The 67,034-nt window shown below is 43.9% G+C and overlaps 1 protein-coding gene and 1 long non-coding RNA gene across 3 annotated transcripts; one reads left to right on the top strand and one right to left on the bottom strand.

The window, feature by feature from the left end:
* Positions 1-14,285: 14,285 nt before the first annotated feature.
* Positions 14,286-46,360, bottom strand: STMND1 (stathmin domain containing 1). Of its 2 annotated transcripts, XM_008274133.5 has the most exons (5): positions 46,131-46,342; positions 35,321-35,501; positions 29,651-29,802; positions 16,769-16,900; positions 14,286-15,059 (listed from the first exon to the last, which is right to left on the bottom strand). In XM_008274133.5, exons 1-5 carry the CDS (start codon positions 46,209-46,211, stop codon positions 14,769-14,771), a joined length of 837 nt encoding a protein of 278 aa, XP_008272355.4. In that variant the 5' UTR covers positions 46,212-46,342; the 3' UTR covers positions 14,286-14,768. The 2 variants fall into 2 exon arrangements, with proteins under 2 accessions (XP_008272355.4, XP_089190483.1); XM_089334357.1 differs by lacking the exons at positions 14,286-15,059; positions 16,769-16,900 and having other exon boundaries at positions 27,716-29,796; positions 46,131-46,360.
* On the top strand, positions 22,278-26,748 carry LOC149126768 (uncharacterized). Its single transcript, XR_016234730.1, has 2 exons — positions 22,278-23,440; positions 26,515-26,748. It is a non-coding gene; the product is annotated as an uncharacterized LOC149126768 (long non-coding RNA).
* Positions 46,361-67,034: the final 20,674 nt, after the last annotated feature.

Here is a 67,034-nt window from a genome sequence, read left to right as displayed (position 1 = left end):
CATGAACATGGAAGATTTTTTGTATCTTCTATTTTTTTCTTTAATGCTTTATAATTCTCGTTGTAGAGAGCTTTGACATCTTTGGTTAAATTTATTCCAAGGTATTTTATTTTTTGTAGCTATTGTGAAGAGGATTGATCTTAGAAGCTGAATCTCAGCCTTGGTGTTGTCTGTGCATACAAAGGCTGTTGATTTTTGTGTATTGACTTTATATCTTGCTACTGTACCAAATTCTTCAATGATTTCCCATAGTCTTTTAGTGGAGTTTTTGCATTCCCTATATCTAGAATGATGTCATCTGCAGATAGGGATAGTTTGACTTCCTCCTTCCCAATTTGTATCTGTATCCCTGAGCTTTCTTTTTCTTGCCTAATGGCTCTGGCTAAAACTTCAAGGACTATATTGAATTGCAACAGTGAGAGTGAGTATCCTTTTCTGGTACTGGATCTCAGTGAGAATACTTCCCACTTCTCTCCATTCAATAGGATGCTGGCCATGGGTTTGTTATAATTGTCTTGATTCTGTTGAGGAATGTTCTTCTATACTCAATGTGCTTAGAATTTTCATCATGAAAGGGTGTTGTATTTTATCAACTGTTTTTTCTGCATATATTGATATAATCATATAATTTTTGTTCTTCAATTTGTTAATGTGATGTATCACATTGATTGATTTGCTAATGTTGAACTGTCCCTGCATACCAGGGATAAATCCCACCTGGTATGGGTGGTTGATTTTTCTGATGTGTTGTTGGATTTTATTGGCTAGAATTTTGTTGAGGATTTTTGCATCAATGATCATCAGGGAAACTGGTCTGTAATTCTCTTTCTCTGTTGCATCTTTTTCAGTTTTAAGAATTAAAGCGATGTTGGCTTCATGGAAAAAAATTGTGGGGATTCCCTCCCTTTCAATTGTTTTGAATAACTTGAGAAAAATTGGAGTTAGTTCTTCTTTAAATGTCTGGTAAAATTCAGCAGTGAAGCCATCCAGTCCTGGGCTTTTCTTTGTTCGCAGGGTCTTTATTACTGATTCAATTTCTATCCTGGTTATCATCTGTTTAGATGTTCTATGTCTTCATGGCTCAATTTAGGTAGGTTGTATGTGTCCAGGAATATATCCGTTTCTTCTAGGTTTCCCAATTTGTTGGCATATAGCTCTTTGTAGTAATTTCTGATGATTCTTTTTATTTCTGTGGTGTCTGTTACATTTCCTTTTTCATCTCTAATTTTACTTATTTGGGTCTCCTCTCTCCTTTTTTTTTTGGTTAGTTGGGCCAAGGTGTGTCGATTTTGTTTAAATTTTCAGTAAATCAGCTCTTCATTCTGCTGATCTTTTATATTGTTTTGGGGGTTCAATTTTGTTGATTTCTTCTCTAATTTTAATTATGTCATTTCTTATAGTTTTTGGTTTAGTTTGCAGTTGTTTTTCTAGTTCTTTGAGATACATTGATAGCTCATTTATTTGGTGCCTTTCCAATTTCTTGATGTAGGCACCAACTGCTATAAACTTTCCTCTTAACACTGCTTTTGCTTTTGTACCCCATAAGTTTTGATATATTGTGTTGTCATCTTCATTTGTTTCCAGAAATTTTTTAATTTCTCTTTTGATCTCTTCTATGCCCACTGTTCTATCAGGAGCATATTGTTCCATCTCCATATGTTTGCATATGCTCTAGAGATTCCTGAGTTGATTTCCAGCTTCACTCCATTGTGGTCTGAGAAGATGCTTGGTATAATTCTAATTCTCTTGAATTTGCTGAGATTTGCTTTATGGCCTAGTATGTGGTCAGTCCTAGAGAAAGTTCCATGCACTGGTGAGAAGAATGTGTATTCTGCAACTATAGGATGAAAAGTTCTATAGATACCTGTTAGATCCATTTGGCCTATAGTGTCGATTAAATCTGCTGTTTCCTTGTTGATTTTCTGTCTGGTTGATCTTTCCATTGTTGAAAGTGGGGTATGGAAGTCCCCCATTACTATTCTATTGGAGTCTATGTCTCTCTTTAGATACCTTACCATTTCTTTTAAATAGCCAGATGCCCTGTAATTAGGAGCATACCTGTTTATAATAGTGACATCTTCCTGTTGAATTGATGCCTTAATCATTACATAATGCCCTTCTTTGTATCCTTTAACAGTTTTTGTGTTAAAGTCTATTTTGTCTGATATTAGGATGGCTACACTAGCTCTGTTTTGGTTTCTGTTGGCATGGAAGAAACCAAAGAGTATCTCCACAAATGCCGAACAACAAATGCTCCAATCCAAGAAACAAGAATAAGGAAGACAACATGATGCCCCCAAAAGAACACAACTTTTCAATAATAGATTGTGAAGATGATGAGATTGAAGAAATGCCAGAAATGCAGTCATCCTTTTGCTTTCAGTCTGTGTACATCTTTGTTGGTGAGATGTGTTTTTTGTAGGCAGGAAATAAATGGGTTTTGTTTTTTAATCCATTCAGCCAGTTTGTGTGTTTTAACTGTAGAGTTGAGACCATTTATATTCAAGGTGACTATTGATAAGTAAAGACTTTGCCCTGACATTTTCCCAAAAACATTCCTATATTTTACTTTGGGAGATTTTCTTCCTTTACCTTCTTTCGTAGTAATGACCATGTTTCTGTGTTATTGTGTGCAGCACATTCTTAAACATCTTTTGTAGGGCCAGATGGGTGGTGACAAATTCTTTCAATTTCTCTTTGTTATGGAAGGTCTTTATTTAACTTTCATTCATAAATTAGAGCTTTGGGGGGTACAGTATTCTGGGTTGATTTTTTTTCCTCTTAAGACTTGGGCTATATCTTGCCATTCTCTCCTAGCCTGAAGAGTTTCTGATGAGAAGTCCACTGTAAGTCTAATTGGAGATCCTCTGAAAGTAATCTGGTGTTTCTCTCTGTCTCTTTTCTTTATGTTTTACTGTGGTGAGTTTGATTACAATGTGTCATGGTGAAGATCTTTTTAGGTCATGTCTATTAGGAGTTCTATTTGCTTCCTGTACTTGAACGTCCCTTTCTCCAAATTAGGGAAGTTTTGTGTTATTATTTCACTGAAAAGGCCTTCTAATCTTTTCTCTCTTTCCACACCTTCAGGAACTCCTAGAAGCCATACGTTGGGTCATTTGCTAGTATCCTTAGATTTCTAACAGTGTTTTTTAGTTTTCTAATTTCTTCTTGTTATTTTTTTGTCTGACTTATAATTTCCTGCAATTAGTCTTCTAAGTTGGATATTCTTTCTTCTGCTTCACTGATTTGGTTGTTAAGGCCTTCCACTGCATTTTTTATTTGTTCTATTGAATTCTTCGTTTCATTTTGATTTCTTTTTAAGATCTCAATTTCATGGGAGAAACTTTCATTCATATCATGTATGGATTTCAGTAGTTCATGCATTTGCTTCTGATTACTTCTATGTAATCTTATGATCATTTTTTTTGACTGCATTTCTGGCATTTCTTCAATCTCATCATCTTCACAATCTATTATTGAAAAGTTGTGTTCTTTTGGGGGCATCATGTTGTCTTCCTTATTCTTGTTTCTTGAATTGGAGCATTTGTTGTTCGGCATTTGTGGAGATACTCTTTGGTTTCTTCTTCTTCTTCTTCTTCTTCTTCTTCTTCTTCTTCTTCTTCTTCTTCTTCTTCTTCTTCTTTTGGGGGGGGTGTGGTGGCTTTTATCTTTGTACTACGCCTCTGTAGATAAGTGGAGTGTCTGCTTTCAGTGAATATCTGGAGGCACTTGGTGGGTGTGTGGCCAGGGAGCTCTGTTCAGTTCTCCAGGATGAAGGGCATGTCTCAGGTGACACACCCAGGTTTGGCATGGTAAATCCTCCTCCCCACCTTTTTTTTTTTAATCAAAATGGAATTTTATTCTGCTCAGCTGAGCTTCTCCCCTCAAAGGAGACCAGTGCTTGAGTGCTAGTCCCAGCGGGTATAATATTTGTTCACTCTGCCACAAGGACCACACAAAGGAGCTGTGCAGTCCTCAGTGTAAGCTCAGATTCCCCAGCAATGTCCCTCACCAGGTAACCAGGAAGCCCTGAGCATGTGGAATTTCCCACAGTGACTGCTCAAAGTCCCAGCCACACCATGAGTTCTCCCTCACAGCCTCAGTTGTTTTTTTTTTTTTTTTCACAATCCCAACACACAAGCCTCTCACAGTCATGGGAACCCAGCCCCCGTTAGTTCTCCCCATCAGAGTCAGGAGTCTCTACTCGGCTGGTGGCTGGGTGCAGACATGAGCTGGCTCAGCTGTTATGTACGTCCAAAATGGTGCCCATTCTATGGGCTTATTATAGGACGCCATTGTAAGGTGATTGAGGAGAGAGAACCGTGTCCCTCTTTTTTTTTTTCTTCCTCTAGTTTGGCAGGTACACTATCCCCCAAGGGCTCCAAGTTGGGCTCCAAGTTGGGTTCCCTTTAGTCTCTTCCTACAGCTTTATCGCCAGTGGCTAGGACTGCTGTGATCCGATATCACCTCACTCTCCAATGCTGGTGCAGAAGCTCTCGGCTGCTGGGGTCCTGAGTTGTGGGCATCCATGCCCTCTATGTAGGTCCACTGTGTCCCTCTAAGTTGCGTAGTGTTTCCTCTGCTGTTTTCTCCCTACCCCTTCCCTGAGCTTGCATTCTCTCCACTTTTTTTAAACTGTCTTCCTAGACTAGAGCAGTAAGCTCCCACCCTACTCTGCCATCATGGAAGCTCTTGTCATCATATTAGTTTTAAAACTTACCTATTTATTTTCATTTTATTTGAAAGACAGAGAAGTAGAGGAAGATGGATGCAGACAGACAGATACAGAGATCTTCCACCTTCTGGTTCTGTCCTCACATGCCTGCAACCTCCAGGACTGGGTCAAACTAATGCAAGGAGCTTGGACTCAATCCCAGGTCTCCCTTAGTGGTGGGAGAGACTCATGCACTTGGGCCATTATCTGCTGCCTCCCAGGGTGCACACCAGCAGGAAACTGGAAGCAGAAGCAGAGTCAGGACTTGAACCCAGGTACTTTGATATGGCATGTGGGTGTCCCAAGTGGCATTTTAACAACTGTGCCTGTCCAGGTAGCTTTTTTAAAACATTATTTGTGCCATGCTCACTCTCCTATTGCAGCTTGAAAGAGTAGATTTAATATTTACCAAAGATTTAACTGAGAGAAGCAATTAAGATGAAAGATAATTGTACAACAATGTGAGTATATTTGATGCTACTGAATGGCACACTTAACAATGTTAAGATGGCAAATGTTTGTGTCATCTTAAAAACCACAATGAAAATTACAACAGTTTAAAAAGTAGGTGAGCCCCGTTGTGATGGAAATGTTTTCTGCACTTTGTCCAAGTCATAGCCTCCTGATCGCAATGTTCCTTGAAGGATCTGTCAGATGTGGCCCCAAACCAACAGCATTTCTAAAAAGGCTATTAAAAAGCCAGTAGAATAGCCAGGACAAATAGCATTCATAGGTCTCAGGATAAGCAAGACCTATTCTTGGTAAATATTCAACTTGAGCCCAGCTATGGCACACAATTAGGGAGTGAACCAGTGGATGGAAGAGATCCATTCTCTCTCTCTCTCTTTCTCTCTCTCTCTCCCTCTCTCTCTGCTTTTCAAACGAATATTTAAAAAAATCACCTAGAAGCCCTGTTAATACCCAGACTGCTGGGCCCCAGAATCTGATATAGTCTGGAGGGTAGGGTCTGAAAACTTCCATTTATGACAAAATCCCAGGTGATGGCCTGGGCTCAGGCTCTGAGAACCACCGGCACAGGCCAGTGCAGCAAGCTGGTGAATGCTGGTTAAGTGATAATCCTCTGTCCAGTCTTCCTGCTATTCCACAAGGGAGCATCACTGTTCATTTTAAATGAGGCAGGAAAAAGCATGGTTTCTTTGTCATATGTGTTTTTCTGTGATATATTACGTTTGGTATACAGATTGCATTGTGTCGTGAGAGGGGAAATTTGTGTATTGATTACTAGAAATTTATTACTGCTGACGCTGATATTTGGAATATTTATATTTGATGCTTAAAATATTGATCTATTGATTTCTTAAAAATTTATTTTCATTTTATTTAAAAGAGAGAGAGGGAGAGAGAGAGACACACAGAGAACTTCCATTCACTGATTCACTCCCCAAATGCCTGTAGTAGCCAAGACTAGGCCATGCCAAAGCCAAGAGCTTGGATTTCAGTTTGGGTCACATGGGTGGCAGGGACCTAAGTGCTTGAGCTATTGTCTGCTGCCTCCCAGGGTGTGCCTTAGCAGGAAGCTGGAATTGGAAGTAGAGCAGGGACTTGAACTCAGACACTTGATTTTTATGTCTGTAATTTCCTTTTTGAAAACAAGAGAAAAGGATTCAGAGCCTTAACTGCAAACACTTCTATGACAATAACACTTTGCAAATGTAGCTGGTCTTTTTACGTGAGCAATGAACAGTCAGCTTGGGTAAAAGGATACAACCACCCCTCTTTGTGATCTGGGCTTGAGATCTCAGGGTCCTAAAGAGAGCTGTCTTGTGAGGAAGTCGACTTTCCTGAATCCGAGAAGGGTCCGGAGGTGGGTGTGCAAAACTGGAGGCACCTGATCTTCTGTGTGTCTTTGCACTCATGGGCTTCCACCGCAGTGCAGCCATTCAGAATAAACAGGGGCTGACGCTGTGGCACAGTGGGTTAAGGCGCCACCTGCGATGCCGGCATCCCATAAGAGCATTGATTCATGTCCTGGCTGCTTCACTTCAGGTCCAGCTTCCTACTAACGCACCTGGGAAAGCAGCAGAAGATGGTCTAAGTCTTTGGGCCCCTGCACCCATGTTGGGGACCTGGCTCCTGGCTTTGACCTGACCCAGACCTGGCTGTTGTGGCCATATGGGGAGTGAACCAGTGGATGGAAGATCTCTCTCTTTCTCTCTCTCCCTGCCCCTGTGTGTGTGTCTTCCTCCCTGTATCTGTGACTCTGCCTTTCAAATAAACAAAAATAAATCTTAAAAAAAAAAAAAGAATAAATACAGGGGCCGGCGCTGTGGTGCAGTGGGTTAAAGCCCTGGCCTGAAGTGCTGGTATCCCATATGGGCTCTGGTTCTAGTCCTGGCTGCTCCTCTTCCGATCCAGCTCTCTACTATGGCCTGGAGTAGCAGTAGAAGACGTCCCAAGTCCTTGGGCCCCTGCACCCATGTGGGAGACCTGGAAGAAGCTCCTGGCTCCTGGCTTTGGATCGGTGCAGCTACGGCTGTTGTGGCCATCTGGGGAGTGAACCAACGGATGGAAGACTTTCTCTCTCTCTCTCTCTCTGCCTCTCCTCTCTCTCTGTAACTCCGACTTTCAAATACATAAAATAAAATAAAAAAATAAATACAAAACTGGGTAGTGCTTTGAGCAAAGTGACAACAGCAGTTTCTGTCCCACAAAGTATGTAGACTGTTGTGGTTTAGCCTTAGTGGCAGGTGAGAAAGGGGATGGTTCACATGACTCACTTAGCAACCCTGTCAAAGTAGATGGCAAAACATAGAGCACAATTGTCTTTCACTATGGGAACCCTTGGAAACAAAACAGGGAAACCAAACACAGTGACATCACTAAGAATGATACTGTGGAAGTAGATTTTTTTAAAAAAGGAAACACAAGTATTACTGAGTGAAAAATACACGGTATAAAACTGCATATGTAGGCTGGCGCCGTGGCTCACTAGGCTAATCCTCCACCTTGTGGCGCTGGCACACCGGTTCTAGTCCCAGTCGGGGCACCGGATTCTGTCCCGGTTACCCCTCTTCCAGGCCAGCTCTCTGCTGTGGCCAGGGAGTGCAGTGGAGGATGGCCCAAGTGCTTGGGCCCTGCACCTGCGTGGGAGACCAGGAGAAGCACCTGGCTCCTGCCTTCGGATCAGTGCAGTGTGCCAGCCGCAGCGCACTGGCCATGGTGGCCACTGGAGGGTGAACCAAACCAATGGCAAAAAGGAAGACCTTTCTCTCTCACACTGTCCACTCTGCCTGTCAAAAAAAAAAAAAAACACACACACACACACAAAAACAAAAAAAAAAAACAGCATATGTAGTATGAGTTGATGATTGCAAGGAAAAAATGTTGAAGTGAGTTCATTAAACATCACTATCAGTGATTTTAAGGGGAGGGGGAAGTGTTGGATTCCTGGTGTATTTTGCTTTTTATGTTTTTCAGTGTTTCCTATTACTTGTTGCTTTTCTCTTAAAAAAAAACAAAGAAGCAGTTATTATTTTTAAAAAGCAAGTACAAGTGACACAGAATATAAATGGCATCTCCTACAGTTTAATTTTTAAGATGTATTTATTTATTTGAAAGTCTGAGTTACACAGAGAAAGGAAGAGGCAGTGAGAGAGAGAAAGGAGAGAGAGATAGAGAGAGAGAGAGAGCGCTTTCATCCACTGATTCACTCTCCAAATAGCTGCAATGCGCAATGGCAGGGTCCGGGCCAGGACAAAGCCAGACACCAGGAGTCAGGAGCCAGGAGCTTCTTCCAGGTCTCCCATATGGGTGCCGGGGCCCAAGCACTTGAGCCATCTTCTGTGCTTTCCCAGTACATTCGCAGGGAACTGAAATGGAAGTGGAGCAGCCAGGATTCAAACCAGCATCCATACAGGATGCCAGCATCAAAAGCGTCAGCTTAACCTGCTATGTCACAATGCTGCCTTCCCCACCTCCCCACCCCAGTGTATTTTAAAATGATGCCATAGGGCCTATGTTGTGGTATGGCGAGTTAAGTTGCAGCTTGCAACACTGGCACCCCTTATCAGAGTGCCAGTTTGAGTCCCAGCTGCTTCCCTTCCAATCCAGCACCCTGCTAATGCACCTGGGAAAGCAGCAGAAGATGGCCCAAGACGCCTTGGGTCCCTGCCACCCATGGGAGACCTGGCTCCTGGCTTTGGCCTATGCCAGCCCTGGCTACTGTAGCCATTTGCTGGGTGACCCAAGAGATGAACGATTCCCTTCTCTCTCTCTCTCTCTCTCTCTCTCTCTCTCTCTCTCTCATGTTCTGCCTTTCAAGTAAGTAAATAAATAAATCTTTTTTTTTTTTTTTTTAAAGCCCTGGGACTGGCGCTGTGGCTTAGCAGGTAAAGTCGCCGCCTGCAGTGTCAGCATCTCATATGGGCGCTGGTTCGAGACCTGGCTTCTCCTCTTCTGATCCAGCTCTCTGCTATGGCCTGGGAAAGCAGTAGAAGATGACCCAAGTCCTTGGGCCCCTGAACCCATGTGGGAGACCCAGAGGAGTCTTCTGACTCCTTGCTTTGGATTGGCGCAGCTCCTGCTGCTGCAGCCAATTGGGGAGTGAACCAGAGGATGGAAGACCTCTCTCTCTTTCTCTCTCTCTCTCTCTCTGCCTCTCCTCTCTCTGTGTAACTCTGACTTTCAAGTAACTAAATAAATCTTTTAAAAAAGCCCTTTATTCACTTAGTTCATAAGTTCCACTATGTTTCATAGGAAGGTCCTGGGAGTGAGTTTACAGGATATACATGTAGCTTGTAGCTGCTGCCACAACTTAACATTACGCTTCTTCAGAATGTAGTATTTACTGTATAATTATTCCTGCAAATACTAGCTATTTACCAGTCGTGGGACAAAAAGAGATGGAAATAGACACAGTTATAAATGACTGCTAGTCACTATAGCAACACTACAAAAATGTTCTATTTTTGTCCCTGTGATAATAAATTTACTAACATATATGTCTTACAACATGCATTATTTTAAATATACATGAAACATTTTGAGATACACCTCCAAATTTTATTCTAAGTGTATTTCCTTAAATATAACATCCATAACACATGCCAACCACCCCACGATAAGGTCACTCAAAATTAAATTACCTTCTATTCCATACAGCCAGGTCGTCTTTCACAAGGAAAACTACACAGGTATTTTTCAGTTGCCCCCAACTAAGGTGATTATAGAAATATTTACAGAATCGTGTGCTGTTAAGATTTGAGTTTGGCTGAAATACACTCGTGACTGTTCCAAACTTTATGTTTTAAGAATGAGAAAATCAATTATGCTCTTTCAACACCCAAATCTCCATCTTTCTGTTTGTTTACTCTTAGGTGCAAATAATTCTATAAAAGGAGAGAAAGCAAGATGATCTTGGGATCAGTCTCCTGTGCAGCTGAGGTTTGTAAACAATGTTTCAGGGTCGGGGGTCTGTATCCCACTGGAGGCAGAGCAGGACTTGAAAGTGGGCGTCACCTGGCTTGGTGACGGGCACTCCGTGTCTGCGGGAAGCAGCTCAGCGCCTTTGAGCCTACTTGCTCCTCTCTGCACCATCGCTTATCTTTGTAAATAATAATCTATATAAGGCTTGGGCACATTTTCCCAGCCCCAGGTACTGCATGTTCTCATCATCTCCCTTCTCATCTGGTATGGTGGAGAGTTCCACTAGTGTAACAACACACAGACAATCATTTAGGCTGTGTAACTCTGCATATTCAACTCTGTATATGTAAAGAGGTTTGCAAACCAGGATATCAATGATAATGTTCACATCTACACCAAGTAGCTGGCCCTCTGTGTCTCAGGGAGACTGCTTCCAGAAAGCCCCTTGGATACCAGCACCCGTGATGCTCCAAACCCTTAGATAAAACATTGCAGTTTTTGCATATGACCTATAGAACCCTCTCATATACTTTAAGTACTCCCTTTACCACAATGTAAATGCAGTGGAATAATTGTTACACAGTGTTATTTAGGGAATGTTGGCAAGAAGAACTGTCTGTACATGTTCAGTATAGGTGTAGTTTTTTTTTAAAAGATTTCTTTATTGATTTGGAAGACAGAGTTCAGAGAGGCAGAGGCAGATGCAGAGAGAGAGAGAGACTCCATCCGCTGGTTCACTCCCCAGTTGGCCGCAATGGTGATTCAAAGCCAGGAGCCAGGAGCTTCTCCCAGGTCTTCCAAGCAGCTGCAGGGGCCCAAGGACTTGGGTCATCTTCTATTGTTTCCCCAGACCATAGCGAAGAGCTGGATCAAAAGTGGAGCAGCCAGGTCTTGAACCAGCACCCATGTGGGATGCTGGCACTGCAGGCAGCAACTTTACCCACTACGCCACAGTGCCCTCCCTATAGGTGTAATTTTTTCCAAAGTGCTTTTGATCCATAGTTGGTTAAATGTTTGCATGTGGAATACATGGATGCAGAGGGCTGTTGAGTATATTTTAATTCAACCAACCTGTCATCCAAGCCAGTGACTTCAAGAGGAATTTGTATGTTGGTATTTATCAAATTTGTGAATTCAGCTTACGATGGGTATTAGAAATTTGTATTGAATGTATTTTGCAACCGTTTATTTAAAAAAGATTTATTTTATTTATTTGAAAGACAGAGTTACAAAGAGAGATAGAGACAGAGAGAGAGAGAGGTCTTCCATCTGCTGGTTCACTCCCCAAATGGTTGCAATGGCCAGAGCTGTGCTGATCCAAAGCAAGGAGCCAGGAGCTTCCTCCTGATCTCCCACATGGGTGCAGGGGCCCAAGGACTTGGGCCATCTTCCACTTCTTTCCCAGGCCATAGCAAAGAGCTAAATTGGAAGTGGAGTAGCCAGGACTCGAACTGGAGCCCATATGGTATGCCTGTGCTGTAGGCCAGGGCTTTAACCTGCTGTGCCACAGCGCCTGCCATTTTGCAGTCATTTAAATTTTACCATTTGTGTGTGTGTAACACTGAAATCACTTTTTGGGCCTCTTTGCATAACTTTTCAGCTAGTTTGATATTTGGTAAGATTGGCACTTGGCACTAGAAGGGGCACCTCTGTAGAAAAGTTGTGGGCAGATGGAAAACATGACATTGCTGCAATGGGACTTTACATAAAAACAGGCCATAAACATTGCCAAATTCCAGTTTATATGGCTCTTTTACAAGCAACACTTCCTTGATACAACTCTGTGATAGACAGTTATCCCAAATTAACATCTGAGGCATCTTCAAGAAGCTCACGGAAAGTGCATATGAAAAAATCACGCTGGGCTGATGTCCTTAAGCCTCTGCCTGAGACACTGACATCTCGTATGGGCACCGGTTCGAGAGCCAATTGCTCCACTTCTGATCCAGCTCCCTGCTAAGGAACCTGGGAAAGCAGCAGAAGACGGCCCAAGTGCTTGGGCCCCTGCACCTACATGGGAGACTCGGATGAAGCTCCTGGCTTTGGTCAGGCACAACCAGCCATTGTGGCCACTTGGGGAGTGAACCAGCAGATAGAATATCCCTCTCTTTATCTCTGTCTGTCTTTCCTCTTCTCTCTGTAACTCTGTCTTTCGAATAAAACAAATAAGTAAAAAGACAGAAAAAAAGAAAAAGAGAAAAAAATGCATGGATTTCAAAAATTCTTTTAAAAATGTATTTATTTATTTGAAGGACAGTTACAGAGAAAGAGAGAGAGGGAGAGAGAGAGAGATCTTAAACTCGACTTGAACAGGTGCCCCACTATAGAACGCTGGCATTGCAGGCAGCAGCCTGGAATTTCACCTATTTTTTTGCAGTAAAATAAACATCTTTGAATTCCCTTTTCCATAGGCTTTCGGAAATGTGTATGAGGAAATGGAGTTGCAGAGAGCATAGAATACATAACTTTCCAACTTTCCAAGGCCCCATGGTAGGTAGATGCCGGGGGTTCCTCTGACCTGGTGGTTGCGATGCCTGCATCCCGTGTCACAGTGCCTCGGTTTGAGTCCCGGCTCTGTTCCTGATTCTCACTTCCTGCTGATGCGTGCCCTAGGGGGCAGTAGATGACGGCTCACATAGTTGGGTCCCTGCCGCCTATGTAGGAGACCCCGACTGGGTTCCCAGCTCCCTGTTTCCATGGGGCCCAGCCCCAGCTGGAATGAATAAATGAATGGGAGCTCTGTCTCTCAAAAATTTTTTTAAAAAGAAAGAAGTGCTGAATCTAAAGGTTTGGGTTCTGCAAATCCCCTGCCCTTCTTCCCCAATCTTCCCTCAGGAGTCTGAAGGCTGTGAACCCCCAAAAGGAATACACAAAGAGGAGGTGCTGAGTGGTTCTCAAGTCTGCCCCAGTCACTGGCTGCCAGGAAAATAAGCCGCCTCCTATGGCTGCTCTACTGTTTTTCCAGGATGGATGGGCACACGGATTTGTCTGCTAAAGCAACACCCAGCACCTAGGCGTCATCTTCTCTCCAAGGCACAGAAAATGTAACCCTGATCAGACTGGGAACATCTAATGACTAAGACAGGAAAGTATCCCAGTGCTGAAGGCAAACACAAGAAACTCCGGGCGCCAGAGGTGACTATGAGGGGTGGAAGGTGGGGGCCTCTCCTGGACCAGGGGTTGGATGGAGGGGCATTTGAGTGAGACAGAAAATCAAGAAGGCACGGTGAAGTCAACTAGCAAGAAGGGGTGAAGGGAAGGAGGGAACAGCATGTGCAAAGGCCCAGAGGCTAGGGAGAGTGCTGAGAACAGGGAGAAGTTCAGTTTGGATGAACTGTGAAAGCCCAGATCCTCACCAGCCAAAAGGAGTGTGGACTTTATCTTGGCAATAAGAGTGGGCCAACAGGGCTTTCAAATGGACCACCATCCCACAAAGATAAACTGCGGGAGTCACCCAGTTTAACGATGGTGGGGTGGTCAAAAAACTTGGTAGTGACAGGGAAAAAGTATAGACACTGGGGGTCGGCAGGTAAAGCTGCCACTTGCAGTGCTGGCATCCCATATGGACACCGGTTAGAGTCCTGGCTGCTCCACTCCCAGTCTAGCTCTCTGTTATGGCCTGGGAAAGCACTAGAGAACGGCCCAAGTCCTTGGGTCCCTATACCTGTGTGGGAGACCTGCTACACCTGTGTGGGAAACCTGGAAGAAGCTCCTGACTCCTGGCTTCGGATGGGCGCAGCTCTGGCAGCTGCAGCCAATTGGGGAGTGAACCAGCAGATGGAAGACCTCTCTCTCTCTCTCTCTCTCTCTCTGCCTCTGCCTCTCTGTAACTCTGCCTTTCAGATAAGTAAGTAAATCTTTTTTAAAAAAAGTATAAACACCGGAGCAAGTGTTCTTTAGGGACACTTTAGTGAACTGCTCGGGCCTGAGCAGGCCTGGCTGTCTCTAGGAGGGAAGAACAAGCAATCATTCCAATGGGATCAGGCAAAAGGCTGAGGTCAGGGAACTCCGGGGAAGATACGGGTGGGCAAAGGGCCAGCTCTCAGAGCCCCGTCCCCCACTTCCTGTCCCCAGCCCCAACTGAAGCTTCCCTTCGTTCACATCAAGCAAGCTCCACTGGTGACATCATTCTGAGAATCGGCTATTGCTCCTTTAAACTCTAGGCATGAAACCAATTCAGCCAACTGGAAGAGACTGCTTTATTCTTTGGTAACACAAAGAAAAATTAAAAACAAACACAAAACCCCACCAAATTAAATGTACAGCAGTAGAAGCACGCAGGTGGTAAAATCATTAACACAAACTCTTGCAATTTGTCTTAAAGGATGTCCATGAGGATGGGCACAGTGAGGGGCAGGAGCGGAAAGGCTGGGGTTCCTTTGGCACACACCTATTTTGTAAGCTCATCAGTGAAAGGCGTCTTCACTGGGTTTCAAGGCACACAGGAGGGAGGAACAGCCCAGCTGCTCCCGCCGGCCTCCCTCCTTTTTTCTTAGCAGGTACAGCTGTTTGTTTTACTCAACTCATGTTCAGCACATTTAGCTCCCTAAGGCCAAGGCAGAAATCCCAATGGAGTGACATCTGATGAGCAAAGGACAGGAGAGACACCAAGCACATCACACAGGGAGAGAACAGATGCTATCTTAGGAAATCCACAAGATCCGGCTTCTTAGAAAGCGTCCTCCTCTCGGTTGTAGGACATGTCTGACTCCACAGCGCCAACACTTCCATAATCGGAGTTTCTGTTGGTGGAGGTGGCCTCACGTTGATCCTGCTCCTTGCTCCCGGGCTCTCCTCTCCGCAGGACGGGGTCAGATGGTTCCAACATGGCAGAACTCACTGTGTGACGTCCCTTGGCAGGTGGCACCTTGGCCCCACCCACTTCTGCTACCTCTGAGCCCTGGGCTGGGAACAAAAGTCGCTCGTGCTGTAGCCTTTTTCTTGTTTCTTCTTCTTTAGTCTGAAAAGCAGTATAAAAGAATGAAAAAGTGCCCAAGTAACTTTTTTTTTTTTTTTTTGACAGGCAGAGTGAACAGTGAGAGAGAGAGACAGAGAGAAAGGTCTTCCTTTGCCGTTAGTTCACCCTCCAATGGCCACCGCGGCTGGCGCGCTGCAGCCGGCACACTGTGCTGATCCAAAGCCAGGTGTTTCTCCTGGTCTCCCATGCGGGTGCAGGGCCCAAGCACTTGGGCCATCCTCCACTGCCTTCCAGGGCCACAGCAGAGAGCTGGTCTGGAAGAGGGGCAACCGGGACAGAATCCTGCCCCCCGACCAGGACTAGAACCCGGGGTGCCGGCTCCACAGGCGGAGGATTAGCCTATTGAGCTGTGGCGCCGGCCCCAAGTAACTTTCTTACTTATATTTTGTATTCAAAGGGAGAGAGAGAAAGAGAGAGGGAGGGAGAGAGAGAGGCACCTCCCATCCCCAAATTCCATCAATGGCTAGGACAGGGCCAGGCCACAACTGGGAGATGGGAACTTAACCTTCACCTCCCATGTGGGTGGCAGGGACACAGGTACTTGATCCATCACCTGCTGCCTCCCAGTCATTCATTAGCCAGAAGCTGGACTTGGGAGCGAATCTGAGACATACACCCAGGCATTCTACTATGGGATGTGGGCATCCCTAACAGTGTCTTCAGCCTGAATAATAACTTTCTCCAAGTTATCCTTCACCTCACTCATTATGAATGATTCTGGCTTTTCTCCTCCATTACCCAGGCAGGTGACAAACGTGTTGAGCAAGTCCCATTGAAGAAGACAGACCCAGGACTTACACCGAGTTCACCTCTCTGAGAGGCCAAAGGAGAGATGGGAATAAAGTCAGCCTTGGAAAGCTGACTGCTGCCAGGGGCACACAGAGGGCTTGCTGTCTGGTGGTCTGGGGGTCTCTTCTCAGCCTTATACCCCACCTCTGTCCCTCTTACACCCCTACTGCAACACAAGTTTTCTTTGTTTCATGGGAAGACAATGTCATACTTCACTTAATCCTAAGAATTACAGGAGTGGGGCATAGAGGCATAGTGGGTAAAGCTGCCACCTGCAGTGTCAGCATTCCATATGGGCACCGGTTTGAGTCCTGGCTGCTTCACTTCCAATCCAGCTCTCTGCTATGGCCTGAGAAAGCAGTGGAAGATGCCCCAGTCCTTGGGCCCCTGCACCTGTGTGGGAGACCTGGAAGAAACTCCTGGCTCTTGGCTTCAGATCAGCACAGCTCTGGCCATTTCGGCCAACTGGGGAGTGAACCAGCGGATGGAAGACCTCTCTCTCTCTCTCTCTCTTTCTGCCTCTCTGTAACTCTGCCTTTCAAATAAATAAATAAATCTTAACAAAAAAGAATCACAGGAGTGTTTCAAAAACTTAATGGAAAATGTATTCCAGAAAAACCAGCAATAGATTACAATTTTTCTGCCTCAAAATAAACATCTTTTTATTGCATCTTCCACATTTCGGGAATACCCTACACAGGAAACTAATTTTTCACCAACCTCAAGATATCTCTTTATTCCTTCACAATACACAGATAATTAAAATCAAACACTAAACACCCAGCTTAAGGTGCAGGCAGGTCATTCATAGTGAATATTGACCATTTGTGTTGAAGCTGCTCGTAGGACTGGTCTGACACGAGCTGGTGTCCACCAGCACTGCCACCCACAAGCCCCGCTACCTTGCGGTGCGCCTCTGCCACCTGCATTTTCTGGTCTCCGTCCTTCCTTGTGAAGTCTTTCTCTGTCTTTTTGATCTGGAGCTTTTTCAGTCTGGCTGGCGGCTTTCTCTGTGGCTTCTCGGTTGTGTGCACCTGAAAGAAGACCCTTTTTGAAGTAGAGAAACAAGATCGCTCATGGGCAGAGGAGAAAGGCAGGAAAGGTAGTAGAATCAACACAGTTTAAAACATAAATCCTAAGAATTTAAACGTTCCCATGGCAGATAGAAAACAACAAGATGAAAGTAGGTAAGAACAGAATTCCTAAAGGGAAAACCCAGTAAATGTCTCAAAATGTACACGGCGGGTGCTAAGAGTGTAAGGTGTTCTGTAACTGAATAGACAAGGGCTCATGAGAAGAAAAAAAAACAAACAAAAGGAAACAAAAAAGTAAGAGAAGAAGAGGAGGAGGAGGAAGAGGAGGAGGGAGAAGGGGGGAAGAAGGAAGAGGTTGGAGGGGAGGAAGAAGAAGAGAAAGAAGAAGGAAAAAAACCTTGGGAATATATATCAGATGGGAAACTGTGGCCAACAAGCAATAAATTTGTAGTTCAAAGTAGAAAGTTTAGGGTAATACTCCATAAGCTGGACTTACTTTCATTTGGGGTAGAGATTACTCTTGGTCTCGTGGGACAGAAAGACAACTAACAGTGACTGAGCAACAGCTCTGAACCGGGCCTTGCTGTTGGCCCTTTACAAATGTTTTCATGACAGCAGGGGAAAAAGTCTCATTTCATATGATTCACTACTTTTTCTTCATTTCGAGGCCGTAATGACTTTCTAATATTAATTTTTAGTTACAAAAAAGTCAAGTTGTTGTCAGGCATTTAAGAACAAAAATACCCAAAATTTACATGTCATTCTTTAAAAATGCACATTCTACAATATGCATTGGCTATGAAAAATTAAGGGGCCGGCACCATGGCTCACTTGGCTAATCCTCCGCTTCCAGCACCGGCATCCCATATGGGCACCGGGTTCTAGTCCCAGCTGCTCCTCTTCCAGTCCAGCTCTCTGCTGTGGCCCGGGAGTGCAGTGGAGGATGTCCTAAGTGCTTCGGCGCCTGCACCTGCATGGGAGACCAGGAGGAAGCACCTGGCTCCTGGCTTCAGATCAGCGCAGCACGCCGGCCGTGGTGGCCATTAGGGGAGTGAACCAATGGAAGGAAGACCTTTCTCTCTGTCTCTCTCTCTCTCACTGTCTAACTCTGCCTGTCCAAAAACAAAAAAAAATTAAAATGATAAATACATGATTTCCGGATTCTTGGTTTAATCACCTGGCTTTTGGTCTCACTCCTTGCCATGAAGCTTTGTAAACAGTTCTATGTGTGTCTTCATAGATTTTTTTCTTTCTTTTTTTCTTTTCTTTCTTTTTTTCTTTCTTTCTCTCTTTCTTTCTTTCTAGGCAGAGTGGACAATGAGAGAGAGAGACAGAGAGAAAGGTCTTCCTTTTGCTGTTGGTTCACCCTCCAATGGCTGCTGCGGTGGGAGTGCTGCGGCCGGCGCACCGTGCTGATCCGAAGCCAGGAGCCAGGTGCTTCTCCTGGTCTCCCATGGGGTGCAGGGCCCAAGCACTTAGGCCATCCTCCACTGCCCTCCCGGGCCACAGCAGAGAGCTGGCCTGGAAGAGGGGCAACCAGGACAGAATCCGGCGCCCCGACCGGGACTAGAACCTCGGGTGCCGGCTCCACAGGCGGAGGATTAGCCTATTGAGCTGCGGCGCTGGCCTAGATTTTTTTCTATGCATGCATATAGACAGGCATTCCTTGGAGATATGGCAGGTTCAGTTTGAGATCACAACAAAGCATATATGGTACACAATAAAGAGCCACGGGATTTTCTTTGGTTTTCCAGTACATAAAAAAGTTATGTTTACACTACACTGGAGTTTACTAGGTACACATTAGCATTACATGTTTTTAAAAGATTTATGTATTTATTTGAAAGACAGAGAGAGGTGTCGGGGGAGAGAGAGAGAGGTCTTCCATCCGATGGTTCTCTCCCCAGATGACCACAATGCTGGAGCTGCATGGATCTGAAGCCACGAGCCAGGGCAGGACCCTCCTCTGGGTCTTCCACATGGGTGCAGGGGCACAAGCACTTGGGCCGTCTTCTACTGCTTTCCCAGGCCACAGCAGGGAACTGGATTAGAAGTGGAGCAGCTGCGACTTGAACTGGTGCCCATATGAGACGCCGGCACTTCAGGCGGCAATTTTACCTGCTAAGCCACAGCACCGGCCCCAGTATTACATCTTTTTAAAATGTGCACATCTTTTTATAAGATGTGCACGTCTTAATTTAAAAATACTTTATGGCTAAAAAAAATGCTAACACTTATCTGAGCCTTCAGCAAGTTGCGAAGTCTTTGCTGGTGGACGGTCTGCTGGTAGTGGCTACTGAAGTTTGGGGTGGCGCTGGCAGTTTCTGAAAACAAGATGACAGTAAAGCTTGCCCCACTGATCGACTGTTCCATTGAGGAGAGATTTCTCTGCAGCATGTGACACTATGTGATACTATTGACCCATGCTTGAACTTCTTCTAAATGGGAGTTAATGCTCTTCAGCTTCATCAACCACATTTCTGTAATAATCCAAATTCTTTGCTGTCATGCCAGCAATGTTCCCAGCATCTTCCATCTCAAGAAACCACTTTGTTTTTGTTCATCCTTAAAGTTCTGTCAGGACATTGAGCTGCTTCGGTCACATCTACAGACTCCACTTCAATGCGCTTGCTGTGTCCACCATCTCTGCTGAAGTCTTGAACCCCTCATGGTCAACCATTGAGGCTTGGAATCCACCCTTTCCAAACTCCTATTCATGTTCATATTCTTACCTCCTCCCATTAACACAACTGTTCTTCATGGCAGCCAGAACGTTGAATCCTTTCCAGAAGGTTTTCATTTACTTTGCTGAGCGTTATCAGAAGAACCACTGTTTATAGGGAGCTGTCACCTTACAATATATTTCTTCAATAATAAAGCTCGGAGGTAGAAATGGCTCCTTGATCCACGGGCTGCAGGAGGGACGTTGTGTTAGCAGGCATATAAGCATTAATATTGTGTACATCTCCATGAGAGCTTTTGGGTGACCAGATGCAGTATCAATGAGCAGTAACAGTTTGAAAAGAATCTTTTTTAACAATGGACTTAATGTATTCTGTAAATCATGTTATAAACCATGACAGATGGGCTGTCATCCAGGCTTTGCTGTTCCACTGACAGAGCACAAGTGGAGTAGTCTTCTTTCTTTGTTTTTTAAATTGTTTTATTTATTTAAAAGCACAGAGAGACAGGGAGATAGATAGATTGATCGATTGATCGACTGATCTATCTTCCATCTGTTGTTTCATTCCCCAAATGGCCACCAGCTGGAGCTGGGCCAGGCTGAAACTTCATCCAGTTCTCCTAAATATGTAGGCGGGGGCCTAGGCATTTGGGCCATCTTCCATTGCTTCCCCAGGAGCATTAGCAGGGAGCTGGATCTGAAGCAGAGCAGCTGGGACTTAAACCAGTGCTCACATGAGGTGCCAGTGTCACAGGCAGTGACTTAACCCACCGCACCACAATGGTGGCCCCAAGCAGAGCAGATTTAATGAATTCTTAAGGGTTCTAGGATTTTTGGAATAATAAATGAGCACTGGATTCAACTGAAAAGTCGGCAGTTGCAATAACCTCTAACAAGCGTCAGCCTGACTTTTGAAGCTTTGAAGCTGGCTGTTGACTTTCCCTAGCTATGAAATTCCTAGATGACATCTTTTTCCAATATAAGGCTATTTCAACTGCATTGGAAATCTGTTGTTTAGCGTAGCCCCCTTCCTCAGTGGTCTTCGCTGTTTCTTCTGGGGGGACAACTTGCTGCAGCTTCTCTATCAGCACTTGCTGCTTTGTCTTGCTCTCTGATGTCTTGTAGGTGGCTTCTTTCATTATCCTCCGTGAGCCAGCCTCTGCTAGCTTCAGACTTTTCTTCTGCAACCTCCTCCTCGCCTGTCACAGCTTTCACAGAACTAGAGGGTTGAGGCCTTACTCTGAATTAGGTTTTGCTTTAAGGGAATGTTGGGGTTGGTTTGATCTTGCATCCAGACCACTGAGACTTCATGTCAGCCGTAAGGCGGTTCCACTTCCTTATTCATGTGTTCACTGGAATGGCATTTTTAATCTCATTCAAGAACTTTTCCATTGCATTCACAGCTTAGCTGACTGTTTGGTATGAGAGGCCCAACCCTAGGCCTATCTTGGCTTTCAACATGCCTTCCCCTCTAAGTTTAATTATTTCAACTTTTGATCTAAAGCGAAAAATGTGCAACTCCAGGGGTTGGCACAGTGGTGTAGTGGGTAAAGCCGCTGCCTGAAGTGCCAGCATCCCATATGGGTACTGGTTCGAGTCCTGGCTCCTCCTCTTCTGATTCAGCTCTCTGCTATGGCCTGGGAAAGCAGTAGAAGATGGCCCAAGGACCCCTGCACCCATGTAAGAGACCTGAAGGAAGCTCCTGGCTCCTGGCTTCGGATTGGCGCAGCTCCAACCTTTGTGGCCAATTGGGGAGTGAACCAGCAGATGGAAGATCTCTCTCTCTCTGCCTCTCCTTCTCTCTCTGTGTAACTCTGACTTTCAGATAAATAAATAAATCTTAAAAAAAAAAAAAACATGCGACTCCTGCTTTCATTTGAACTCTTACAGGCCATTGTAGGGTTATAATTGGCCTACTGTCATTTAAATATCACTGTGTTTCAGGGACTGGGGTGGGGGGCTGCACAGACAGAGACAGATAAGGGAACAGCTGATGGGTAGAACAGTCAGAACACACTTCATAGCAATTACCTCTCAAATTTACCAGCTTATATGGGTGTGTCTTGTGTTGTCCCCAAGCAATTACAGTAATAACATCAAAGATCTCTGGTCACAGATCACAATAACAGACATAACAATGAGCAAGTTTGAAATATTGTAAAAATTACTCAAGTGTGACACAGAGACAGGAAGTGAGCACACACTGTGAGAAAACAGGTGCCAGCAGACTTGGGTATCACAAGGTTGTCACAAACTTCAATTTGTAAAAACCACAGAATCTATGAAATGCAATAAAGCAAAGCACAATAAAACACAACGTATGCCTGTGTATGTGCAGGACATCTACAATGTGGACCAAAACCTCCATGAGATTATAATATACAATTTTCTTTCCTTAATTTAATACAGATATCTTTCTAGGTCAACATATAGAGGCTTATTATGACTGTGGGAAGGCCTGAATAAACTCCAAGTCTTCATTATAAAGTGAACTGAGTATTATTCTAGATAATTTCTCTAAAGATGTTTTTAAGGGCAGTGGAGCTCTTAGCATTTATTATAATTTCCCAAAGACTCTCTCCTCAGACTACAGTGCTGTAGGTACTGAGAAAATAAATCCAGCAAAGAGAGTTCAGCACAGTAGAAAAATTTATCTTTCTGACGGGAACTCAGAAAGAACTGGATTTGAGTCCTGGCTTGGCTGTGGAATGACTTTCCACAGATTCTTAAACTCTGCAGGCCCTAATTTCCCCCTTTAGATTACAACTGGGATGCAGGATTCTCACAAGGAGAGTGAAGGAGAGTCGGAAGTACACGGGAGCCCAAGTGGAACCAGAAGTGGAACGCCAGGGAGCTCTACTACCAACTTCTCACTGGACTCCATGTTCTCAACTGTGAAGTGGGGACAGACTTTTCCTTCCGGTTCTAAAATCCGGGTTCTTCAGGAAGTCTTCTAAAGGGAAAACATTTCTTGAAGATTTGGCTCAGTCACAGCCATCAATTTTACATCACGTGATGTTTTTCACTACATGAAAACTATGGGGTGTTCATCAGAGCAAGTCCTCCCTCTTTGTCCATGTGTATTATTCTTTAAGACAGCTGTCTCCTGGGCTTCTTGTTGGCAAAATCTGTCTGCTGAAAGAGGGACACACTTGCTCTAGGGCTCAACTAGCGATATGGTGAAGTGGGTAGGAAATCAGTTTCCCAGTGATACTCATAGAGCAGTAAGAGGGAAATCAATCCAAGACCCAATAAAGAAATGCTGGGGCAGGCTTACTTAGCATTCTGAACGTTGACTGAAATTATGAGAGCAGCCAGCAGTTTCAGAGTTTAGATTTTCTGGTCTGGGTGGTCTCCTCCCGTGGTTTGATCCCAAATGATGCCTGCAAAATCATGCTCTTCCTCCCTCTTTAAGGAAATTAATCCTCTGGAGCCTGACATTTTAAGTCAAAGAACAGAGAGACCTGTAGAAGGATATCTGGATTCCTGACCACCTAGTTTTATGCAATTGAAACTTATCAAATGTTGGAACTTGAAAGTGATGCCAATGACCAAGTTATGCTTACAGAGATGCTATAGAAGTCACTGGTTCAGTTATTTCTTTGCAAATACCTTAAGAGGGCTGCCCAGATCAAAGATGCTGCGGCTTGTTTCCAGCTAACCTAATTTGTACACTTTACTTCTTAGATCTGTTGTGTGTATGCCTCAGAGCTTTCCTAATTAACTATTGACCTAGGGATGAACTTATCTTGCTTTTGTTGCTTTAAGGGAATTTTGTACATAGAAAATGCCTGCCAAAGAGCTGGTCACTCCTGTTCTGTCGCTGTTAGACCTCCTGGAGACGTTCACTCTGGAAGGTAAGTGGTGTGCCCGAGATGAGATCTAACTGGGTCAACTTCCTCCCCCTTAAAACATTCCCCAGGAGGTTCAACAAATAATGTCAGAGACTCTGGTGCAATATGAACAGACTTCCTCACTACGCTAAAGGTCACCAACTACAGAAGTACGCTGAACGTCACCAAGCAGAGAAGGCTAGGAACTCTGAGCAGACACAGGAAGAATTAGCGACGAATTCAAATTCGCTGAGCCTGGGGTAGGCGGAGACCCAGAACATGCTAGAAGGCAGGAAGAAACAAGTTTGGGATAAAATACACCCAAAGTCAACAGCATCTTTATGGATAAATGAGAGCCAATCACATCTCTCAAAAGAGGTCTACACCAATCCATGCACACTTGGACTTGAGAGCATAAAACCAGTACACATTTGTAGTAATTGCCACTAAGTCTCACTTGATCTGATATTTATCTTTTGAATAGTATGATCCTCATATATCATTTAGCTCCTAAGTAAACTTGAAATCTCTCAGGATGAACACTCTTGAAAGTATTTGAGTACACTATTGGTCCACAGAAGAAACTTTATTTAAAAGTAGTATTGTGGCCGGCGCCGCGGCTCACTAGGCTAATCCTCCACCTTGCGGCGCCGGCATACTGGGTTCTAGTCCTGGTCAGGGCGCCGGATTCTGTCCTGGTTGCCCCTCTTCCAGGCCAGCTCTCTGCTGTGGCCAGGGAGTACAGTGGAGGATGGCCCAGGTGCTTGGGCCCTGCACCCCATGGGAGACCAGGAGAAGCACCTGGCTCCTGCCATCGGATTAGCGCAGCGCGCCGGCCGCAGCGCGCCGGCCGCGGCGGCCATTGGAGGGTGAACCAACAGCAAAGGAAGACCTTTCTCTCTGTTTCTCTCTCTCACTGTCCACTCTGCCTGTCAAAAAAAAAAAAAGAAAAAAGAAAAAAGAAAAAAGTAAATAATCCATTTTAAAAAAATAAAAGTAGTATTGTACATTTGAGTGGGAAGTATAGTTTTTCCTAATCTCTTACCATATATGAACTATTAGGGGAACACAGTATATAGTAAGTTTTCCCACTTTTTTCTCTATTGTTCCTGCACTGGAAGGAGCAGTCCTTCTCCACCTCATACTTGGTGAGAAGTCAAAAGAGAAAGTGAGGCCATGGTGAATTATCTTACTAGCAGTGTGGTCAGTTTACTCCTATCTCTTCTACCCTGCCTCACACTGCTTTTTCTGCTCTCTGGATTAATTCAGTTGCCTATTTTCAAGTGCATATACAAATCACACATATCTATTTTGAGAGCATTGTGGTCCTCCGCACTTCATAGTTTGCTTGACTTCATTTTTTTTTTTTTTGCCTTTCAGAGAAGTTATGGATAAAAGATGATCTTGCTTCTTGTGTTATTATCATGAAAGTACTATCATTTTTTGTTGAACTAGGAAATAAAGTTTATAAATACAAGGAGGTTGAAACTTCCATTAATAAGTCACACTTATTTAATCTCAAAACTGCTTCTGTGAATAGTTGTAAAAGTCTGCTTAGAAGAACTTCCACTTTGATTATGGCCTTGTCTAAATAAGGTAGGAGTTTGTGAACTCAAGAGGCTTCCATAGCCTAGGCAGCTCATGACAAGAGCCTCGGGTGATTACTGACGTCATAAATAAGAGTGTCAATTGTTAATCAACAACAGGAGTTACTGTGCACTTACTCCCCATGTAAGATCTCTGTCTTTAATGTATTGTACTATGAGAATTAACAGTAAAATTAATCTTCAAACAGTACTTTATATTTTGTATGTCTGTGTGGGTGCAAACTGTTGAAATCTTTACTTAGTATAGAGTTGATCTTCTGTATATAAAGATAATTAAAAATGAATCTTAGGCCAGTGCCGTGGCTCACTAGGCTAATCCTCCGCCTGTGGCGCCAGCATACCAGGTTCTAGTCCCGGTCGGGCGCCGGATTCTGTCCGGCTCCTTTTCCAGTGCAGATCTCTGCTATGGTCCTAGAGTGCAGTGGAGGATGGCCCAGGTCCTTGGGCCCTGCACCCGCATGGGAGACCAGGAGAAGCACCTGGCTCCTGGCTTCAGATTGGTGTAGCGTGCTGGCAGTAGCGGCCACTTGAGGGGTGAACCAACAGAAAAAGAAAGACCTTTCTCTCTGTCTCTCTCTCTGTGTCTAACGCTGCCTGTCAAAAAAAAAAAAAAATCCTAATGAAGAATGGGATGGGAGGGGAGAGGGTGTAGGAGATGGGATGGTTTGCAGGTGGGAGGGAGGTTATGGGGGGAAAAAACCACTATAATCCAAAAGTTGTACTTTCAAAATTTATATTTATTGAATTAAAGTTTTCTAAAAAAAATCTGCTTTGATTCGTCTTAGCTCTGTATATGATTAGAGGGGTTTATTTCTAAGCTGTGTAGTGTATCCCCCATTGTATTTAACCTTTTTATTTCTAGTTTATGTTTAGAAAAATTGTGTGTTTATTGGAATGAAAGGAAAAGTCATATTTATTTGAAACTAACATTTTCCTTCCTAAAATGTCATATTTTCTTTTTTGTTTCTTATTCAAAGATGACAACTTTTTTAGATTAGCCAGTCCAGATGCACTAATCTTTGAAAAAAATGACTTAATTTCAACTGTGTAATAACTATTAGTATTTAAACTGTCTCTTATCTGTGTGCTTTTGGTTAGTTTTTGTTTGGTATACATGACTTTATCTATTTAATTACATATTTGTTAATAAATAAGTTTCAATCTCATGAACTACAATAGAGGTACATTCAGTGACCTGATTGGGATTAAAATTCTATTCTTGAAGAAAAATACAAAAATAAAAGATGGAAACGGTTTATATGAATTACATCGATTCTATTTTAAGAGGCGAAAGATTTATATGATCTGAAGAGAAACCAGAGTATTACATTGATTCAGTTTTAAATTGAAGTTTTTAATTCAGTGATTTTCAGTAGCCTTAAAAAATATGTGGGGCCGGCGCCATGGCGCAGTAGGTTAATCCTCCGCCTGTGGCATCGGCATCCCATATGGGCGCCGGTTCTAGTCCTGGTTGTTCCTCTTCCAATCCAGCTCTCTGCTATAGCCTGGGAAAGCAGTGGAGGATGGCCCAAGTGCTTGGGGCCCTGCACCTGCATGGGAGACCAGGAGAAAGCACCTGGCTCCTGGCTTCGGATCAGTGCTGCTTTGGCTGTTGCAGCCATCTGGGGAGTGAACCAACGGAAGGACGACCTTTCTCTCTGTCTCTCCCTCTTACTGTCTGTAACTCTAACTCTCAAATAAAATAAATAAAATATTTTTAAAAAGTGTGATGACTTTTTAATCTGTAGAATTGAAATATACTAATAAAATACATTAATATTTTTTAAAAAATAGCATGGTATTTATTCCACTCTTCTCATATTTCATTTTTTAAAAATCCCCCAGAAAAACAGATCGATACTGTTTATGCATGTGCTATATCTATCACATTGTAGTAACTGCTGACAGGGATAGCTTTTTTTATTTCATTAATTAATTTATTTATTCATTTTTGGAATCATTCCCTTTCTGTTTTCCTGGACTCTGGGTTTATTGTTTAGCCAGTGTTTATCAGGTCTGGGGTTTTTTTTCCCCTAAAACTATTATTATTTAATAGTTCAAAGTATTGATGTCTAATAACATTTCTGTTCTTAACATGATTCCTCTTTCTGTCTGTCCACACTCATTCTCTTCTTTTTACAGTGGCCTCAAAATCTGCAAGATATTGGTGTCAATCTGGCACACTTACAAGCTTCTTCAATGGTTCATGGAAGAACGGAATTAAGAGAAAAGAATTTTGGTGCAAAAAAATCTCAAAATCCATGCAAATAAAGAGCCTTCAAAATTCACAGAAAATGTGTATAATGAAAATCTTGCATGGATTTCAAATATTTTTGCACCAACATAACCTTCTCTCTTTTTTTAAAGATTTATTTATTTTTATTTGAAAGTCAGAGTTATGCACACAGAGGAGAGGCAGAGAGAGAGAGAGAGAGAGAGAGAGAGAGAGCTCTTCCATCCACTGGTTCACTCCCCAATTGGCTGCAACAGCCAGAGCTGCACCAATCCGAAGCCAGGAGCCAGGAGCTTCTTCCAGGTCTCTCACATCAGTGCAGGGGCCCAAAGACTTGGGCCATCTTCTACTGCTTTCCCAGGCCACAGGAGAGAGCTGGATCGGAAGAGGAGCAGCCGGGATATGAACCTGCGCTCACACAGGATGCCGGCGCTCCAGGCCAGGGCGTTAACCCACCGCACCACAGTGCCCCCATAACCTTCTCTTTTAATTTCACCATTCCCTGAACTTTTTGAAGCACCCTTGTGTGTTCTCAACTATATCTGAATTGGAGACTTTCTCTGAGACCCTGAACAATTGTATTTCTTTTTTTATTTCCAGACACTTCTCAGGTATAATCTTCATCTGTATTCCTGAATAGCCATATTTTCAAGAATATTTTAGAATTCTCTTTCACAATGGGTTAGGTATGGACTACGATTTTGAAAGCTCTATCTCTGCAGCCTGTCACATTAGAATCTTTTTGAGGATGCTCCAAACCCCTCCTAACAGCCGTTCCATTTCTCTGTGATGTGAAAGTCTCGTTTTTGCTTCACTATAGGATGTTATTGAAAGCCAAGCCCACAGTTTTCATTTTTTTAACAGCTACATTTCTTTTTCAGTGTAGCTTCTACCCATTAACCTTGCCAGCTCTCTCTCAAGGTCTAAGTCAGAACTCAGTCACCTCTGGCATCATTGAGAAATGTTCTCGTGTGATTCCCTCTGGCCGTAACATCAGGTGTTTGCAGCCTTTTCGTAAGGAGGCATGACGTGGCTGGCAAAGGTCAGTCTGTTCCATCCACTTGCACTTCTTGCCTGTCTCCTTTTGACACAGCTCCTTTTTCTGACTGCCCCCAGAGACTCACCCGCAGCAAGAAAAAGTCCACTCCTCCTGCATAGCAGAGATCCATCCCTCTTCCAGCACTTGCAACTATGATGAATACTCCAGGATGTCCCGTATCATGACAGTGTTGCGCAAGCAGACACTGTCATTATGTTGGCGTTAACTCTTCCGTCGTGTGACCCATTTTTACCTTCCGTTTCCCCACACCCTCTTACCGTGGGCAGCCTGACAATATTCATAACCTTTGGCATTCTCCTCTCCATTTCCCAAATGTACTTCAGGACATGGTTCCCTTTTTCAAAGGAAAATGCCACTTTGGCTTCAATCACGACTTCTCAACATTCCCTACACACAGAGAAAGAAGCTAAACTTTATTCAAACACAAAGGGATGTGGTCTAGGTGCACGCTTGATTTAGATAATGAATTTATTTATTCCCAGTTGATTATTTTCCCTACAACACAGAGTTGGGTAATCATTAGGGGACCTTTGAAGCAAATTCTAGTCTCTATTGCCACTGTTTCTGTTTCTTTCTTTTCCATTGATTTTTCTTCAGTCTCTGTTCATTGCTATTTCTTATTTTTACCTTTTCTCTTCTGCCCGTGCTTCAAGGATTACAAATGGGACCTGGGAGTATTGGCTTAAACAAACAAACAAGGCAAAACAATAACAAAACCAAAACCTGCTATCCTCTTCTCAGGTTTAAACAGAACTTAATACGCATCTGGAACTCGAGATTTTAGCCAAGTCAGTTAAAATTAGAGTAAAAATATTATGCATGCTTAAGAAAAATAATGACATTGGTCAAGATGAATCAACAAAGAAAAATAATAATACAGCCATGTCTAGCATTGTGCTAATTTCCTCATGGTTGATTTTAGGGTGTGTCAATGTATAAATGTAAATGCACATATATTGTAGCTTTGCTATTTATGCCTACTTTCTCACTGGATAAGTAAGAATCCAGTTTCATATTCCTAGAGGCAATGTTTAATAAGAAATTATTGAAAGAATGAAGGCTTGTTATTCAATGGGGCTTACTGTGTCTAAAAATTAGTGAAACCCAAGATATGTATTATTGAACTCATTCATCATTAATTATTAGAGAGATCCTTGAATCTACAGATATGGATGGTGTGCAGATGTGTAAGGAGACTTATGGGATTTATGGAAGTAAAAAACACGATGTCTTCTCTACTGCAATTCGAATATGCTGGAAATAATGACTCTTGATCAATCACATTCCACTATTGCTTTTAACTACAAGCCAATTCTAATTACAAGATTACTTGCCATGACATCATATGATTCTCCATTTCTAAATACTCTGCTGCGGCTCTGTATTATTCCTTGTACAATCAGTTCCTCCAGGATGTCTGATGACTTTTGTCGCTCTTGATTCTCTAGGGCTTGGTGCTTAGCAATTAGTCCATTGATCACTAGTTCTTCCAAAGGGAAAGAAAAAAGAAAGCAAAATTTAAAGATGCAGATTTTATGAATCCAATGCTAAATGGATGCCTTATAAATCAGGGCACTTAATTAAATCTTAGTGCAACACCCTTACTTAAATATCTATTTTTATTGTAAATCTTCATAATTCTTTGAAGCTCAAGTTCATTTTTTCCAGATTATTTAAACATTTTTGTGAAATATAGTATGCATACCAAAAGTGTACATAAGTGCACAGATAAATGAGGTTTTTGTCTTCTGAGCACACTCCTAATGAACACCCAAATTAAGAACAAAGCACTACTAGTACCCCAAGGGTCCTCACTATTCCCCTTCTCTGTCTGTCTTTCTTTGTCATCTACATGGTATGATTCAGCAAAGCATATTTATAACTAAATGATATGACATCCACACAGTTTTTATATACTTTAAATTCTTAATGTTCTTACAGAGAATACACACACCAACATAGTATGTTGTTTACTTCACAGGTCGCATGATAACATGACAAAAAGTCTTTCCGGTGCTGTTGTGAGCTACCTCCTTGTTGTAACAACAGTTATACACTTGGGTACAAGGGCTCCCTCCACTAATTATGAAGCTGAACCACAGCTAAGAATCAAATAGCCTTTTGGCAAGTCTTATGAGTTGCAGTTTGGTTTCTATGTTTTGTATACAAAGGATAAACAGCGTGATGTTGCCAAGAAACTTCTAGTTCTGCAACCCTGAGTTTACAATTACGCCATCTGCTAAATCTACATAAAGAAAAAATAACACCTCTTTGAGAAGTGTCTTTGAATCAAATCAGAACTGGCCTTAGAGTGACATTAGCTAAATTTTCATTAGTGATTCTAACAATGAGCACTGAAACAGTTCATAGGGGAGCCTTAGAGGAGATGCAATCTTGAAAGTGACCTCTCCCCTTACAAATCCCCCACTAAATATATATTTAAAAGTAAGCAGCTACTTTTATGTCATCACATTAAAAATAAAGGGTGCTGGCTTATTAGGTCAAGGACAGTTTTGCTTGTCTTTTCAGAATCAGTGCAATGTGGAATTCTGAGAAATGAGCTAACTTCTAATATTATAATCAACAGGAAGCCCTGACACTAACAAAGCCCCTTCCATTTAGTGGACAGAGTTTTTTTTATGAAAATTTCTAAGTGCAATGGCTAGCAAAGACAGCTCTCCTGAATTTGTGCCGGGCAGGTGGAAGATACCCACACAGATGCCCAATGGGCTAATCAGATGTCTCTTGCATGCATCAGAGTATTAACCTAACTGCTGTAAGAGATTCCTCTGGTTGACCACTACAAGTAACTCCAACTAACTCTACCTTCTCAGTGCCTTGCAAAGGCTGTTCTACCCATGCAGATGTTTGAAATAGAGCCAATCCCCATCTTAAAATACTATATGCGTATTGTGGTACAGAGTGGCAAAACATATGCACTAGGCATGTGAACTAGAAACTTTGAAACTCAGTAAGAAGGCCAGAGGTGACACATCCTCATGGAAGGAGAATGATGTTTTTGTTGGGGGTGGAACTTATGTAGAGAGATTAAAATAATAATTACTATCTATCAAACATTATGCACCTGCATCATACTTACTATATTCATCAATGAAGATGGATTCCAGGACTCCTGTGGATATCAAAATCCATTAAATGTTTAAGCCCGTCTATAAAATGGCATGGTATCTGTGTATAACCTGTGCACACACTCCTATATACTCTGAATCACCTCCAGATGACTTATAATAGCTGATACAATGTAAATGCTATGTAAATAGTTGCTGCACTGTATTGTTTAGGAAATAATGACAAGAAAAGAAGTCTGAATATGTTCACTACAGGTGCAATTTGTTTTTCAAATACTTTCATCATTCAAATCCACAGATGTGGAGCCCACGTATGCTTTAACATCTAGCTCAAACATAAACTCTGTATAAGGAATTTTATCATCTCTATTTTATAAATAAACACACTGGTAGGAGGAGGGCTGATTAAACTGCTCAAGGTGACCCAGGAAGTAAGTGGGCTAACCGGGATTGAATCCAAGTCTGACTTCAGCACCCAGGTTCTCAGTACCTCTTGGTTCTCCCTCCCAAATCCATCATGTAAACAGCTTCCCTGTCTGTGGCCCATTTTTTCTTCCATGATGCTTCTGGAAGGAAAGTCATGTTTGACATTTGCCACTAGCATAATAAAATTATTGTAACCATTCTGATCCATTCTTTGCTCTGTCTACTCAAGCATATGGCTTGACATTTATAGTAGCTATCCTACACAGAAATTCTTGGAATACATCAGTTCTTTCAACTAATTTTAATTTCTTGGGACATTGGAGAATACTAGGGCAATGTTTAAAATAATATTGTGCTTTTTTATTATAATATTTAAACATGGTCATGGTAGCAGATATAGAAAATAATAAAATAAAATGCTCCAAAGACTATCAGTGTTAACACATTAAAGTTATTTAATTTAATTTAAATTTAATTTAATTTAATTTTATTTTATTTAATTTAATTTAAAGTTTATTTTTATAAATTTAACATAACATTGGACACAAAGTTTTGTCTCCCACATAGTTAACATCTACATTCACATTTTCTCATGTCAACAGACATTCTCATAAGTGTAAAAATGAAATTATGTAAGAAAACACGGGTGAATTCATCTTTGACCTTGGTGTAGGCAAAGCTTTGTAACTATGACTAAATATCCAAATTTAATAAAGGAAAATATTGGGACATTTTGTTACATTAAAAGCACTCAGGGCAAAAAAATGAATTAAATATAGATATAATGTGCCTCCTAATTTAATACACTAAGGCACAGCAGCATTTTTGGAATTCTTGACAAAAATGCATAGCCTGGACCTAATCAAGAGGAAACCTCAGATATACTCAAATTAAGGGACATTCTATAAAATAAAAGACCTATACTTTTCAAATACATCAAGATCATAAAAGACAAAGAAAAGCTGAGGGACTGCTGAGCTGAAAGGAAAATAAAGCCACGTGACACAGCTAAATTGAGTAAGTGATGCAGGATTGTGAGCAGATTCTGAATCAGAATCTTATTTATAAAGGATATTTGTGAGCCAATTGGTAAAATTTAAATATGGTCTATAGATGAGATAGTGGTAATATTTCCTGACTCATCCTTGCAGGGAGAGTGTGCAAAGAGTGTCCTTGTTTTGGGGAAATGCATACTGGTTTATTTAGAAGCACAGTGTCTTGAAGTCTGAAGTTTATTCTCAGAATAAATGTTCTCAGAATAAGTGTGTATGGCAGAGCAATATGGTGGTGACATGTGAATGCCTGGGTTATCTGGGTGAAAGAGTATAGGCATTTTTTTTGTTTACTTGAATCTGAAAATATTCAAAATACAAGAGGTTTTTTTGTTTTTTATATGAGAGGCAGAGAGACAGAGAGAACTACAGAGAGTGAGTGAGAGAGTTCCCATTCTCTGGTTCACTCCCCAGATGCCTGCTACAAGCCAGGACTGGGCAGGGCTATATCCTGGAGATGGGAACTCAATCCAGGTCTCCCACATGGTGGTAAGAATCCAATTACTTGAGCCATCAGCGGCCGCCTCCCAGGGTCTGCATTGGCAGGAAGCTGGAGTCAGGAGCCAGAGCTGAGAATCAAATGCAGGAACTGATGTGCGACTTGGGCATCTTAACCAATGTCTTAAACAGTAGGCCAAATACCCACTCCTAATAAAACAGCAAATACAGATTATCTCTAACTTAATATGGTTTGACTTAGAATTCTTTGACTTTATAATGGTTTGAAAGCCAACAGTCATTCAGTAGGAACCACACTTGGAATTTTGAACTTGAACCTTTCCCCAGCTAGCTCTCTGTGGGCAGCAGTAGAGGGCAGTGAGCACAGTTCCCAGAAGCCCCACTGTCACCAGGGGAAACCTCCGGTGCTCGGCAGTGCAGCTGAGCTAGGATGTGCAGAGGGGCAAGTGCATTCAATGTATTTTCCATTTAATGATATTCTCAACCTATGTTGGGTTTATTGGGACACAACCCCATCATTAGTCAGGGAGCATCAGTTATTGGGAAATGTTAGTTTAGTGAGAAACTTGAATTCCTTAGCAGTATGCTCAGTGGGTATGAGAAGTTGGATGAAAAAAGACGATGCAAAGACTGGGAGACAGAGAGGAAGCTGGGCAGAGAACACACAAGTCCAGAGTGCCAGGTCTTACACATTCTGCGCTGAGATTCTTCCTGAAAAGTCATTCACACGATATGTTAGAAACACCTGCTTTGGTAGCTGACTTCTCCGCGCTGTGCTCTCTCACACTCCCCTGCTTGCCTGCTGCCCTCCCACACTGCCTTTCACTGTGCACTCCAGGCCAACTGACTGCTCCAACACACACCTGTCCCCCTCCTGCCTGAGAATCTGCAGTCTGCAAACAACACAGGTATTTAGCATTCATGTTGCCATCTAGAAGGGAATCACATCAATTATCAGAGACAAAAAAAGAAAGATGTCCCCACTGGCTCAGAACTGCATCCCTTGCCTCCCTGTCATTGCCAGAGGTCAAATGACACCGCATCAGAACCACAAAACAAGGGCAGACATAAAATCTGCGATAACCAGAGGGTGCCGAGAAAGCCCAAGATAAATAAAATCTTATGCATGAGGACATTTGGAAAAGTTCATGGAAAATACAATCTAAAGTTAGGTTTATTTTGATGCAAAAGAATTTTGAAACCCATGCATAGTTTTTCCATAAAATACACTTCCATGAACTTTTTGAAGACTCCTTGTGCTAACCCATCTATTTTCCAATCTTAACTCATATCTAGGGAAGAAACTACAGTGACCAGGAATGAAATGAGTCTGCCCCACCCCGTCCCCCACCTCCAAATAAAACAGAGTAATTTTCCTTGGGGTCTGTGCAGTTTAATTTGATTCAAAGGCTGATCAAACATAAATAAGTCTTAAATCAACACCAGGAGGCAACTCAAGCAGAGGGAAAACACACCATATGATAAACCACAAATGGTTTCTAAACAGCACATTGGGCTGTAATTACTTCTTTTACATTTTTTACAGATTCTTTTATTGTTCCTGAAATGCTACTTTGGAAGGGGAGAGACAAGGAAATGGTTTGATGAAGGCTTTATTTATTTTTGTAAATGCAGACTCTCTCTTGGGGACATGTGAACATGTGGAGTTTAAATTCCTTTACACTGTGTAACTCCTATTCCTAAGGTCTGTTCCCAACTGCAGATAAAGGCTTTTAGTTAAAAAAAAAAAAAAGGTGGTTTTCATTATTTCATTGGCAAGAAGATTAAGAGTTAGTATTATTTACTTGCATAACGAAAGCCCAAGGCTAAGTTGCAATGTTCTAGAGATAAGAACTTTGCCATTTAAAGTACTTCATGGCCCACAAAGCTATCAGAAAAGGGCTACCAAATACACATTACATAATATATTTAGAGATATGGCATTTTGTGAAGATCAACACGAAAGGGGGCTTTTTACCTGAATTTTCTTTTCTGCTTTTTTCACTGGGAGATGGAGAACTTTCTGGAATGGCCCCGGGTAAGCTTCCCGTCTGGGCAGGGGGCTCTGAGCCTTCTGCATGGTCCACAGTATCCCTGGACAGTGCAGCTTCAGTCTGGGGACTGCAATGCTCCTTGGAACAGGTCTCATTGACATCAGCCTGTGACAAGAGAACAGTTTTGAGAGAATCAAGATTTCCTGGAAATTGAAGCCAATGTTGTAGGGTCTGCTTTGGGGATGCTTAGCCACCTAGTGTCTGTGGGAGACCAAATAGTACTCAGAAACCTGCTGATGTTGGTGTGTATGGTAACACGATGCAGCAGGTGTGTTTAAGTTCAGGTTCTTGAGATGGCAGGGTTATCCTGATTGGTACAGGTTGGTCCTGAGGGCAGCCACAAGTGTCCTCCTTTGAGTGAGGCAAAGGGAGTTTGACTGCGGAGGGAAAGGTAAGGTGACGAAGGAAGCAGGGACAGATGGAGAGGTAGCTGAGGTGCTGGAGCTGAGAAGGAGGGAAGAGGATATGAGCCAGGGGAGTAGAATGCAGATCTAGAAGCTGCAAAAGACAAGTAAGAGGATCCTCTCCCCAAGTCTCCATAAAGTAACCAGCCTTGTCCACACCTGGACTTTAGCTCAACACAACCGACTCTGGGCTTCTGTCTGCCAGAACAGTAAGGGAATATGTTTGGGTTGTTTTAGGACACTAAACTGGGGTGGATTTGCAAGCAATGGCAACAGAAAACCAATAAGGTTGTACTACTCCACATTCATATCTAGTATGAACCTACTAGGGGGAGGCTCTGATGCTGTGCCTTCTGGAAGATACCAGGATGAAATGCATAATATTCAGGTGTGAAAGTAAAGGTACTCTTGGGCTGGCGCTGTGGCGTAGCAGGTAAAGCCGCCGTCTGCAGTACTGGCATCCCATATGGGTACCAGTTCAAGTCCTGGTTGCTCCACTTCCCATCCAGCTCTCTGCTATGGCCTCGGAAAGCAGTGGAGGATGGCCTAAGTCCTTGGGCCCCTGCACCCGTGTGGGAGATGTGGAGCTCCTGGCTTCAGATCGGCGCAGCTCCAGCTGTTGCACCCAATTGAGGAGTGAACCAGTGGATGGAAGACTGCTCTCTCTCTCTTCTGCTTCTCTTTCTCTCTGTGTGTAACTCTTTCAAATAAATAAATAAATAATTCTTAAAAAAAAGAAAGTAAAGGCCGGCGCCGCGGCTCAATAGGCTAATCCTCCACCTAGCGGCGCCGGCACACCAGGTTCTAGTCCCAGTCAGGGCGCCGGATTCTGTCCCGGTTGCCCCTCTTCCAGGCCAGCTCTCTGCTATGGCCCGGGAGTGCAGTGGAGGATGGCCCAAGTGCTTGGTCCCTGCACCCCATGGGAAACCAGGAGAAGCACCTGGTTCCTGCCATCGGATCGGCGCGGTGTGCCGGCCGCAGCACGCTGGCCGCGGCGGCCATTGGAGGGTGAACCAACAGCAAAAGGAAGACCTTTCTCTCTCTCACTCACTGTCTCTCTCTCTCACTGTCCACTCTGCCTGTCCAAAAATAAAAAAATAAAAAAATAAAGAAAGTAAAGATACTCTTGTACTTTTTAAAAGTTTTTTTTAAAAAAATTTAAACTACCTTTGTTTTTTTCTTATCAAAAATAACAGATTCATTACAAAACTAATTAAATAAAATGGAAAGAAAGTGGGATAATCATTTTCATGTGTTAACTGGACAAGATCATAGAAGGCAGTTATTCAATGGAACACTAATCGGGGGGTTGCTGGGAAGGTGTTTTGTAGATGTGCTTAACAAGTCTAGCCAACTGATCCTAAGTAAAAGAGATCATCCTGGATAATCTGGGTGGGTTTTATCCAACCAGTCAAAAGGCTCCACGAATTTAAATGAGGTTTTCTTCGAGGAAGAAGAAATTCGGCCTACCTCAGCTCCTGCATCTCTTCTGATTGCCTGCCCGATCCCATGGATTTTGGATTTGTTGAGCCAGCCCATGATTGTATAAGTCAATTCCTTGCTATCTATATATCTATCTATCATCTATATATCTATCCACCTAATCTATCCATCCACTGTTCCCTCTGTTCATCCTATTAGTTCTCTTCTTGTAGAAACTTGATACAGAAACACAGCAGAAAATAAGAAAATCACCCCCTAGAAAGAAACACAATTAACAACTTAGTATATCACTTTCCAGATATTTGTTCATACATCTTTTAGAAATTTGTTGGAGTTGGGCAACAAACACATAAAAAGATAATTCATTAGCATAATGCAAATCAGAAACAATGATATGCTTCACACCACTAGGATGACTATAATGGAAAAAGGTACATGATAGCAACGGTTGGTGAGGACGTGGAGAAACTGGAATTGCTCGGGGATATAAAATGGTGCAGGAAGTGGGTGTTCGGGCTCTCAGTTAAGATCATTGAGTCCCACATTGGGACGCCGGGCTTGACTCCTGGCTCCATCTTCTGACTCCAGCTTCCTACCAATGTAGATCCTGGGAAGAAGAAATGATGGCCCAAGAAATTAGGCTCCTGCTGCCCACGTGGGAGACCTGGATTGAGTTCCCAGCTCCTGACTCCGGTCCACTGAGGCATTTGGAGGGTGAACAAACAGATGAGAGCCACCTCCCACCTTCTCTCTCTCTCTATCCCATTCAAATTAAGAAAAAGCAGTGCAGCCCTTGTGGAAGAGAGTTTGTGAGTTCTTCAGAAAGTTAAACAGAGTTGCCTTATGAACTGGAAAGGTCATCCCAGGTATATATACAGGATGAAAACATACATTTACACAAAAGGATACACACAAATTATTAATAATATCCAAAAAGGGGAAATAATCCAAATGTGTATTAATGGATGAATGGATGAATAAATTGTGAGAGTCATACAAAAATATTACTTGACAATTAAAAATTGTCATTCATATTGCAACTACACTTAAAAACACTGCAATAAGTGACAGAAGTGAGATACAAAGATTATTCCTGTTATAACATTCATTGTAAGACAGACTTATAGAAACAAGATAGATATTTAGTACTTGCTCATGGCTGGTGGTGGGGTGGGGTGGGGAGATGAGGACTGACTGCTAATGAGTAGAGTTTCTTTTTAGGAGAAACAAAAATGTTCTACAATTAGGTTGTGGTGATAGTGGTCAGTGGTGAATTTTATGAGTAATGTGTATGCTGTGTGAATTCTAGTTCAGTAAAGCTGCTTTCAAATACAACAAATCAGATTATATATAAAATGATATTGTATTTCTATAACTCATTTATTTCCATAACTATGCCACTGTAGTCTATTTCATTCTATTTAAGGATGGGGAATAGAAGGTTTTATTGTAGTTTATGGCATAACTATGCCACCATTTACTTAACCAATTCCTGATGAAAGAGTTCTAGGTTTCTTTTTCTTTATTTATTTGAAGGCGGGGGAGAGAGAGGGAGAGGGAGAGGGTGAGGGTGAGAGAGAGAGAGAATATGTGTGAGTGAGGGTGTGTATGTATGTGAGAGAGATCTTCCATCTGCTGGTTTGCTCCCCATACGCCCACAAAAGCCAGGGCTGTGCAAGGCGGAAGTCAGGAGCTGGAGACTCGGTCTGGGTGTCCTACATGGGTGGCAGGGACCCAAGTACTTGAGCCATCACTTACTTCATCCAAGGATGCGAGTTAGCAGGAAGCTGGAATTGGAAACAGGGCCGGGATTTGAAGCTAGGCACTCTGACAATGGGATGCAATCCCAAGTGCCACTGTCCTGCCAAACACTGGGATTATTCTAAGTTTTCTATATGATAAATGGTGTCTAAACAATATCTGTGCATTCTGTATTACTGTGGCTCTAGGAGAAGGAATGTCTAGATGTGGCCGTGCTGCGGCCAAGGCTATGCTCGCTGCAGGGTAATACAGTGTGCGTGTCCGGACCACCCTCCATAAATCCTGCAGTTGTTACCCGCCTTCCCATTTCACGGATGCTTCTGAGGGGTCTTGTAAAAGTTTGAGAAAAATGTGTCTTAAGAAAGCCATGCATGGATTTTAACATATTTTTTGTGACATAATATACATCTCTTCATTCAATCTTCGCACAAACTTTTTGAAAGACTTTCCTCTTTATCCATACCACCACTCCATGGCTTGCAAATATGACCCGTGACTTAGTAAAAACATGGACACCATAATACTGGTCCACATCAAGTTCTGCATGGTTCCACAGCAAAAGAAGAAATGCAAGAAAAATGAAAAGTTCCCCCCAAAGCTATATTAATTAAAGAACTGTCATTTCTTTTTTCTGAACAAGTACATTTTAAGTACTTTTTCTCATATCCCCTCTAGCTACTGTGTCTGCTCTCTCCACAGCTGGCTATTCCACTACTTGGGCTGCACCTTCCTCATTTCTCATCTCAGTGGAAGCCATCTGCCTTGCTACCATCTAAGCTTCCTTGGTGTCTCCAGAAGAGACAAGGACACACGATCTTTTGCTGAGTACCTTCTTAACAGCCAGCCCTCCTATATCTATGTACCACTTATATGGTCCACGGGGTGCCCTTCTCCCCTCCTCATGAGTCATGGAAGGGACTCAATACCCTGCCCTTCACCTCCCAGTCTCTGTAGCATGGCCCTGCTGTCACCTGCCACGACAGAATCCCATGTGGGCATTGGCTCAAGTTCTGCGTATCTTGCTGGGGGTAGCAGAAGGTGTTCAACGGGAGGCTCTTGAATTGAGTTTTAATGGATGAATTTCTCCAGTGGGCCAGGAGAAAAGGGTATACTAGTCGGAGAGCAAAGCACTCAGCGACACTGCAGTAAGAAACCACATTGTGTGTCCAGGAACTTGAATTTTCCAGCATAAAGGACACTGACTGAAGCAGACAGTGGAGGATGTGGAGGTTGGCAAGGTAAGTCTCTTGGGACGAACAAAGAAGAATGACTTTGTTTTGAATGCAACAGGAATCCTTTGTAGGGTTTTTAATCCATAGATGTGAAAAAGATGATCAAGTGCATTTTTAAAAACTATCACTCTTGATAATGAAGGGAGTGTGAAAAGGGAAAGGAAAAAATACGGAAACCAGTGATGATTATTGCAACTGTCCAGGTAAGATTTGACTGAACATGAATGAGGACAGCAGCAGTAAAAATGGGGGCAGACGGTGGGCCCAGAAATCTTGGTAGAGAACTGAGTGTGAAGAAGCTCCCAAGCTCAAAACTATGATTCTAGGAGCTATTAAGAAAATACTCCCTTTAGGAAGACTGAATAAAAACCTAGGACATTGTTATGAAATTCTTGATAGTTTCCCAGCCAAAATTCATACACATATTTCACACACACAAAAAAATAGACCATGGGGCCAATGCTGTGGCATAGCGGGTTAAAGCATCACTCTTCAGTGTGGGCATCCCATAAAGGGGCTGGTTCAAGTCCCAGCTGCTCCACTTCCTATCCAGCTCTCTGCTATGGCCTAGGGAAGCAGTAGAGGATGGCTCAAGTCCTTGGGCCCCTGCACCCACATGGGAGACCTGGAAAAAGCCCTTGGCTTCTGGCTTCTGATCCTCACAGCTCTGGCTGTTGTGGCCATCTGGGGAGTGAACCAGCAGATGGAAGACCTTTCTTTCTCTCTGCCTCTACCTCTCTGTGACTCTGCCTTTCAAATAAACAAATAAATCTTTTTAAAAGAAAGAAAAAAAAACCACAAGCCATTTTGCCACTTTCTGGATGCACTCCAAAGTTGTTAGTTCCTTCAAACTTAGGGACAAAGTAGAAATCACCCTGGATACATTACAAGGGTGGCTATCACTCACAGGTTCTCCTAAGTCAACTAGGGACTCTTGAATGTTGGTGGGGAGACTTACAGAGCTCCTTATCACCGTGTTTACATAACGTGATCACTCCAGCTGAACCAACATTCCTTCACTGTGAGGTGTTGAAGATGAATTGGTTCTATAGCTCAAGACTACATGGGAAGATAAGAAAAAACAACCAACCAACCAAACTAAACAAAGTAGCAAACCCAAACTCAATGGATCTGAAAAATGAGTCAGCACCAGGAGAAAGTCTGAAAACAGCCAAGAGCTTCTCTGCTCCCCACTCCATCTGTCTCAGTCTAATTTACAGACTCAGTGACTGCCCACACAGTCTCCTTGAGTAAGTGTGCCCAGACAACCTGTCACATATCACACGTAACACACACCACACACGTGCTCTATAGATTTGTTTCATGCAACATGGAGGAGACCTTGTCTGATGCTTTTCTTCCAGGGACTCACCATTCATCCTGAATGCAAACATGCAAACCATGTTGAGCAGTCTTTCCTCCTTCCCAGATAAAATCATTAAAAGCCAACCTCTGCAGTGACAACTTCATTTTTTTTTTGCAGGTCTATCATTTATCGAACCCAGCAAAGCTCTGAGTTACATGCAGGGACTAATTTTGTCACGGGACATCTCCAGGTAGAGAGCCTGAACACCACAGATCGATTTAACAGTGCAACAGCAGCAGTAACAAAAAACGTCCACAATGAATTGAGAGCAACTTTAAAGACTTTCGGTCTACAAGGTGAGTTCTCACAAAGAAGTTCTGCAGACCACAGCTTGCAATAGCCTGAAATACCACGACCCTGAATGACCTCGCAATTGTTGCATGAAAGCTGCTGTAGCTACTTGGATCTGGAATCCAGGCCTTAACAAGGATCGCTGCCCATCTGTGCTTATTTGGAGGCAGTTTGCTTAGCGCAGTTGTGACCAAAACTTAAATTACAGCAGACGAAACACAATCTTCTAGCATAAAATAACATGTATCAGCCTTCAGTTTCCAGAGCAAAGAAAAAAAAAAGAAGGCTTCTTTTCACATGAAAACTAAGACTGTCATTCAAATATCTTATCTACATGCAACACATTCTGGAAATTTTATCCCAATTTGATAATCCAGACTTGAGAATCAACATAGTTCAAAGAGTGGAGATACTTACAAATTAATTAAATCTATGCCTCTTGGGGATGTGGCAAGCAGTGTTCTCCTATCCATGCATGCAGAGTCTATATTTTCATACCAGCACGAAGTCTGTCTTATGGAAATAATGGCACTAGGGGATGGGGTGAGGGGTGGGTAGAAGGGTTTATCCTTCCCCTAAGATGAAGTTACAAAGTGCAGTACAGAATTGATGTGGTTCTACATGTCGTATCAATTTTATTTTATATCCCAGCTTATTTGGGATATGATTTTATCAATTTTAGATAGGACTTTTAAATTGTGAATTTCAGGGTAACCATTATGCACAGCAGTCTTCAGCATCCCCAAAAGGTAGTACTTTCAACCCTAGACAGGTGGTTTTGTTTGTTTGTTTGTTGTTTATTTTTTTGGTCTAGAGGTATTACAACTTTTGTTTGCAGAACGGCTGGAGGGAATCCATTTGTTGAGGCTCTCTGGAGATGACACCTTCTAAAAATCAAAGTACTAGCAGGTGCAGTTTGCAAATAGATTTGCTCATGGACATTTGGAAGGAATTTGCTCTTTAAAATCAGATTTTTCTTCTAATTTGCTTCTAATAAATATACTAATAAATAGCCACTCTTCAACAACACATAGAAATATGATCTTTTGAAAAGTTGAACTTTAAGAAGTAATTTAGTCCCTACTACAGACAACAGATAAGAATTCTTCTTATCACCTATTAGGGAAGAGCTGTGACTGCTCCTTGGACAGCATCCATTCCCTGGTATCCCCCTTTCTATAGCAGGCAAGGAACTTCAAGTTATTCATACAAACGAAGAGCATTTTATCCAATGAGGGAAAGTCCTCCTTGCTTTTTTTCTCAATTATGTCTTATTTTATTAGCGTGTCTTCTTGCCACGTTAGACAAAGATAAAAGTGAAGAGTCTATAGACAAGTCTCAATAGTTTAATTCTGAAATGTTAAAATTGTGCACCTAAGAAACATACATATTTCACGCAAGCAAACATGCTCATCTTCTTTTAAAAGTACTGCTGAACCACTCTAAGCCCCAGGCATCAATGAAGGGGTTGAAAGCATTGCCATTCATGAGGCCCACACTGTGGCATACTGGGTTAAGCCACATAGTCTGCAGTGCCGGCATCCCATATAGGCACTGGTTCAAGTCCCAGCTGCTCCACTTCCAATCTAGCTCCCTGTAATGCACCTGGGAAAGCAGTGGAAGATGGCCCTTGTGCTTGGGCCCCTGCATCCACGTGGGAGCCTTGGAAGAAGCTCCTGGCTCCTGGCTATTTCTCTGTAACTCTGCCTTTCAAATAAATAAATAAATAAATAAATCTTTAAAAAAAGTGATAGGAGATGCCAACCCTGGCAGTACAGTGGCAAGGGTGGGGTCAGGGTGAGTCAGGAAAAGCTTAGGGAGAAGGAGATGGAATGGTGTGAAAGGAGAGAAAGCAGGGTTTGCAAAGGCATGGGGACAGGAGCAGAGTGGGCTTGGGGAACAAGGAGTAGGAAGGTTGGTCTAGAACATGGGTGTGGGGAGGGATGAAACTGGAGAAGTCTGTGGTGGGGCAGCTCAAGGATGGGCTCAGATGGCATGCTAAGGAGCCCAGGTTTTATCTCATTATAATTGTAACTTAATTAAGTATGAAGGAGTCCAGATTTTATCTTATAATAGTAATAATAGGAACTTATATTAAGCCTTTGCTCTTGATGTGAGCAGAATTCGTCTCATCCTCACAATGACTCTACACAGTAAGCACTCTTATTGTGTTCATTTTGCAGACAAGGAAACTGGGGCACAGAGAGACTGCAGAACTTGACTGAGCTCACACAGATCAGAAGGAATGAATCCGGAAATCAAACCGAGGTTGTCATCTTCATGACTGTTGGGTTATGTGCCCACCTCCTGGGTTGGGGACTTTGTTCAGCAGAGGACTGACCCAGGAGGTTTTCTTTTAGAAAGAACATCTGGAGGCCAGGTGCCAGGTGACAGCGGAGCACAGGTGAGGACAAGTGGTAGAGAAAGGATGCTGTGTGATCAGGACAAAAAAAAAATGCAAGCCAGAGGTGATGGCTGTCTTAGCTTAGAAAATTCAGGAGGAAACCCTGGCACCCTCCCAGGCTTAGCGGTGGCTTGGGCCAGAAGGATCTAGTATACTTGACATTTGTAGGGTGTTGTTTTCCTTAGCACTTCCGTCTGCCCTATACAGCATAATTATTTTTATTGAAGCCTTGTATGCAATCATGCTAGCAAGACAAATGAAAGATAACAGAAACGTTTTTGTACAAGCAAGGGAAACAAGAACCATGGACTTACAGTTTTAAGTGACATTCGTATATTGTTGGAAAAGGGGAGGTGAAAAAAAATAGTCTTCCTATACAGCAGTCCAAAGCAGTCACCAGCGATAGCCACGTGTGCTCCGGGAGCCCACAGATGTTCAAGGAAGAAGCACCTTTCAACATCAATCAGCTGGCACAGGAGTGTGGTAGCAGTTGCTTTGGGCTCCGTGCTGAAGGATGGGTAGGAGTTAACCAGCACAACTGGGGATGAGGCCCAAGGAGGGCATTCCGGGGAGAGGGAAAGGCACGGGGGTGGGGGAAAGCCTGGAAGTGCCACACACTGGAAGTCATTTGGTTGGGCAGGACCGGAAGTCCAGGGGGGAGAGAGACCAGGAGTCTATGGCAGAGAGACGATGGTGTCCAGAGCAACGGATGAGGGTTTTTGTACACAGTAGCGGGTTTTTGCACACTTCAGGGACTCTCCCCTTGGGAAGACAGGAGGCATGGAGAGGGGAGAGGCACACTGGCTGGGGGTGGTGACAGGAGAGGCAGAGAGACCAGGGCAGAGGACGTGGGACTCTGAATGCCAACAGTAGCACTTTAGGGATGGAAATTAGTGTGAAGACAGGTGTGAAGGCGTGGACACAGAGCCCGGGTCTCAGCCCTTATGACCCCCTGGTTTATGTTTTGTGAATGTACTACAGTAGCCAGATGTGGCCCAGGTACAGTGGCGACACTCACTGGTGTTCTGCATGGGCCCTGCTGAGACAAGGTGTGTGCCTTACAATGGTTGCTTGGAAAACGACCCTCAGGGAGAGGCGGTCCTAAGCCCCCGGTTTGCTGGCTGCGGCCAGACGGCGTGCAGAGACATGTTGACAGTGTGCCTTTCACTCTGAGCGGGCTGATTTTGATGCTGCATTTGCGGTGGCCCCATCTGTGGGTCACCTCCCTGCAACAGACCCTGAGGGCTCCCCCTGCTGTTTACGGAGGGTGGCAAGGATGGGAGGACATCACAGTCTCCCACTCCCCAACAAGCGGGGCAGCCCAGGGCAAACCTCTGAGTTTGCAGGGTGCTCACCTGTTAAACCGGAGGCCTCTCAGAAACAGCCGAGTGTCTCAGAAGCAAGTGGTCTCTCCCAGCTCTAAGTAACCCACTTTCTGCACGCCAGTAACACATGGCAGCTCCCAGGCACCAAGATCCCAGGCTGAACTCAGATCGGGGGCTAAGCACACCTCCTTCCCCTCACTCCTGCCCTTCCCCTGGGCTGTGACCACCCTTGCAGGCTCTTTGCACACAAAAGGCTCTTAAAATCGGGGCCTATACCATCACTCACACACACACACACACACACACACGCACACACTTTTTTTTCCCCTCCTGGGTAAGACACCAGTTAAACTCATCGCTCCCACCTCCAACTCATGGCCCACCCACTTCCTAGGAGGCTGGGAACTGTGGTAGATGCTGCTCCAACAGGGTCCAGCTTGTCCCCAAGGGTGGGCACCGTGAGGCTTGGCTGTCTGTTATTGTTATTATTTTTAATTTTTTTTTTTACCTTGACTCCCTCTTCCCAGCCCTTCTTGGGCGCGGGGACGCGTCTCTCGCCTCCTGCAGGCTGCGAGGGTCGGCAGCCCATGCCGCACCCGCGCGCTCCACCGCCACCACCGGCACCGTGAGCCACCCGCGAGCGCTGCCCACCACGCCCCTGCCCCTGCCCCTGCCCCGGCCCCGGCCCACGCGCACGGGCGCCGTCTGCAAGCACTCGGCAGGAGGCGCTCAGCTTCTGGGAAGTTGCCGGGAACGGTTGCCATAATAAAGGGCGTCACGCGGACCCGGGGCCCAGAGCGACGGAAGGGAGGGAGGGCCGACCGCAAACTACGGCAGGCAGTCAGAAGCATTGTGCAGGGACCTCTCGGATCGTTTCCCTTGGAAAGGCACCGAGGGACCCGCCCCCACCCGGATGCCTGGGCTGGGTCAAGCGCGCAACGATGGGGACCGTGGTGAGGGCGATTGCGTGTGGAGGGCGCCGCACCTGTCCCGCAGGTGGACACCGCGCAGGAGGGCGGGCAGCAACTGGCAGCCCCTCAGAAGGGGCGGTCAGGCAAGCAAACCCACTCCCGCAAGAGCAGGCAGGACCGAACACAGCTTGGCAGCCGCCAGATGAGTCATGTAAATCATTTTTATGGAAAGTGCATTTTATGAGCTGTTATGATGTCAGGAAAGATCGTGGCTATGCATGTTTCTCTCCAAGAGTTAAGTCCATCAAAAAAGGCTGCTCCAACGAACAATTTTGTCTTGGATTTTTTTCCTATTTTCAAATTTGAGAATTTTAATTTATTATTCTTTTAAAAAAGATTTATTTACTTATTTCAAAGGCAGTTACAGAGAGAGGGAGAGACAGAAAGAGAGAGATCATCCATCCCTGGTTCCCTCCCCAGTGGCCACGACAGCAGGAGCTGGGCCAGGCTGAAGCCAGGAGCCTGGAACTCCATCCGAGTCTCCCATGTGGGTGGCAGGATTCCAAGTAATCTGGCAATCTTGTGCTGCTTTCCAAGGCACATTAGCAGGGAGCAAACAGCTGGACGGGGGCCTTGAACCAGCGCTCATACAGTATGCTGGCGTCACAGGCCACGTCTTAATCCACTGTGCCATGAACCTGGCTCCATTTTTGAGAATTTTAAAAGGAGCTGAAAGGGACCTTAGAGCTCTTCTATCCACCCTGCCTTTTCCAGGCTGCAAAGTTAGTCTGGGAGAAGCTGAGTGAATTTTCCCAGATCGCAGGGGAGCTGGTTAATGAGGGCGCTGGGAAGAAGAACCAGGTGGCCTGACTCAGTCCCACCCTGTGTAGCCAAATCCCAGGAAAACACAAGGAAAGTTTCTTGGAAATGTAAAAGTCCTGGATCCGTCTGAGGAAAATCACAGTCAGCAGTGTCATGGGATGCTGCTTATTTCCTTTAGAGCATTTCAACGCATTTCCCCCTGTCTCCCTCGTAGGCTGGGACGGTGTTGCTCGTCAGTTTTCCCTGTACTGACATTGAGGATGGGGAAGGAAGGTGAGAGGACAAAGCTCTGTAGTTTCCGAGCCACACGCATTAAAGGTTTGCAAACAGAGAGCTGAAAAGAGACTGCAATGCGGTCCAGGACACTGTCTCCGGAACTATGAGCTCCTGGCTGAAATAAGTCCGTGTGAAATGACTGGAGACCAGAACATACTCAATTAGAATAACCTGATACCAAGGGCACCTGTAAAATGTTCCTGAGAAAGTTTCATGGATGTTTGTAGAACTAGAAGAGTGAAACCCTGGACACAACTCTTTTTTTTTTTTTTTAAGGCAATCTGTAAACAGAGGTTTGCCATGAATGAACAGGGCTGGGTACCCGAATGTGTTGTGCAGGTGTCTTTTGGAGCATCCCATGGCTACAGTCCAGAGTGGTGAAGGGGTATGCGAAGGACCAGCGAGACTAGGCTCATGTGAGTTGCTTCTCAGGAGTAGCTTAACCCAGCCATTACTAAAATTAATTAAACAAGCTCTATAAGCTTCTGATTAATTAATTATGTTAAAAGCAGAAGTGGGGGCGGGTCTTTTTAAGACACCTTTTCAATGAAACTCGATGAAGGGTGGAATGGGAGAGGGAATGGGAGAGGGGAGGGCCTCGGGAAGGAGGGAGGTTGGGGTGGGGGAAGCCACAACAATACAAAAATTGCACTTTGTAAATGAACATTTATTAAATAAAAAAATAAAGACTCCTGTTCAGATGCCCAGGTCTCATACACGAATGCCTGTGTTTGAGTCCTGGTTACACTCTCAACTCATTTCCTGCTAATGAGGATCCTAGCAAGCAGCAGCTCAAGTGGTTGGGTCCTTGCTGCTCACGTGGGAGACCTGTGAGTCCCTGGCTCCCAGCATTGGGAAGTGAACCAGCAGATGGAGTGTTCTCTCCGGTTGTCTCTCCAATAAGAAAAAAAACCTTAAAGTAACTAATGCCACCACATTTTTTTGGTAGTAAGGGTATAGAACATGTCTGAATGTTAAATCATTGCTTCAAAAGGCAGAAAGTAAAAGGCAAACAGGAAGGAAGGAGAAAAAAGGGAGGGGGGAAGAAGTGAGATGAGATCTGCTAGATAATCGCAGGGGAGGAAGAGACACTGCCTCACCTTAGCAAGGCACAGTATTTCCAATCTCAGAAGACCTCTGTGTGTAGAATGACGAGCAGGAGCTGGTGTTGCATCAGCTTCCCGTGGCTCTTCTCAGAGAAGGGGTCATTGTCAGTTACTGAATCGGGGTGAAGGAGCAAAGAAAAACCTTCCTTGCCCCCAACCAACAGCTCCGGAGTCAGTTTTCCTGCCGCCCCCCTGTGCTGGGAGAAGGTTACCCTGGGAGTAACCCACAGGGCATAGGCGGCCCCTGCGGCACGCAGGGGGTTAATGTGTCAGGGCAGGGGCGGCCACGTACAGCTTAGGGATCCCAAATCCCATCCTGAAAGCCTTCCAACTTCACTTCAGACTCTGAGCTTTTTATTTTATTTGCTTTTTAAAGATTTATTTATGGGGCCAGTGCCATGGTGTAGTGAGCAAAGCTACCGTCTGCAGTGCCGGCATCCCATATAGGTGCTGGTTCAAGTCCCAGCTGTTCCACTTCCGATCCAGCTCTCTGCTATGGCTTGGGAAAGCAGTAGAAGATGGCCCAAGTACTTGGGCCCCTGCACCCATGTGGGAGACCCAGAAGAAGCTCCTGGCTGCTGGATCAGATCGATGCAGCTCCGGTCATTGCAGCCATCTGGGGGAGTGAACCAGCGGATGGAAGACCTCTCTCTCCGTCTCTGCCACGATGGCTCAGTTCTGTAGGAAATGGAAAGTCATGCAAAGAAATCAATTCTGATCCCAAATTCACAGTTTCCTAGCATTCTTCCTATGAATAGAACAATTCTGTGCTGACTTTCAATCTTACACAAGTCCCAGCTGACTGATGCTGACCGTGATACTAGTATTTTGAGTGAGTGCTGAGAATTAGGTAAAGGAGAGAAGCTGATGCTTATGTTGGTATTTCTGTTTTCTCATTGACTTTTGGTTTAACAGCAAGGCTCAGAGAAATAGGACTCACAGGCCAAGTCGGGCTCACTGAGCTAGGACTAGATTTTATATTTTTAATTTGTTGAAAAGCAATCAGAAGAATATTATCTTGTGACTTGTAAGTAAAGTTGTATTGGAACAAGGAGACTCCTCTTTGCTTATATCTTACCTGTGCCTGATTTTTTGTTGGGACGGCAGAGCTGAGTTGTGGTGACAGAGATCAGATGGCCTCCAAAGTCTAAAATATTTATTATTCAGCCTTTTACAGAAAACATTTGCTGATCCCTGATTTTCAATGGTGAAGTAATTCCCACAAGGATATTAAATAGCTACGCAGAACCCTAATGGAATGAAAGAGTTTGTGCTGCTTCCAGAAGGGGGAAAAAAAAGAAAGGAAGAAAGAAAGAAAAAGAAAAAAGAAAAAAACAAAAAACCAAACCAAAACAAAACAAAAAACCTCCCACAGCTTAGCTGCCACACAGGGGGAATTTATCTCATTAAGAAGCAGGACTCCCAGGCCTGTGAAACATTTTAAGTGGCTTCATTCAGCTGATAAAACTCTCCCCATGCTTTGCTGGGACACCCTGTTGGATAAGAGGACTGCAGTGCGCACAACAAAAGCTCACTGAGCCGCTCTGCTGTTTTGCATCTGAGACGGAGTTCAGAGCACTGTAGTTTCAGGAAAAAGAAAAAAGAGAGTCCCAGATTGGAAGAAGCAGGTGGCGTTTGAAGTACCATCTTGAATCCAAAGACTTCATTTTCAAACCCCACGTTGTTCTGAGTTCTTCACGTCCCTTTGTCAGGCGTTTCAACCCAAACATTGTATTTCTGGAAAACAGTCCGCTCCCTCACGTGCACACAAACACCGTCTTGCTCACATATGAGGGGCTTTGGAAGTTTCTATCTCGGGAGCCCACGGGGACAGGTTGCCTCAGTAACTGTACCAAGAGCATTTAGAAAGCTCAGGAATCTGTCTGTGGACCGTTCTGTGATCAAACTACTGTTACAAAAGGAAAATTATAGCAGAATATTGTCATTAAAACACACAGAGCAATGAATTCATGGAGTTGTCCCAGAAAGCAGAGTGCAAGCTTATTTTAGGCATCCCTCGGAGGGACGTGATGTGACAGCTTCTTGCCGGGGGAACAACCAGAAATAAATAAGCCCCCAAACAAGGGAGCAATTGTTTGCTGCACCTTGGCCTGAAGCCAGCAGTCTTAATGTTTGCTCATTCAACACAAACTGGGTAAATACGGAGAGAAAACACCAATCTTTATCACTCAGAGCGTGACAGCTGAACAGTAAATTTAGCTGTAATAATCTCACAGAATTATAACACTTCCATTTACATCTGCTCTCAAGAATCAGTTCCGATCTGTGCTTAGATATTGTAGAGGTCTAATATGGGGCTGAGAGCTTGCTGGGGTTGTGCAAAAAGAAGAACAATACTTGCTGAATGGGAGTTGGAAAGGCAAACTTGAGTTTCGGAAAGTGAGAACAACTCTCAGGGTTACAAATGACAATTTTCACACACTGATATTCTCACAATTAAAGAAAAGTAATATTTACATGATTTTCACTGCTTCCAATTTTGGCAGTACGTGGGCACAAAGCACTGAGACTTTTCGAATTAGTGGTGTGATTTCTTTTCCCCCCGAGCTGGCCTTGAACATATTGTTTGGCGCTCCAGGGGAGTTTGGCTGTGTGAAGAACTGGAAAAAAAAAAAAAAAAAAAATGAGAGGAAGAACAAAGCTCTCTCAGAGACTTACATTTTTTTCTCCACTGGAATGTGGTGGGAAGAATGCTGGGCCAGCTAGCTGGAGCCCGACCCCAGCTCTGCCTTGGGCTGTTGGACCAGCCCGAGGAAGTCATCTCATCTCTGGGGGCTCTTTCAGGGAAGGGCTGGACTAGGACATGCTGGCTATTTAACAGCCCTTGGAGCTCTGGTGCTCAGTGTGAGGCCGGAGCACATCTATTTTCAAAACTACATCCACACAGATTCTTAGCCGCATGAGCAAATGTACTGGACCAGAATCTCCAGGATGAGTGCTTCAAAATCTGTACTTTTTTTTTTTTTTTTTTTTAAGCAAGTGTCTCATGTTATTTGTATGCATAAGGATGCTTGAGGCGAGCAGAGAACAGCTAGGGCTATGAAGGGAGACTGACCTGGGTTTGCCTTTGACCTTGGGAAGTCATTTCACCCTTCTAAGTCTCAGCTGATCACTTAAGAGAGATGATAGCAATGGTACCTACCTAGGGTTATTGGGAGAATTAAATCTGAGAGCCACACAAAGGCCCAGAGAGTGCTTCCTTATCAAAGTTATCCAACAACCAGCAGCTGGGATGATTTAGACTTTTTGTTTGTTTGTTTTTGCCATTAGCTTGATTTTTTTTTTTTTTGGTAATGTAGGTAAACTGGTAAATTTTGGCTGAATGTCAACAAATTGTTCAAATTATCTTCACTGTGAGTAAAGAAAAACATTTTATGGGTCAAAAATCTGGTTTTTGGAAAAGATAGAATTGCTTCTGTTGAGTTTTCTCTCTTAAGAAAACTCTAAAACAACTTGATTACATCTAATGTTCATACCAACAAAATTCAACCACCCTCTAGCCTGAGGTATCAAGCCAAATCGTTTCAGGAAAAAAAAGGGCAGATCCAAGTCCAATGTCACTGAGGAGAGTGGCTCAGCCCGTTTCACAGAGGGAGTCTCCATCACTCTCTCCTGGAGAAGCACTGATGGGGTTCCACATACCCCGTGATCCTCCCCTTCTCCTGCTCACTTCCCCTGTCTTCTCTTCCATCAGACTCCGCAGTTAGGGCAGCTACGGCGAGCTCGCTCCTGTGCTCTGTTCTCTTTGTGAATATGCTGCAGTGAGGGCCTGACAGAGGCATTCGGAGGGATGCTGGAGCTCTTCTTTAGGAAGTCTACTGCATTTCAGAGCCAGTGCTGTGGCACAGCGGGTAAAGCTGCCACCTGCAGTGCCGGCATCCCATAGGTGCGCTGGTTCTAGTCCTGGCTGCTCCACTTCCCATGCAGCTTTCTGCTGTGTCCTGGGAAAGCAGTGGAAGATGGCCCTAGTCCTTGGGCCCCTGCACCCACGTGGGAGACACGGAAGATGCTTCTGGCTCCCGGCTTCAGATCAGCACAGCTCTGGCCATTGTGGTCAATTGGGGAATGAACCAGCAGATGGAAGACTTCTCTCTCTCTGCCTCTTCTTCTCTCTCTGTGGAACTCTTTCAAATAAATGAATCTTTTTTTAAAAAAAGAAAAGTCTACTGCCTCTCACCAGGAGTCTCCCCCAGAGAGGCCACTGCCAATCTTGCTTTACAAGCCAGTCCAAGACTGGTTGCTGGGTGTGGCAGGGATGGGAAAACAACTCAGTTCTTCATCTTCTCTGTGCCTCATCCCCAACCAGGTAACATCAGTGTCTTTGCCTGCAGAACTGGCTCTGCCATATGCCGGGCACCTACAGACTGCTCTGCTGGGCCATGCCCTTGGCCCATAGTAACTTCACACCCACCTTTCGACTGTGTGTTTTGGGTGCAGTTTTTCAGAGTGATACTATTGAAGGAGTAGCAGAGCCAGGCAGATGCTGATGGACCAAGAATGCAAAAATGCCATTCATTCATCAAGAAGTCTGTGCCAACTCCAGCTCAGCTATGCAAATGGTCCTCTGAGGTTGCTGTGTATGGAGTTAGGTGCCTTGCCGCCACACTTTCAGGGGCCAAAATTAAGTCACTGGGTAGAGAACAACAACAATAGCTAGGCTGTTCCCCATTCCAGGGAGAGCAGAGTAGCCTGCTAGGAGATGTTTTGCAGGATCCATGATTTGAGTCTCTTCTTACTAATTCCTTCTTAGGGGAGCATCTCCGACTCGTGTAACCTCATTTTTCCCACCAATTCATCTTCCCAGATTGCTATCTGAGGATCCTTGCTTATACTATGTCCAATTGCCTGGTGTATCAGGTTTTTAATGTATGCCCAGACATTATTTGTTCCTCCCATCCAACCAAGTCAGTCTCCTTATGATGCACATCCATTTATTTAGTTTGCAACTTCTCTTTGCTTATTTATTCATTTGAAAAATATTTATTGGACCCTTCTGGTGTGCCAGGTGCTGCCTCAGGTACCAGGGATATGGGACAGACCAAATGTAGTCTCGCTTTCTTGGGCCTTGTAGTTTAGAAGGGCCACAGAGTAAACAAATTAGCAGACATACACATGGGAGTTGGTGTAAAGTGCAGTGTTGATGATCAAGCTTGGAAAGGCACAGAGAGTACTGGAGAGGTGGTGCAATGTTAGCCTGGGTCAAGAGAGGTGCAGATGAATGGAGAGGTCCCAGCAGTAACTGAACAATGTCCCATGGTGGACGCATGCTTGGCATACGTGGGGATAGCATAGAGGCCAGCCAGGTTGTACAGGGCTTTGAGTAGTAGAAGGATGAGGTCAGACAGGTAGCTAATGTCAGCATCATAGCTTTGAGACTGACCCCAGATGTAATGCCATGCAGTCCTGGTTCTTGAGGAGGCCTCATATTATTATGATCATGATATGAGTTACCTAGGGGTCTAAGAGTGGATATTTTATGCAGCTACAAGCCTAGGATATGGTTGCTCCCAGTGCTCTTGAGTCCACCACACCTACATGCACCCTGCTGTTTCTTATTCCCTAAGCAGAATTTCTCTAGATCTCAGCAGAGGAAAATACTGCATTGCATGATAAAATGCCTTAATTTTTCTCTAAGATATATTTTGCTTTAGAAATGTGGTGTTAGTCATGATGGGGCGTGCAGAATGTTACTCAGACATGGATACAGTCCAGCAAACACTGCAGTGGGGAACAGTCCTCTCCCCTGATAGGCTGCAGAGGTAGCAGCACCAGTGGTGCTTCTCAGCGCAGAGTCTCTGAAGACTTACAAGGAGTAACTGAAGAAACATCCCGGCCGGCGCCGTGGCTCAATAGGCTAATCCTCCACCTTGCGGCGCCGGCACACCGGGTTCTAGTCCCGGTCGGGGCGCCGGATTCTGTCCCGGTTGCCCCTCTTCCAGGCCAGCTCTCTGCTGTGGCCAGGGAGTGCAGTGGAGGATGGCCCAAGTGCTTGGGCCCTGCACCCCATGGGAGACCAGGAAAAGCACCTGGATCCTGGCTCCTGCCATCGGATCAGCGCGGTGCGCCGGCTGCAGCGGCGGCCATTGGAGGGTGAACCAACGGCAAAGCAAGACCTTTCTCTCTCACTGTCCACTCTGCCTGTCAAAAAAAAAAAAAATCCCTAAACTTTCCTGCTTACTTCATTCTTGTTCCCCTCTAGAGCTGATTCCAAAGAACTGGTAATTACTGGTTAAGTGCTGAAAGGCAACAGTGATGGATATTTGTGGTGATAATAGCGAAGATATTCACCCAGCATGGAGAATCTTAATTTCAAAGGACACTCTACAATATTGCAACAATGTACTTTTTGTTGTTCAGAGCAGATGCTAGATCACCTAAAGCTCTGAGAAGGAAATATTCAGCTTGTTTCCTTTTTAGACTTCTAGCTTGGGTTGAATTAAATTCAGCAATGATTTTACAATTTTTTTAATTTTTATTTTTAAATAAAATTTTTCCCTGGAAACCTTTTATTTAAGGAATATAAGCTTCATACATTTCATAAATACAACTTTAGGAACATAATGATTCTTCCCACCCTACCATCCCTTCCATTCACACTCCCACACCTCTTCCTCCTCACTCTCCTATTCCCATTCTTATTTTTTACTAAGATCTATTTTCAATTAACTTACACACATACAACTAATTCTATACTAACTAAATATTTCAACAAATAGTATGAAAAAAAAAAAAAAACAGTTCCTCAACAGTTGAAACAAGGGCTGTTCAAAGTCATCACATCTCAAAGTGTCAATTTCACTTCTACAGATTACATTTTAGGTGCTCCATTAGCTACCACAGATCAGGGAGAACATATGGTATTTACTCTTTTGAGACTAGTTTATTTCACTAAGTATGATGTTTCCAGTTTCATCCATTTTGTTGCAAACAACAGGATTTCATTTTTTTTTTTTTTTTTTACCACTGTGTAGAGTACAGAGATGGATTTGGCCTTTGCAGTGGGGAAACATTGGCTCTGAACAAAACATTGCTATGGAACCACCTAAAAAAAATCCTAAAGACAAAACCTGACACTGTGTCCAAGGAAGGCAACTGTATCCCAAAATAAAGTTCAGGAATATTTAGAGAAACACAAAACTATTTGGCACCCAACAAGGTAGAATTGATGTCAGGCATCTATTAAAAAACTTACTAAACATGCAAAGAAACAGAAAAATATGACTCATAATTAGGAGAAAAAGCAGTCCATCAAAATTGACCTAGAACAAATACAGATGTTAGAATTAGCAGACAAGGCCCTCGGCGCTTATTATGACTGCATTCCACTTCTTCAAGGAGCTGCAGGAAAGAATGACCACATTAAGTAGAGCTTGAGCAACATTTAGAAAGACCCAAAATGAATTTTTGGAGATGAAAACTACGATGTCTAAGATTTTAAAAGTTACACGGAAGGGGATTAATGATGAGGCACTTCAGAAGAAAATATTGGTGAACTTGAAAACAAAGCAAAAGAAACAGTGCCAGGGCTGGCATTGTGGCGTAGTGGACAGGCCGCCTCCTGCAGCACCAGCGTCCCATATGGGCGCCAGATCATGTCCTAGCTTAGGATCCAGCTCCCTGTTTATGGTCTGGAAAATGCAGTGGAGGATGGCTCAAGCACTTGGCCCTAAGAATCTCCTGGCTCCTGGCTTCAGCCTGACCCAGCGCTGGTCGTTATGGCTCTCTGGGGAGTGAATTAGTGGATGAATATCTCTGTCTCTCTCTCAGTAAGTCTTTCAAATAAATAAACAAATCGTTAAACAAACAAATGAACAAAGAAACTGTGCCAAATGAAATATACACAGAAAAGACAGAATGAACATTGTATCAGGGAACTGACAGGCAACCTCCCACAGACTAATATATGTGTCATTGGCATCCCCAAAGGAGAGAGGACAGAAGGGTAGAGAAGGGAGAAATATTCAGGAAATTAATCACCATAAAAAAAGTTCCAGATTTGATGAAAATTATAAACCTACACATCCAAGGTACTCAAAGAACCCCTGGCACAAGAAACATAAAAAAAGGACATCAAGGAACATCTTAATCAACTCTCTCCAAACTAGTAATAAACAGAAAATCTCATGGGCAGAGAAAGAACACATGCTAAACGCAGAGGACTTTAAAAATATTCAGCACCTTAAAATATTGAAAGAAAGAGGTGGCATTCTAAAATTTTGTCCCCTTTTAAAATAAGTCTCAAAAGCAAAGGCAAAATCCTGGCTTCTTTAGACACCAAAAAATGAAAGCATTCAGCATCAACAGACCCATATATAGAAAGTGTTACAGAAGTCCTTCAGGTAGAGGGAAATAATATTAGATGGGAGTGTGGATTCACATAAAGAAATGAAGAATACTGGAAAAGGTAACTACTTGTGTAAGTAGATGAGTTTCTCTGTCTGCTTAATTCTGTTAAAGACACTTGATTGCTGAAGCAAAAATAAAAACAAGCCAGTGTGCAGTTTGTGACATATGGGCAAATATAGTGTATGGCAATAACAGTAGTACAAAGGCCAGGAGAAGAGAAATGGAAAGTTACTAAAAGTATAATGAAAAAGCCAATAATGTGATGTGACCTCTGAATAAATCCCCAGATATCTGGAAACTAAAAAGCATTCTTCAAAGTGATCTGTGAGCCAAAGAAGCAATCAAATACTGAAATAAGAGTCATGCAATCTAGATTGTTTTCCAAGTTATTTGGGAAATTAAAACGCCAATGAGAGTCATGTTAATATTTTTGGAGTTTGGAGTATGTTAGTCTTCTTACAAGTGCATGACAAATTCCCATGAGTGTCTTGGCTTCAAGTAATGCCCGCATTGTTATTCCAGGAACCTGGGTGTGGCTCAGCCAGGTCTTCTGTTCAGGGTCTCACAAACGTGTTGGCTGGGGTGCCCTCTGGGACTCAGGATCTTCTTCCAAGTTCCCTTGGTGATGGACAGAATGCATTTCCTTGCAACTGTGCAACTCATGGCAGTTTCTTGTCCAAGGTCAGCAGGAGAGATGCTTCCATCTCCCTCTTCTAGACTCTCCTTCAAAGTTAGACTGATTAGGCCAGACCCACTCAGGACAATTTCCCTTTGTATGACCCCAAATCCACTGATAGGGAGCCTTGAGTCTATCTGTGAAAAGCCCTGCTCTTTGCCATACGATGTAACCTGCTCATGACCATGACATTCCTCAGAATCACAAGACTTACATTCAAGGGGGAACTATTACCCAGGGGTATACTCCAAAGGCCCAAGTTTTTAGGGATGGGGTTAGAATTCTGCCTGCCACAGGGGACAGAAGAGAGTTAAAGCAGGGCAGGATATGCTTTGCCAGTTACTGTTCTACCTATCTTTTCTAAGTGACTAAATATTGGTCTTGGATACGATGAGCATGGATTAACCTTATGCTATTTTCTTCCTTAGACTGTTCAAAAGGTTTGGAATGTCCAGAAGAGTAATTGTAGGAATTAGAATAGCTACTGTTTCTTGAAAGTTTAATATATAAATAAATTTAATATATAAAATAAATAAATAAATAAATTTAATATATAAATAATTGACAAGTAATATCTCTTAAGATTTTTCACAACAAATTTATATGGTAGGTTTTATTATTATACTCATTTTCTGATCCAGAGACTCAAAAATCTTAGGTTGTACACAAAACTGGTAAAGAGGGAGGTAAAATTCAGACTTTGTAATGTCTGATTTTTTAAAAAAATAAGATAGATATAGTTTTAAACAAGGTTTCTTTGAAAGGCAAACAGAGAGAGAGAGAGAGAGAGAGAGAGAGAGAGAGAGAGAGACAGAGAGACAGAGAGGCCTTCCATCCGCTGGTTCTCTCCCCAGTTGGTTGCAATGGCAGGGATGGACCAGGCATAAGCCAGGAGCCTGGAACTCCATCTGCGTCTCCCACTTGGGTGCAGGACGCCCAAGTACTTGGGCCATCTTCTGCTGCCTTCCCAGGCATGTTAGCAGGGAGCTGGATTGGAAGTGGAACAGCTGGGACTCAAACCAACACTTTAATAGGGATGGAGGTATCCCAAGCTGTAACTTAAGCTACTGCACCACCTACCTGCCACGATGTGTCTGACTCTTAACCCAGTGCTGTAGAGAAAAGCATGGGACTGCAGAAGATAGGGAAACCTTTTTGCAATGATCGGCTTTGTTAGTGAGCAGGTAGTCATTTAACTGAATTGCTTCCATTAAGAATAAGTGCAGCCATCTTCAGGTTTGGGAAAATCTCTACCTGTTGGAAAGAATACAGAGCAAAAAACAACACTTATATCATGATGTGCATCAAAGCATTTTCCATCAGCTAGAAATACAGATTCCCATATCTACCTTCCTTCTATTTTGGCTTACAGGCTAAAAGAAGGGTAGGCAACAATTGTGAATAGTTGGATTGTGTCTCATGGAGAAGTTTCTCTTTTGGTGAGTGAATACATCCTTGGAAATATGAAAGAATGCAGGCAAGTAACACCTTCAAAGAACATGTTGTGGTAATTACGTATGACTTTTACAGATCTGATTATAGACAGTGCTTTTATTTCATGCATTTGGGAAATTTTTGTTGCCTGAGATTTCATATCCATGGAAATGCCTGCTCCTATAGGTTGGACTCTGTACGGCTGTTCTCTTAAATGGGGACCCCAAACATTTGCCTTAGAAATAGAAAGGCTTCATGGCTCTAGCCGTTGCCTTGTTGGATGGAGCCTAAGAGAAGACACAATGTCTTCTGGGGGAAGGGGAGTGAAAGGGTTGGAGTGAGCTAGCGTGGCTGGCACAGGGATGCTCTCATAACTTTTTGTCTCCAGTCTCATTTGGAGAAACGCTGAGTACCACAGTCTCCTGGGGACTTCCCTGCACCTGCCCTAAGCATCTCCAAATGGTCCAGGGCTGAGTGATTAATGTAGCCACCAGGGGGCAATCACACCACAGCGATGCTGGCATTCTAACAAGCTTGCTTTTACTGGGTCCAAGAACAATCTTAGGTGAATGGATTTTTGTGCTATTAACAGTCTACTATACAATTAAGTACTAATACATTAATTACATTTCCACGTTAAAGTAACAGTAATAACCCGGGTATCCAACCTGTACAGTAGTGCAGGCTTCCTGGAGAAAAAACGTGCATTCCCCTCTGCTGTAGTCCTCCTTAGAGGGAAACCCTAGTCATAAGAAGGGAATATGCTGGGAGTTGTGGGGCAGGGAGTGGGTATGGGGAGGAGCAAGGACGTGGGTACCTTCTAGATAAAGAAAATGAAACTCAAAACATGAGGAGTGACTCCCCCAACATCCTCCTCCTAGACTCTGAGTTGGGACCTGGAGACCCTCAATCGCCTCTGCTAGGGGATTTGCAGCCCCTTCTCAGTGAGGCCAGGGACACCGTTTTCCTTTGTGTCTTTGGGTGCTATCAAGGGAAGTACATGTTTCTCTGAGGTCATAGAACTGGAAGGAGGAGTAGAAAGAAATTGGACCTTAGCATGTGACTTGAAGGAAAAGACAGACACCAAGACTTGACCCAGTGTTTCAAGCTGGCTCTGGGGTCTATTAGATGAGAGAGAGAGAGAAAGGAGAGAGAGAGAGAGAGAGAGAGAGAGAGAGAGAGAGAGAGGCTGGTGTCATTTGACACAAAGCTCCCTCTGGACTGTGTAAAGGATTTAGAATATTTTATTGTAAGTGCAATAATAAATATGGTTTTATACAGAGACTTGACATGAATCCAGTTATCCGTTTTCAAGATTAGTCAGCTTCCATTTGGGGGAAGAATTGGAAGGAACAAGAGTTAAAGCAAGGAGAATTAGTAGAAGGATCTTACAGTCGTCAGGTGGTAAAGAATGTTTAGCAGTGAAGACACAGCTAAACAGATTCAAGAAGTATGAGGGGTCTTCAGAAAGTTCATGGAAAATGTCTATTATGAAAAAACTCTACATGGATTTCAATTTTTTTTGTGCCCAAGTAAAGTTATCTTTCAATACCACTTTCCTGTGAACACTCTGAAATACTTTTTTTTTTTTTTTTTTTTTTTTTTTTTTTTTTTTTTTTTACAGGCAGAGTGGACAGTGAGAGAGAGAGAGACAGAGAGGAAGGTCTTCCTTTTGCCGTTGGTTCACCCTCCAATGGCTGTCGCAGCCGGCGCACCGCACTGATCGGATGGCAGGAGCCAGGTGCTTTTCCTGGTCTCCCATGGGGTGCAGGGCCCAAGCACTTGGGCCATCCTCCACTGCACTCCCTGGCCACAGCAGAGAGCTGGCCTGGAAGAGGGGCAACCGGGACAGAATCCGGCGCCCCGACCAGGACTAGAACCCGGTGTGCTGGCGCCGCAAGGCAGAGGATTAGCCTATTGAGCCACGGCGCTGGCCTCTGAAATGCTCTTGTATGTTCGATGGGACAAGGTAAGACTTGTGCTCCACGTTGGATGATAAAGGTGGGGAAAGTGTCAAAGACAACCCTCCAGACTCCTGGCACGTGACATAGAGGATGCAGGAGACATTACTGAATTGAGGAAGGCAGGTGTTCCGCTGCAGACAGTGTGGGGCGTCGAGAGACGTCCAGGTGAGGGTACGTGGTTGGGGCTCAACAGAAAGGTGCAGGCTGGAGATGCAAATCCAGGGATCATCAGCATAAAACCCCAAGAGAAGAGGAGGCTGTTGGGAAAACAGTGAGAAAGACAAGACAAGAGAGCCAAGAACTGGTTCAGGGGGTTCAACATTTAGAGGCCAGGCAGGAGCTGCCAGACAAGAGAAGATTCTCCAGGAGGGAGTGCTCAGCTGTGTCAAATGCTGCCCAGTGTTTCTGTCAGACAAGGCCCAAAAGGAGAATTGGATTAAGCAATACGGAGGCTGTTTGTTACCTTCCCAAGAGCACTTTCAGGTAACTGGTGGGGCAAAAGCCAGATTGGAGGGCTTAAGGAGCAAATGGGCACACAGTACTCAAAAATCAACCACACGAGTGTACTTAAAAAATTTGTGAGAAGGTGCACTGTTTTTTTCATAATATGCATTACCATGAACTTTTGGAAGACCATTTGTATGCATGGATTGCAAAAAAAAAAATTGCACTAAATAAGCTTATCTTTTTAAAAACTTTAATTTATTTATTTGAGAGGTAGAGTTACAGAGAAAGAGAGAAAGAGAGACGAGAGAAAGGTCTTCCAACCACTGATTCACTCTTCAAATGGCTGCAGCCAAGCCGATCTGAAGCTGGGAGCCAAGAACTTCTGGGTTCTTCCATGTGGGTGCAGGGGCCCAACCACTTGGGCCTTCATCCATTGCTTTCCCAAGCACATTAGCAGAGGACTGGATTGGAAGAGGAGCAGCCGGGACATAAATTGGCGTCCCTATCGAATGCTAGCACCACAGGTGGAGGCTTAACTTACTACACCACAGTGCCAGCCCCTAAACTTATCTTTTAATCCCATTTCCATGAACTTTATGAAGATTCCTGGTAAATGGATTAAGTACTTAAACGCGGAAAGTGAAACTTTAAATAGTTTTAGAAGAAAACATAGAAGAAAGTTTTCATGATTTTAGAGAAGGGAACAACTTCTTAATACAGAGAAATGGACAAATTGTAAAAGGTAAGATAAAATTGACTAATATTATTTTTTTTTTGACAGGCAGAGTTAGACAGTGAGAGAGAGAAAGAAAGGTCTTCCTTCCATTGGTTCACCCCCCAAATGGCTGCTATGGCTGGAGCTACGCCGATCCAAAGCCAGGGGCCAGGTGCTTCCTCCTGGTCTCCCATGCGGGTGCAGGGCCCAAGCACCTGTGCCATCCTCCTCTGCCTTCCTGGGCCACAACAGAGAGCTGGACTGGAAGAGGAGCAACTGGGACAGAATCTGGCACCCCAACCAGGACTAGAACCTGGGATGCCAGTGCCGCAGGCAGAGGATTAGCCTAGTGAGCCAGGATGCTGGCTGACTAATATTAATTTAAGAGTGGGTATTCAAATGGTTAAGTGGTTAAAGGGCCTCCTGGGTGCCTGCATTCTTTACCTAAGCGCCTGGGTCTGAGTCCTGGCTCTGATCCTGATTCCAGCTTCCTGCTAATGTGCACCCTGGGAGGCAGCAGGTGATGACTCAAATACTTGGGTGCCTGTCAGCCATGTCAAAGATCTGGATTGAGTTTCCATCTCTCAGCTTTGGCCCAATGCAGCCTTGGCTGTTACAGGCAATTGGGGAGTGAACCAGTGGCTTGGAGATCTCTGTTTCTCTGCTCTCTGCCTTACAAATGAATAAAAATTTTAAAATTTTGGTTTGTATTAAGAACTTCTGTTTCATAGAGAAAAGGAAGTTGAGGATGTGCACACTAGTCATTCTTTCTATTCCATATCTAGGAATGCAGAGAAGGGGAGGTAAAGGGTGCAGATGAGGAGATAAGCCAGCATATGATCTCTGAGATGGCAAGGAGGAGAAGGGACAAACAACTTGCTGATAGGATGGACACCTCAGATGTGACACCCAGAAGGATGATGGAGAGGAAGGGTGCAGACACAGGTAGGCAGCTGAAATGCGCACGGGGAATGTGAGACAGCTCCTATGTGATGACTTCTCTGTTCTCTTTCATGGGAAAGGAAAGGTCATTAACAAAGGAGGATGGTTAGATTGGGGGGCAGTCAGAACTTTGAGAATGGTTACACAATGAATTAGGTATTGTAGAGCTGAGTCATGTTGAGCATCACCTGACATTAACCATGAGTTTATATTGATAGCAATGCTTCCAGTCATAATTACTGAGGCTAGAACTTTAAGTGATTTACTCTTTAACATTCATTCATTTATTTATTTTAAAGGCAGAATAAGGGGCCAGCGCCATGGCTCACTTGGTTAATCCTCTGCCTTGAGGCACCGGCATCCCATATGGGCACCAGGTTCTAGTCCCGGTTGCTCCTCTTCCAGTCCAGCTCTCTGCTGTGGCCCAGGAGGGCAGAGGAGGATGGCCCAAGTGGTTGAGTGCCTGCACCCACGTGGGAGACCAGGAAGAAGCACCTGGCTCCTGGCTTCGGATCGGCGTAGCTCCAGCCATAGCAGCCATTTGGGGGGTGAACCAATGGAAGGAAGACCTTTCTCTCTCTCTCTCACTGTCTAACTCTATCTGTCAAAAAAAAAAAAAAAAAAAAAAAAGGCGCTGGCGCCGCGGCTCACTAGGCTAATCCTCCGCCTAGCGGCGCCGGCACACCGGGTTCTAGTCCCGGTCGGGGCGCCGGATTCTGTCCCGGTTGCCCCTCTTCCAGGCCAGCTCTCTGCTGTGGCCAGGGTGTACAGTGCAGGATGGTCCAAGTCCTTGGGCCCTGCACCCCATGGGAGACCAGGATAGGCACCTGGCTCCTGCCATCGGATCAGCGCGATGCGCCGGCTTCAGCGCGCCGGCCGCGGCGGCCATTGGAGGGTGAACCAACAGCAAAGGAAGACCTTTCTCTCTGTCTCTCTCTCTCTCACTGTCCACTCTGCCTGTCAAAAAATAAAAAAAGGCAGAATAAGAGAGAGGGGGGAGGGAGGGAGGGAAGGAGAAAGAGAGAGAGAGAGAGAGAAAGAGAGAGAGAATGTTCTCTCCATTGTTTCACTTCTTATATGGCTGCAACAGCCAGGACTGGAACCAAAAACTCCATTTGGGTCTTCTATCCCTGAGGATAGAACTTTAAAAAATACATATTGTTTATTTGAAATTCAGAGTAACAGAGAGAAGGGGAGAGACAGAGGGAGAGAGAGAGAGAGATCATTCTTCTGTGGGTTCACTCCCCAACTGCCCAAACAACCAGACTAAAGCTAGGAGCCAGGGATTGTATCCAGGTCTCCCACATGGGTGACAGGAACCCAAGTACTTGGGCCACCATCTGCTGCCTCCCAAGTGCATTAAGGAAGCAAGATCAGAAGCGTTGAGTAGACAAGACTCAAGTAGGCATTCCAACATGGGATGCCAGTGTCTCAGGCAGGGGCTTAATGGGCTGTATCACAAAGCCTATCCAGAGGTTACAACTTTTTAAAAAACATCAATGTAGAGAAGCCCCTGACTTACGACAGGGTTATGTCTCGATAAACTCTCTTAAGTTGAAAACATTATGAATGCACCTAACCCGCTGTGCATCCCAGCTCAGCAACACAAGGCACTGAAGAATGTTGGTGATTTCCCCTTATGACCGCAAGGCTGCCTGGGAGCAGCAGTCACTGCTGCTGGCCCTCAGCACAGGACAGGAAAGGACTGTGCAGTGCTAGCCCAGGAGAGAGCCAAGTTCAATGTCCCGAGCCTGGTTTCTACTGAACACATGTCAGTTTCATACCATGGTAGAGTGGAGAACCTATGTGGAGCATAAACTAGGAACCATCTGTCTTTGTACCTTGCTGCTGTCCATTTCCCACTCTGAGATACATAGCAGCAGCGCTATTGCCAACTCGAGGGCACAGGCCAAGCAGGGCCTGACTTCTGGAGGGTAAATATTTGATGACAATAATGAATCTAAAACATCTCTCCTTAAAAACCAAGAACACCTAAAATAGATCCAAACACCGAGTTCAAATAGAAATCGGAATATTTTGCAAGTGATATCACCATTATAAAAGGTGGCTCTAGGATCTCCCACAAATTCCGGGGCAAGTGGTTTGTTTGCTTCTCTTTGCAGAGAGGGGTGCCTGTATGAACAACATTGAGAGCTAACGACTTAGGCTATGGTGGGTGTGAGAGTCAAAGAAACAGCAGAGAATAGGAACCATATTTTTGGACTCCCAAGCATGCGACTTTTCTACCTTCCCACATAACATCCAACTCTTAAGGACTGTTCATTTCTGTGTTGCAGTGTTCTATTAAACTACACTCTCAATGGTGCACACAGTGATCACATTTTTTTAAATCTAATACACAATTGTGAATGTGACTCCAGAATTCTGACTATAAATAGAATTTTATCAAAGCCGGCAGCAGTCTCTGCCTGCCATTGGACTGGTGAACTGCTTCACGATTTTAAGCCTTTCTTGTGGTGAAATTCAGAGCTGTACAAATTGGACTTGAAATTGTACTAATTCTGGCCCCTGTTTAGGGAAACACATTGGCATCCATATCATCCCTTCTGTTTGACAGATGATTCAAAGGAGTCACAGAGGTGTTGCTTGCTTGAGATCCTGAAAACTCACAGGCAGAAACTGCTGGCTTCCTATTCTGTCAGAGTAAATGGTGCTACTATTTTTGGTTCGGTGTTCTTTTCCATTTCTGGTTATCATGATCAGAGACAGAGAGAGGGGAGGGAGAAGGAGAGGGAGAGGGAGGAGAAGGAGACATACATATTCTACTTTGTTTCTAAGATACTCTCTGATCTCTTCTGGGTAACTGGAAAAGCCATGGGTTGTCCCAGAAACTCTCACACAGTAGGTTTCTTGGGTGGTGGTGGTAGATGAGGACATTATATGATAAAGCTCACATGTTAAAATAAATATAAAATGTTACCACAAATGCTGTGCCAGCAGACATAGTGTAATCTGTGGACTTAACCCTTCCTTAATAAATTGTCAAAATCTGTTATCTCCTTAATGCAATGCCCTTTGAAAAGAGCCAGAGGGGAATACTTCTCACCCGTAATGAGTAACACTCATTGAAAATGCATTTAAAGGGCATTAAAAGGGGTAAAAATTATTTTAAGCCTTTAGAAAAAACCAAAAATCCCATCTACATGCTAAAAAGGGTGATGAGAATAGAGTCTAATAATATGGTTGTAATCAGATTAGGGAGAAGTTTGCCATGGACAGGATAGCAGGAGATTGGCAGCTGGTGCCATTGTCATCCCAGGAAGGGGTTTGGTTTCACGGGTACAGGAAGGTGTAGAGGCTCCCTGCAGTGGCTTAGAAGACAGAGTAAAGCAATTTGGGAGACTTATATATACAGCCAGAATTTTCCATTGTCGTTTCAGTTGGAGAGGGAATATTTTATAGGGAATAGGGATAGGAGGTTACCAACACTTGTCTCTCCCCACCACTAACTTATTACCACCTATCCCTGAGTGGGAATAAACAGGCAATGCTAACAACGAATGGGAGCTGAAGAGTACTACCTTATAAGTGCATAAATTCAGAACACTCTCTCATTCTGTCATATCTTAGCCCAGTGTCTTTTTTTTCTTTTAAGATTTATGTTCTTTATTTGGCAATCAGAGTAACAGAGGGAGAGACACATAGAGAGATCCTCTGGTTCACTCTTCAAATGGCCACAACAGCTGGGGCTAGGCTAGGTCAAAGCCAGGAGCCAAGAATTCTATCCTGGT

This window comes from Oryctolagus cuniculus, chromosome 5, assembly GCF_051225735.1.
Source record: "Oryctolagus cuniculus isolate XC-2025 breed Fujian yellow rabbit chromosome 5, ASM5122573v1, whole genome shotgun sequence".
NCBI lineage: Eukaryota > Metazoa > Chordata > Mammalia > Lagomorpha > Leporidae > Oryctolagus > Oryctolagus cuniculus.
This window is presented reverse-complemented; position numbering and strand designations above follow the sequence as displayed.

Excerpts from the sequence above, each read along its gene's own strand:
- STMND1 (XM_008274133.5), bottom strand. The coding sequence starts at position 46,211 with ATGGGCTGCCGACCCTCGCAGCCTGCAGGAGGCGAGAGACGCGTCCCC. Across the intron at positions 35,502-46,130 it reads GCTGGGAAGAGGGAGTCAAG|GCTGATGTCAATGAGACCTG; the intron begins GTAAAAAAAAAA and ends CTCTTGTCACAG. Across the intron at positions 29,803-35,320 it reads AAGCAGAAAAGAAAATTCAG|AACTAGTGATCAATGGACTA; the intron begins GTAAAAAGCCCC and ends TCCCTTTGGAAG.